Genomic DNA, 72,089 nt, shown 5'->3' on the forward strand with positions numbered 1-72,089 from the left:
GTTTTTTACTCTCTCTCTCTCTCTCTCTCTCTCTCTCTCTCTCTCTCTGTTCTTTGTGTATAGTTGGTGATTTCAACATTTTCCCCTTAGCCATAAAATGAATAACTTCAATGACATGCCCTTGTACCATCTGTAATGCTCTGTGGCATGTTGTTCATATTGTTCTTTAGACCCAATTATGGAATAGGCTTTTAAATAGCAAGAGATATTTAACTAGTGTCTCTTAAGTTTGGAAGGACAGCTGTTCTTAGAAGTCTATGGTGCCCTCAGTAAACATGGGTATGTTGTTCATGAAGTTTTCATTTCTCAGACACATGTGCTTAGAGTGTATCACATGGGAAGCAAAAGAGCCATTGTTATATAGAAATGCACAAGTTATCCTTCTTTCTTTTTCCTTTTGTTGTGTAGAGCAGCGTTGCTAATTTGCTCTTAGCACAGAACCTGTGACAAGAAACATCTAGCAATGATCCATTAGTATTTCAAGTATTTAAAGAAAATAAAATTGGAGTTTATGAAACAGAATCATGATTTAAGCATTTAATAGTGAGACTTAGAAAGGGCAATGAAAGTCACATTAAAAAGGCAGATAGCTGGAGGGCTTTTGAATTTCTTATACGGAATAATTTTCATACTATTTAAGTGGTCATCAGGAGGAGAAAAGGCTTATAAACATTAAATAGTAAATCTACAGAGAAACAGGTAAAATAGATAGTTGGAAAGTGGACAATATAGAAATCTTTGTGAGACATTCTTTTCTCTAGCAAGAATATTCTGACAAGTCATGAAACTTCTTTTATACCAATAGATTGGAGAGATTAGGACAAGAAAGGCACATGATTTTGACACATGCATAATTAACTTTAAATGACTTTGTCTATGTTTAATATTTTTCTCATAAATTATGTAACTAGCTAACACTAGATACATTAGATCACATTAGAGATGGCTATTTAATATAAATGTTTCTCTACATATATTTTCTGGCAACTGTTTTTCATTCTCAATTTATCTACATTTTTTATATAGATAACACAATAGAAAAGCAGTGATCTTTATACATGTTGAGTGTAATTAAGAGGTTGATCATAATGGTATTAACAGGAGGCATACATGAGAGATAAATTATAAAAACAAGATAAAGTTAAGAATTATTTCTCATTGTTGGTATTCTGGTCTAAATGAACTCCAACAGTAGTGACAGTAAAGGAAGTTGAACAGGAAGAAGTCACATTCTTCTGGGCTATATCATGTGATATTTTCACTGTTGAGTGAAATTGGTGTATATTTTAATTCTACTTTAAATCTCCCAAAAGAAATGGGAGTAACACAATTAATTCACACAGTGAAAATAACCAGCCCCTAGCTCATGTCACTTAGTAATTTTAGTGGGGATAGCACAGAAATGTATCGATCTAAGTAATGAGGAACTCTATTATACCCAGACTGTAGTAGATGCCAACAGTTCACAACTGAAGAGAATAGGGTGTAGAGCATCATTCTTAACACTGCTGCATTGGAAACCTTGTCCTGTGGTTAACACGTTTGTTTTCCTCAGAACATTAAAACTTCACTCCAAGAGAATGCAAAATCATCATAAGATTAGAGTTAGAGGAGGCCATACATGTGTGGCCTCCATTATGAGAGAATTGGGGAAATGTGTGCTGTTTAAGCCTTGGAGACAATAGTATTTCCTCAGAACAGCCGAAACTGAGGCAATGGGTATGTGGAAAATGTTTGATTCAAACCTGGGCTTTATGGTCCGGCATGTGGCTCATTCCTATGATTCCCGTACATAGCAGGGTGTGGTAGAAGGCAACAAGCTTGAGGTAAGTTTCAAATAGATTGTGGCTCTGTCTCAGAAAATCAAATATGAAACAAAAATTAAAACAAAATAAAACTACAACTACCACTAAGAAACACCCCCCCCCCCAGGCAAATACCTGAGCTTTCACAACCTATGAAGGGATTCATATGTAAATCATAAAACCTCCTAAATTTGGACCTTTTCCAGAGGTTTTTGTATTCAGTTGGCATGCCAACCTAGAGAAATGAATGCAAACTCACCATGTTAGATTTTAACAGGGTTCATGGAGAATTCCCAATAAGCTGTTGGAAAGGCACCGAGGAATGGTGCTTAATAACCTTTCCAGGACTGATGCAGCCTGTGTGTTAATCCCAGGAGAGCCACTTGACTAAACAGCACATGCCAGCAAGGCAGGCCTATATTTCACTTTAATGTGTCTCATGTGTACCCCATGATAACAGATGGGAGGTACACATTTTTGATTAATGACATTTTTGCTACATTCGAAATTGGCTTTGATGATGATAGAACACTACTGACTATTTTTCTAGCATGAGGAAGGACACATGAATCAAATAGTAGTTTTCATTGTAGGAGCCGAGGGAGCCTCGTACTATGTTCACACTTGACTAACAGTGTACGATAAAGCTTATACATTGCATATGCATATGTAATTTAACTAGATTCATAATATTTAATACTAAATGAGTGATAATTTTTTACATAGAAGTGGCAGAAAATACATACATATTTAATATGCATATATAATATAATGACATTTTAAGGAATGAAATATATAAGACATAAAGTATATATTCGTATAATTTAACTGGATATTTACAATTACAAATTAGAATTCTTTGGCATAGTATATTTTTGAACAAATAATCAACACAATACCAAGACTAAATAAGCAACCAAAAAAATCTGTGTGCTATATTTAAATCATCTGTTAATGTCCAAATAAAAGTAGCTTATTCTTCTGAAATGAGATGTTTCTCTTTTGGATTGGTAGAATAGTGTAAGAAAGCGTCTATGTAGGCAATGTGGTTTTCACAAACACTTGTTTATTTATTTGATTAATTAATTAGTTATGTATGTATGTATGTATGTATGTATGCATGCATGTATGTATGTATGTATGTATGTATGTATGTATGTATGTGTGTGTGCATACCAGACTGCATTCAGGACCCCTCAGAAGAGGACATTACATCACCTAAGAAAGGGATTATGTAGGTAATTGCGAACTGCTATATGGGTTCTGTGAATTGAACCAGATAATCTGCAAGGGAAAAAATGTTCTTTACTGAAGGGCTATCTCTCCTGTCCTATCAAAAAGTTAAACTATGAAATCTCAACTCCGTGAACTATAAGTTTGGTCAAAGGCACAGAAGAAAGCTGAGTCCCTAAGAAGATTAACTTTTGTTCTTCTGGAACATGAGGGAAGTGGACTCAGGTGAACAGCTTCCTGACTCCAGGAGTACCAACGCAGCACATGTTTGTAATGACTTGCACGATGTTTGCTTTTAGATTGTTATAGATGTTCATCTCCATCATATTACCTGCTAAACATGGAGGAGACAATGCAGTCAGAAGTCAGAATCTGGAAGATTCTCTGCAGCTTTCTGAGCAGAATAGCATGAGGAGTTCTCTGTGACTGACTTGGCAGTGGGAGGAGGAAGAAGCCTACTGTCTCCTTAGAAGAACTCAACCCTGTTTGGATGACACACTCATGTTGTGTCTTCTGGCTGTGAAAGTGTGTGCTTGGGTTTTCAGTCATTAATTGGAGCCAGCAGCACCTGGCTAGCAGGGTGTGATAATGTCACTTCCTCACCTGCCTTTGAGAGTAAGGCAAGCTACTGTAGGGAAGGTAGATCCCAATACCAGCTAGTTGAGTGACGAATGTGGCTTTTTACATCGTGAAGAGCTGTCAGCAAACAGTGCTGTGTCAGGGAGAGGGGAAGGGGGAGGTGGAGGGAGAGGGGGAGGGGAAGGTGGAGGGAGAGGGGGAGGGGGAGGGAGGGGGAGGGAGGGGGGAAGGAGGAGGGAGAGAGAGGGGGAGGGGACTCAAGCAGACAGACAAAGTAGGCCTGAGGAAGACAAGACCACTCTGGGGAGAGGCAGTAAAGAACCCCATGGAAAGATACAATGGCAGAGAAATCAGGTTAAGTTAGAGGTCAGCTGACAGACTGCCCCTCAAAGACAGCAGCCTGGAACTATATAGATATCTCCCAGTCTTTATGATTAAACCTCAAGTAGGATCCTCCAAAATCTCTTCAAAACAACAACAACAACACAAACTCACCCCTCCACCTTGTGCTGCCTTTTTCTATTTGAATACTTTTACCATGGCAGAAAGTTGCTTAAATTATACTTGTTAGCTTTCAAAACACAACCAAGGTTGTTGTATTACTTCTTAGCTCTAGGTGACACTGTTATCTTACTTTATATTCCACAAATAGGAATGCAAAGATTAATGATAATCATTAAGATTTCAAATACCCAAACTCCAGCTAATGCTACATGTCCGTAATTTACTTAGAAAACTCATGGCCCAACTGGGTCCTTGCTCTGCAATACAGAAGATTGCAGTACTGAGACAGATACGGTCTAAGTGGAAAGAAAACGTGTACTTATTTTCTATTTGAAGGACCAAAGTAAACAGCATTTCCACTATGGTAAATATTTTAGTCAGGGACTTCTGAAAGCTTTCAAAAGCCACTGATTGATACGCAGTCATAGAGAAGTCCTTGAACTCTTCTGGGCTCAGCTTCTATCCCACACTCTTCCCCCATATTTTCAACCTGCTCTGAGTGTGCCTTTGCGTGTGAGATTTGTATCTCACTTGCAGAAATTGGCAATAATTTGCAGTCTATGTCATTTTGTTCAACATGGACAACTGTCATGATGTGTCTGTCCTTGCATTAATTGGTATCTGTCCACCACTGCATGAGTACATAGTTTTTTACTTGTCTTTTCGACACATGATTGACATACTGCTTTGAATATTCATGTATATTCCTGGTATTGGAGTATGCTTTCAATTTTTGATAACTATAAAAAACTTTCAAATTAATAGGAATGCTGTAATTGTCTATGACTCCTTTCTGCTGACATTGGGGTTCTGTTTTGGGTTGTGGGAAAAACTGGTAGAATGCTGGAAAGAGCTGGTTTTTTCACTGCTGTCTAGGATCTGTGAGATCATCTGGTGGCTTAGAGAGTGAAGGCTAGTAGAAGCCTCTGTGAGTGTAGACAGGAGCACCTGTGAGGTTTGAAACTTTTCTGGACTCAGGTTCTGAGAGATCACCTGGATGTTAGAGGAAGAAGATAAACTTAAGGGGTTTAGGGTATTTTTTTTTTCTTGAATGTATATTTGAAACTCTGAGGCCCAGGGTCTTGGGAGTTGGAGGAGGGGTAGGGTCTCAGAAATAGATCCCATCCTCAGGATTAGGATGGTGGGGAGAGAAACAGGCTGTTTGTTAATTGACATTAATTGTCTTGAGTCAATTTTAACCAATGGGAGGTGGATTTGAGTGGATTCCCTGAAGCTTACATCTTTTTAAGTTTAAAAGATAGACTCTACATAACTTTTATTTACCAACTTCAAAACACCTTCCCTGAAGCCTTCATATACTAAGACCTTACATAAACTTTTCTTATCCAATTATTTACCATGAGATACAGGTAGTTTATATGTAGGTTCAAACCCCTCAGAGACCTGAGAAGGATATATTGTAATCCAAATGACCTATGTGTCAATTAAAGTGACACCCATTACCCAGACAGTCACTCCACTAGGTACCTATGATGTTGGTGGCTTCAGTGGGGACACTGGTCCTAGGGCAGAATCAATTTATGGCTGTCCAGCCCAGCAAATCTGAGAGCCCTTTCTGTGAAGTTGAAAAATGGGAGACTGACCTTGCTTTGTCTTAAGCAACACCAGGCATGTCTGATGCCTTCTTTGTCCACAGTTCAGGCTGGGCCTCAGCAGTGGATGAGGCAATAGAACAGTATTTTTCAGTGATTATTGTACCACAGTCCAGGTGTAGTCTTTTCTTCTTGTTTCTGTATCTTCTTGGAGAATTTGAGGGTGTCACTGTTAGGATTTGTGAGCCTCTGTCATTTTAGGAATCTTTAGTTTAAGATTTTAAATGCCATATTCAGCAAGTCTCTGACAGGTTTGAGAATCAGTACCCACTAAGCATATCTGGGTTAGACAATCTGCCTCTCCCCATGACAAGTCCCCTGACCTCAATCCCTGAGGCCAGTGAACTTGCCTGAGAGCAGGTTCCATTAAACCTGTCTTTAATATAATCTAATCTGGCTTGAACTGGCTCATTTCACTGTTGGAGAAACAACCTATCATCTGTTATATAAAAGTGTTATTTTTATTTGAAATGTCATAAGCTTTGATGAGGGTATGTGGAGCCGTTTTATATGTCAATGGACTATGGTTGGTAGAAAAACTTAAAGGTCAACTGGCTAGTAGTTACTGAAATGAAAAAAGATTATCCTGTGATCAGATATTCCTCTTGCTATACTGGAAAAATCTCTCAGCTTCAGTATGCCTCTATTTCTCATGGGCAGAATGAGGAAGGCAATAGATAATTTGTATTTAATAGATTGATAGATAGTTAATGGAGATACACTGACCATCATAATTAATTCATGAGAAATGATGACCGTATAAAATATGTTCTCATTGTTTTCACCACTACTCATAAGAATATATTTTAAAAATTAAAAATATGAATAGAATACTATTCTCAAAATGTCATTCTAAAATAATCATAGTTAGCTTCATGGCTACAGACATGACGCCCTCCTACATGACATGTGTTACTGTAGTCCATGAGACCCTCTGTGTGTGCGTACTCTCAGAATCCATTCCATCAGGTAGATTAGTACTTAGCTCTTTAGGAATAAGAGCGGATCTTCATGTCTTACTTTTATGTATCTGGAAAACATTAGTAGTTTTGAAGTCCATAACGATGACCCTCATCCTCATAATCAGCTGCATTTCCCACTTCCCATTTTTCCAGTAATGCTAAGAAGAAAAATATCACAACCTCCATTCCCAAGTACTTAACATATGATATAGAAGGGTGGTTGGTATCTGGGCTTTGTTGACTCTGTTAAGGGAAAGCTATGTCTTTGTGTTAAAAAGAATGCAATCTGAGTTCTACCTTTGGCTCCTTTGGCAGATACAGGATATTTTGCTCTGCGGCAAACAGCTTCAGGACAATATACATAGAACTACCGAAAGACCCAGCTTTTCCACTCCTGGGCATATACTCAAAATTGCTACAATTTATAATAAGGACACATACCCCATTATGTTCATAGCAACCTTATTTATAATAGCCAGAAGCTGGAAGGGACCCAGACTTCCTTGAACAGAGGAATGGATACAGAAAATGTAGTACATTTATGCAATGGAGAACTACTCAGCTATTAGAAACAATAACTTTATGAAATTCCTAGGCAAATGGATGGAACTATAAACCATCATCCTGAGTGATGTAACCCAATCACAGAAGAACACATATGGTATGCATTCACTGATAAGCAGATACTAGCCACAAAAAGCTCTGAATACCCAAGAAACAATTCACAGACCTTATGAACCTCAAAAAGAAGGAAGGCCAGAGTGTGGATGCCTCAGTCCTTCTTAGAAGGGAGAACAAAACACACATGGGAGGAAATACAAGGTCAAATAGAGAAGCAAGGATTGAAGAAAAGATCAGAGACTGCCTCGCCTGGGGATCTGTCCCATATGTAGCCACCAAATTCAAGCACTACAGCTGATACCAAGAAGTGCTTACTGGCAGGAACCAGATATGGATTCCTCCTCAGAGGCTCTGCCAGAATTATACAGAAACAGCTGTGGATACTTGCAGCTAACCACTCGGCAGAACACAGGGACCCCAATGAAGGTGTTAGAGATCGGACTGAAGGAGCTGAAGGGGTTTGCAACCTCATGGGAAGAATAACAATATTAAACCACCAAACCTTCCACAACTCCCATGGTCTAAAACACCAACTATTGAGCACACATGGAGAGACCCATGGCTCCACTTGCATATGTAGCAGAGGATAGCTTCGTCTGGCATCAGTGGGAGAAGAGGCCATTAGTCCAGTGAAAGCATGATTTCCCAGTGTAGGGGAATGTCAAGGCACTGAGGTGAAGAGGGTGATTGGGAGAAGAAGTACCTTCATGGAGGCAAGTGGAGAGGGAGGGTGGATGGGAGCATGTGGGTGGGAAACAGATAATATTTGAAATGTAAATACAGAGAATATCCAATAAAATAATTTAAAACAAAAAGAAATGGCACTTGAGTTTCCCCAAAGTTCATCTTTAAATCCCTTTATTATTGAGACAAAGAATCCACAAAGGGAATCCTAAATTTTTCCCACAACAATATAATAGGAGAATATGAATAAAAAAACATGGTTCTTGTCTTCATGCAGATGTTATCTAACAAAGGCACAGAAGAAGCAGTGTAAATGTCTAAATGGGCACCAGTTATGTCTTCATTTTCCCATTTTGCAAAGACAGCATTCAAGCATACTTTATATTTATAACTTACTGTTCTTTGTTTTGAACACAGATGCAAATTTAGTTCATAAGACAGATCAACTCAACAGGAAAGCAAACTTGAAAGTTAAAACGTGAGATTTTTTTGAATAATTTCTTTGACTTTGTTATTTTTAGGAAATTCTTTTTCCATGCTTATAAACACAGACTATAACAAAATTTAAGTTTCTTTGTGAAATCTTCCATGACACTTCATTTTGCACTGGAAAGACTCACAGGAAGGAGCACAGGTAGGCATGCCCAGGGTGGCAGACACATGTTTGGGGTAGTGGTTGCATTTCATCTCTGTGCCTCTGTGTCTCCTTAGGAGAGAGGACCTTTTTCTGCACAGGACATCCAAATCAGTTTGTGAAATAAACATTCAGGCTCTCCAGTGACATATCTCATCTAGTGTGGAAATACCACAGTGGACCTGATGTGCACGCAATATACATACAAAAGCAAAGAGCGCTGGAGGGGAGGTGACAGTCTACACGGGGTAGAGGTGACAGTTGACACGGGGTAGAGGCTCACACAGCCTTAGGTGCGGTATAACAAGTAACCACTGAATGTGGTCACGGGGGGATATTTGATTGGGATTGTTCCTTTTACAAGTCGCAACCACACTTCCTGTCCATAGTTTAATTCAAACAAGGCATCCCCAGTCAAAACCCTGTCGCAGTGTATCTCCTTGTCGGGATTCTCAGACTCAAATCTCAGCTTGTCTACTCCATCAACCACAAAAAACCCAGAGATATGAGCACTGAACGACTCAATAGTGTATTTGAATATGTACACTCCAAGGTATGGAATTCTGAACTTGCCAGTTCTTGGGTTATATGAGGCGCCGTAATTGACGCTTAGATCATTGAAGAAGATAGGGCCAGGAGCCGTCATTCCGTGAGTGTGAGATACGAAAAACGCCACCATCGGAGCATATCTGTAAGATCCTTTGGAAAAATCTGTTCAAGGAAAAACATGGCATGGGTTATTTTTCAAGGTTTTATCTTGCTTTTTTTTGTATAGTTCTCATTTTATCTCAGTCACACAGACTTAGCAGAAACGTTAAATTCTCCATCAAACTGAACAATGACCATGTGTCTGGCTGCCTGCCTCTGCTGTGGAGTAAATGTGGAAACACCCCATCTCCTGGAGCCTCAGTTTCTCCATTTAGATAAGGGTCTATTGTGACATCTGGCATCTCTTTTGTATAAATGCCTGCAAGATCATTTGTGTGCACTGCTGCACTCCCCAGAGATAAAGAAATTCAAAGTACTGAACAATTATTATGGGATGGATGGAATGCTCTGCAGGAACTAAAACCTCCAGGTTGGAGAGACAAGTTTCCCTGACAGTTTCTAGAGGCCGAGACTGAAGTGAATGAAGCCAAGCTTATGAAGGAGAAACAGACAGAAGTTTCTATGTAATGATTACCACACACACTTAGTAAAGATTTAAAATGGAAAAAAAAATGAATTCTTAGATACAGGAAATCTGTAAGATTTGAAATATTCCATGGTCACTGAAGATAATATATTTTGAATGGTGTGTGTGTGTGTGTGTGTGTGTGTGTGTGTGTGTTTAAAGGTCTGGAGTGCTATATTAAAACTTGTTATTATTGTATGAATGGTTTAGGCGCACGCTCACGTTCATGCATGGGGGTGTGTGTGTGTGTGTGTGTGTGTGTGTGTGCCCTATAGGACAGCTTATGGGAATTAATTCTCTGCATTCCCTGTGGGATGTGAGCACCGACTCAGGTGTCAGCTGCCTTCCAGTAGCCTTTCCTGTTGAGTAGCCTCAGGGTCGGAAGTGCTACTCTCAGAGCAAATGTGTAACCGCACCAATCCACAGAAGTGAAGAAAGCATGAGAAACAAGTTAAGAAGGCACAAATGATATTTCACACTATTTCCAGCATGTGTCTGTCCGTGACACTGAGAAAGCATAAGCGATGCCTGTACCTGGTGCTATGCCGTTTTCTTCCACGATCTTCACGGTGCAAGTGTCACCCATGAACGGGTGGCGGCAGGCGCAGATGAAGCTGGATTTCCCGCTGATGCACGTGCCGCCGTTCTGGCACGGGAAGCTGCTGCAGCTGGAACGTTCCTGTGCTTCTGGAAAGGAATCAGAGCGAAAGAGGATGATCTATTTTTGTCTCAAACCCGACTTGTACAGCAGGAGAGATGAAATGCTGAATTGGAAAGAAGGAAAATGAGTCCTTAGACGGAAGCCACCCGCTAGTGTGGGCCTGGGACACTGCAGATCTCTTATCTCTGACACTTATCAGGGAGGATTTGGGGCTTAATGCGAAACCCTCGTGTTTGATCCCATTGCATGATGCAAGGGTAATTTTGTGATCAAGTGTATGTGAGTATATTAAGCTTCTGGTTAGCTTTGAAACAGAACTATTAAAATACAAGACTAAGTTTTTTTGAACTGAAGCAGCAGGGTAAGGTTTTAAATCATCCGAGAAGAAAGACCCTCTTTTTTTTTTTTTAATTTTCTTAAGGATGCCTTACTATTTAAAACATTTGGGTGTTTGTGTGCACATACGAGTAAATGTATGTGTGCCATGTATGTGCAGATTCCTGTTTACCCCAGCAGAAAGGATGTGGGTCTCCTGGAACCAGGGTTATAAGGCAGTTTTGAGTTGCATACTGGGGTCAGAACCCGTGCTCTCTGTGGGAGCAGTAAACACTCTAATATCTGCCATATCTACCATTTTACACTAAAACAAAACAATCTCTCATATTTGATCACCTAAAACAAAACCTTATTTTGAAAATTGAAACTTTAACGAGTGACAAATCCAAACCAAACTTTAGCGTGCAAACTTAGTGACTTGTAGCTCATGAAAGCCTCTGATGGTCAGGCGCATGAATATTTCTGATGTTACAGTTTGTACAGTACACACAAAACACCTCATTTTGCCAGAACAAGTTACAATGGCAGGACAGACAGCATACACTCACGAGAATTGGTCAGAGAAACGGGCTCCACGAATCCTTTACTTGCCACAGTTACTGTTGTGGCACCACCTAGTGGCCATAATGTAAAATTAAAATTCGCCCATTTTAACCAGTGATTGCTAATCACTTGAATTTTAGATCCCGTATAGCCTGTTCTATCATCAGACTTACTGACTTGACTCCACATGTGAATGACACGACATTTGCATGAGCCTGTCTTACTTCACTCACCCTGATGAAATCTAGTTCCGTTTAATTTTCTACATGTGCATTACTATTATTATTATTGTTTTATAGTTGAATAAACCTTAAAACTGTGTGTGCGCGCACACACACACATAAAACACTTTTCCTGAGTGAGAGTTCAGCTGTGTTATTAGAGGCATATGTGTGTGTGTGGAAACAAGAGGTTGGTGTGGGGTATCCTTATGATCACTCTCTCTCTACCTGAATTTCTGACATGGCCGTTTATTAAACCTGTATCTCATTTATCTGGCTACTTTGGCTGACCATTAAGTCCCACAGTCTTCCCACCTCCAACCCAATTCTGGTGTTACAAACACAAGCTATGTCTGGCCATTTACATGGGTGCTGGGAATCTGAACTCAGGTCCTCATGCTTGTGTGTTAGATACTTTACTTACTGAGTTGTGTGTATGTGTGTATGTGTGTAGGACAGCATATATAATTTAAATTTATAATAAGTTTTGTTTAATACCTATTATATATATATGTATATTCTGTGTTTTTAAATGTGTATTAACAATTCATTCAAAATATGGTCAAAGTTCATGCCTGTATTAATAGTTTTTTAAAGAAAAATTTTTTACTATGTTCCTTGAAACCTCTAAAATGATTTGAATTTTCTTTACATATTCTCTATAAATGACTTCTCTCATCTAAGGAAGTATTTAAACAACTTAGGTAATAGGATATATATATATATATATATATATATATATATATATATATATATATATATATATATATATATATATATATATAACATGCAATATATTTGAAGAAATGTTTTAAAGTGTCCTGCATTTCTTGAACACTTTTTGCTCCTTGAATCAGGCTTTCTAGTTTTTTTTTTTTTTTTTTGCTTTTGCACTTTTGCAGCTTGCTCTCAATCTATAACTTAGCTTACTACTTGCCAGCTTGAAAACACCCAGAAAGTCTTCATTGCTTGTTGAAATGTGGATTCTAGTCTGCAGAGCACTGTTTCCACTGGTCCTCCCATCCTCGGAGCTAGCACCGTGATCAAGTCCTGGGAGACTGCTCCATTGATCAGCTTCACTAACAATGGTTGATTCCACAGTAGAGTTGCAGGATAATCAATTGTAGGGCTTCCCAGAAAAGGAAGTCCATCAACTTCACTTATAAACTAGGCCTATGAAGACATCAAACCTATTCCTGGGAGAAAAAGTCAAGGCTCTGGGAAACGACGGCTTTCTTTCCTTTTCTATTCATTCTAATCCCTTCTTCAAGGACATGATGTCTGCTTGGTTTTCAGTACCCAGTGTGCACACTCAGCTCTCCTTCCCTTGTCCCGCCCCTTTCTGTGATGGAGTCTCACTTCCTTCTCATCCCTTAGCATTGCAGAGCATGTTGCCTACCTTTCATCCCAATTGTTTGTGGAGTCAATAATCTGCAAGAAGGGTCCAGTTCTTTCTGGTTGGGGAACTGAACTTTATCCTGTTGCTTAAGTAGTCTGAACTTCTTGTAACCATTCAGTTGTCTACTAGGACTTCTGCCCTGCACCTCCCCGTTCATTCATTTGAACATGGGTTTACAAGTAGCACTGACTTGCCTTTCCAGTCCATAGAAACTGTGCCTTGCTTTATTTTGTGTAAATGTGTCAGCTACACATTCCAGCCTAGGCATCGGTTCCACATTTGTGTTGTGTGTTTATCACCCAATCAGTGCTGAAATACACCATGGCTCCATTTCAGGGATATGGCCTCACAGACAAGCAAGCATAGCTGGTGAAAGTATATCAGTTGGAGTTACATATAGGTTGCTACAATTCAGATTTTATACATCCTATGACTCATACTGTTCTCTTTTATTTCCATGGTACTTTTAAAATGGTTAGGTGTTCAAAAGGCAATTTGTTCTGGAATTAACATAAAAAAATGAACTCCAGTTAAACAATTTTGTCACCTGCCCTCATCCCTGATGCTACCTTTACTTTCTCAGTTATAGTCCAATGCTATATGTGGCCTCCCATTGAACCTATCATGCTTGATTATAATTGTTCATGTGTCTTTACTTCTGACAGAATGTCATACTTTATGACATCGGAGCTCACAGCTCACTCCTTAAACACATCAATGTGAATTTCCACAGGGGGGACATCTGCAAAATGGCAAAGCTTTGAAGGATGAATGAACAAGTTAATGAGAGTTCGAATTGGTGGTTAGTTCCTTATCCAAATTCTGTCTTCACAGCTCCAGAAAGATCACAGGAGTGTGATTGGGATCATTACGATTAGCTGAGCAGTTTTACCACCTCAACATTCTTCTGTCTTGTGCAAGCAGCATAGCTAATCTTTGAACGCTAATTTCCCTGTGAGGGGCATGACTAAAATTAATTTTCTGTTGTCTTCAGATGGTTTGGGACTCTCACTTTGTTCTGGCTTCTGAATTTTAATCTCTAGTATGCACTCCACTTGCGGTCTCTTCTTCATCCTATTACTGTATTTCACAAAGGTCTGTGCTGATGTTGAACCCATTGTAGAGGTCCTTCCACTTAGGAGCACCTTGGCTTTGTGAGCAGCTGGCATCTGTGACTGTACCTGTCTGCTCCATGTGTGAGGTGCATGAGCGTGGCCTCTGACGTGAATGCACACTCCATCTACTCAGTCCTTCTCAGCACTCACGCAGCATTTATTCCAAAGGAGTTTCCCAAACAAACTCCCACTCTGTGTTCTATATTATTCGTATTTGTATTAACTTCATAGGAAATAGATTGTATACTTTATAAAACATGAATATATACACAAACTATTATTATTATTTTAGTTCATGATTTTATTGCTTACTTCCGTGTCAGCATCAGTATCTTGCTTTATATTTCTTCAACTAAGCTAGCAGTTCTCAACCTGTGGGGCATGACACGTTTGGGGTCAAACAACCCTTACCTAGAGGTCTCCTATCAGATATTCTGCACATCCGATATTTACATTAGAGTTCATATTAGTAGTACAATCACAGTTATAAAGCGACGATGAAATATATTTGTGGTTGACGGGTCACCACAACATGAGAACTGTATTAAAGGGTCATGGCATTAGGAAGGTTGGGAACCATTGATTTAAATGATAACATCACAAAGGGCTAGTAACTGTGATTCCTGCTCATGGTACACTGGAGTTTCACTAGAAGTAGTGAGGGTTCCTGCCCTGCTGCCTCAGGACAGCTTCACAGCACACAGGGGAGAGCAGCCTCTGTTCTCTGTATAACTTCACCACTAGGTGACAGCTCTCACATGCTCACTTTTATTTATATTTCATCCTGACTCCAGTGACAAAATCCTTCCCCTTTCATACTTCTCTCCCCATTTATTACATAAGATCTATGCTTCCATTACTCTAGGAGTGTCTCACAGTCCCTTCCTGACAAGTCCTGAGTGTCAAGACATGCTTATATTCAGTATTCAAATTTATCCTATGTACACACATTGGGCTACGTACACATATAAATGTATGAAACTAATCTAGGTACTGACATGACTTAGGATTTTTTTTAAAAGCAAAGATATAAGATTGTTGAGGTTTTGGGGTTTACTGTCTATTGTAATGCTAAGCGAGGGCCCCCAAAACCTGGAGTCTGCAGTAGCCCTTGGGACCCTGCGCCCTAGTTAATTCTGATTGGTGACTAAGGATGCCAAAAGCCAATAGCTGGGAGAAGAGACATAGGTGGGGAGGAGGTTTTTGGAGGCTTGGAGAGAGGAAAGGAAAAAAAGAAAAGGAAGGAAGCAGCCATAGAAGAAGAACATGGAGGGGGAGAGCCTGAGCCTCCATGGGCTAAAGGCTAAGAGACTAGACACGCAGGCTGGTAATTGGAGCTAAGAGCCACTCACATGGAACAATAAAACGTAGTAAGTGATAATTCGGTGTTATCCTTAGGAAGACAGATTATAGCATCATGGAAGGTAGGCAATTGCCCAGGTATTTTGCTCCCTAAGACCTAGTTTAAAATACAAAAGCTGTGTGTGTACTTTCATCTGGGAACATAAGTAGTGAAAGATTGGTAGAAACCCTGCTCTGGGTTTTATAGTAATATTTACAACATAAGATAAACTTAGGTTTATGTCAACTTAAGACACATTAGAGTCTTAGAAAGAGAAAATACCCCCACCACATTTGTAAGAGGCATGACTTTGGGGTGTTTTGTTAATTAATGAATGCTCAGGGAGGTTTTAACCCAGTGTGGTCAGTGCCAGATCTGGGCGGTTTGTACTGGGCAATAAAAGAAACAAACTTAGAAACTCCTAGAATATAAACACCATTCATTGGATGAGAAGAAAGGATGGGTAGAAACAAAGTTATATTTGAATTCTGATATTAGCCAGGCAAATTTTTGAAAAATAAAGCAATTAATAAATGGTTACATAGTTTTGTATCTGTAATCTCGTCCATGTGGACAATGAGTTTACTGCAATTGTAAGGTACTTCTGGTGTCATGCTCTGGTTATCAAATTGTTTCTCAATACTGGGTTGATGAACACTTTTCCTCAGTTCTAATTTGAGTTAGTGGGTCAGGACATATATCTGGATGTCAACACCTACTAAGTTTGTGCTTCCTGACCCTCTTCTGGGACCCTTGGTTACTGGTATTTCCATCTGATTAATTTTTACCACATTGAGAATTCCCAAACAAGACTGGCCTGCTGATGCCTCTCAAGTTTAAATCATAGAAGTTCAAATTTTATTGATCGATTGATAATTGTGTATGTGTATCAGTGTATGTATAGGACATTGGGTGTCCTCTGTGGCTCTTGGCCTTATTCCCTTGAAAGCAGAAATGGGAATCCCACTATTTCAGCTAGACTGGCAAGAACGCTTCTAGGATCCATTTACCTCTATTTCCCCCAGTGTGGGTCACTATCATGGGCATCATTCTTTGTGGCTTTCTATGGGTGTCATGGGTTCAGACTTAGGTTTCTGTGTTTCCAGAACACATAGTCTTACCCTTTGAGCCATCTACCCAGTTCTAGGAATTCAAATTAGTACTTTCAATTATGCAGGGTCAAAATTATTTTCATAGCAGTATTGACTAATCTTAAAAAATGATTTGATAATCAGTGCATAAAATAGGATGTCATTTTGCAGTGTTTGAGATGGAAAATATAATTAACGAGCAGCAAGAAAATAGATGTTTTTTAATGTGCAGAGCAGTTAGTAATTGCTGAAATCTTGGTGTCAGTGGAAGTGTACTGCTGAGGAAGGTCCTGTGATTCTAGCATGTGCAAGCATGTAAACCTAGGTGGTGGAAAAGTAAACACAGCCAAAACGGCTCAATCTCGCCCCTCCCCCATTGCCATCAGGCAACATGTTACAAGTTTTAGTTCTGGTTGGTGCATCATGGGAAAGGAATGCCTTAGCGAGGGGCCCACAGAAACACCTCTCACACCTCACCATATTTGGCTCTATAAAACATATCCTGGTCTTTTTCATAAAATACAACAACGTCCATTTAATATTCTCTTCAACTCTAATATATTTTTATCCATAGGAATAAGGGGAGCTATTCCTAGTAGATAGGTTTATAACCAATTCTGACACAAAGGATATCTTTAAGACTTCCATACACACAAAAGAGTTAATGGATCTTGAAGGAGATGGGCTAACTGGAGAATGGAAGGGGTTTAGGGAGAGCAGAATTGAGTAAAATACATTAAAATCATGTGAAAAGTATTGTGAAAGCTGTTGTTCTGTATAAATCATATATATATATATATATATATATTATATAACTGAAACACAAAAAGAAGTTTGCTGTGAAGGAAAAGATAGAGGTACACACACATATATTTGTATATACATATATATATATATATATATGTATGTATGTATATGTATATACACAAGTTGAACTGAGAAAAATTTTTGTCATCCTTAAATAGCTGCTTTGTGTTTAGAGTTTGGTGTTTCTCCTAAGTGAAAAGCTTTGTAGAGGATGAGTTACTACGCCTGCTAAGCATAGTGTGCTTACTGACAAGAGGCTTCTCTAGGAAGCAGTATGCTGCACATTTTACTACGTTTTCCTTACGTTATTAAAGACATTGTTTCCTTCATGTATGGAATACAAAGAAACTTATTGGTGAATTTTCTGAGTTTTTATATATTTTTAGCTATAGCTGTGTGCTCTCTCTCTCTCTCTCTCTCTCTCTCTCTCTCTCTCTCTCTCTCTCTCTCTCTGTGTGTGTGTGTGTGTGTGTGTGTGTGTTACATATCATTTTACCTTTTCAGCATTTGCCTGGTAGATACTATATTTACCATAACTGAATGTAGGTTCTACCTTTTACTACATCTGGTAGAGTCAGATTTTGTAAATAACTTAGGAGACTTTGGTAGCTGCCTGTTGCAAGGTCACAGGAAAGTCAAACTGGAAACAGTATCTTGACTTCAGCAGCATCATTGGTCTTTAAATCCTTGACAATGGAAACTCCCTAGGATATCAACTTTGACCATATGAGATGCTCAGTCATAGACATAGTCTGAAAAGCATGTGATGAAGGAGAGAAACCCAAATGAAGACTGTCTCCCATCCTTGCACATGCAGGTTCTACACAACTATATCAAAGTCAAAGGGCATAGGGAGATTTGTTACATCTTGTGCTTTTGATTAAGATAAGTTAAAAGGACAGAGCAAAACATAGCCAATGTGCTGACTGATGTATTATACATAACGGATAAAAAGATGAAGTATTTTATTTTATAATGAATTGTTTCTTTCTTTCTTTCTTTCTTTCCTTCTTCCTTCCTTCCTCCTTCCTTCCTTTATTTCTTTCTTCCTTTACTTTTATGTGTATTGGGTCTATGTGTCTCCATGTGTATTGTGTAGTATACATGCTTTTGTGAGTGTGCACTTGTGCGCATCTGTGTATACTACTGTGAATGAGCCAAGGGGGGTGATGCCAGATGTCTTCCTCAATGGCTCACAGTCTTTCTCTTTGAGATAGGGTTTCATCACTGATCTTGGATTTCTACATTGCTAGACTGGTTATCCAGTGAATTCCAGGAACTGGTTTGTCTCTGGTACACAGTGCTAGGGATACAGATGTTCACAGACATGACAGGTGGTTTACATGGGTCCTGGAGTCTTGCAGTCAGGGTCACAGGCTTTCATAGCAAGCACCTTACCCCGAGAGTTGTCCTCTAGCCCCTCAGGTGCTTTAGCTACCATCTCTGGTTTTATCACCTTATCTAGTGCTTGTGGGTCCTGTCACTTTATAGTCCACAACAGCAGGGCCAGGTTACCTTATGAGCAAACATTGATCTACTTGAAAGGACCCTTTCCTAAGAAAGTGAGTTCACTGAAAGTGATTACTACAGCAAACTCGGAACCCGGCCCAGACTTCTTTATTTTCCTGGCAGCACTATTGGTATCTTAATTGAGATACAAATAAAGAAATTTTAATTATTAACCTCAGAAAATGAAACCATAACATTTACCCATAAATAAATAAGTGACTCAATAGCAAAGAGTTTTATCAAGACCCCTGTTAGTAAAACAAAAATCAGAGCTGCATTATTTCCTATCAATGGAAAGAGTAGGGACCCAAGTAAATTCAAATATCAAGTCAATCACTCAAGTGAGAGAAATCAACCACATCTGTTGATGGCACTGCCAACCTGTCATGACAGTTTCTGAACTTTAGAATGTGCTTCTCTCCTCTGCAAATGCCCTGCATCCAGGCTGTGGACAGTGGTTGTTTTCTCCAATGACAACTGCAGTACTTGACTCCCAGTGTCCCAGTAGATTACCACATTTAATCCCTTAATTTCAGCAGAAAAAATAGATGCACAAGGAGATTGGTTTTTGTTTTGTTTGTTTGTTGCGTTCATTTTTAAGGCTACTAACTAAACTAGAAACTTAGTTACAGTGAGGACCAGAATCAAGACCTGACTCTTCAGTCCTTACTCTTTCCACTGACTCTGTGTTCAGTTGATTATATGGTCCCAACAATATTAAATCCCCTTCCAACCTCTTCTTACCCTCACTGTGTTGGACCACATTTGAGTAGCACGGTCCTAACTTGTGTCCTAGTGTTGGTCTGTGAGACAATGCTTGGTACTACAGCAGTTCCATGCTTCTGAATCATAATGTCACTGCATAGAAACCATTGCTCTGAATTTTTAAAGGTATTTCACTCCTTACAAAATTGTATATAAGTGCAGGGTGTTTTGTTTGTTTGTTTGTTTGTTTTTACATTAATTGCTTTCTGGGGTCTAATTAAAGGCAACTTCAGAACAGTCTTTCAGGGTAGTCATTTTTTGAGATATTAATTGATAACTAATTTCAAATTGTACCCACTAAAGTCCAAATTAATTTATAGCCTTATTTAAAAATGTTTTTAGCTAACTATGTAGAGAGATGCTTTCTCTAAGAACAAGTTTAATTATTTTATAGAGTTCTGGTAAGAAAGAGTTGAAATACGCAGACAGAACATCTATTAAAGTACACTTGTGCATTGACATTTAACTTACATTCAACCAGATGCAATGGAGTATACCAGACACCCTGCATTTCCCTACTCAACATGAGAAAGTGCCTTCCATTCTTCAGGCTGGCTGCATATTAGGAACTGCTCAATAGCATGTAACCTACAACATCAAAGAGGTTCAAAGCTGTTTTTCAATTTCAGCTTACCCAGATGTGTAATGCTGTCCGTGTTTCTTTGCGTTCGTCCTATCAGGATGGTCGTCATGTTCACTGTTTTCTTAAGTGTGTTGGGCTTTCTCTGCAGCTTAATCTGCTTCTGAGGCTTGACAATGTTTGCCAGGCTTCCAGATAACAATCGATCAACATTCAGAGTGAAATTAGATAGGGCAGCTTGAGTTTTTGTTTCAACTATTGATTCCACAAGCTTTGTCAGACTTTTCTGAGAACTTTGGTTGTCTGTCAGAGAGCCTTTGTTCCACAGGAGTATGGGGGGGGTCTGCCCGTATGTCCTCGTGGAAGCATTACAACATGCCATTGAAAGTTCGTGGACGGTTTTATTAAGCGAAGAGAAACTCACTGAAAGATAGATGGATTTCGCTTCTAGTGCCTTAAATCTGGTATTTAATACCTTCAGCTGAAGATCAGCATCTCTCTCATTTGACAGTATGCCACCTTTTTTAAACGAAATATAGTACGGTATGAGTGTCTTGGTCACTTTAGATTCAATGGCTTGCAAACGAGTTTCAAATTCTTTTGTGATCTTTGTTACCGAGAGCATATTTTCTTCTAAATAAGTCATGTTTTGCTGACATCTGTTTACCTGGGAGGTGGTTTCATTGAACATTTGATAAATCTTTTGAAAGTATAACTGGCCGAGTTTCTCATCTTTAGGAACAGCTGTCAGGGCTTTGGCAATTTGCAAAATAAGATTATACTTTTGATTGTCATTGACCAAAGTCTGAATAGAATCATTCAAATGCTGGATTTCAGAAATAAACGTTAAAATGCCGTCCATATTTTGATCACACTCACACACCCTGGGACTATAGGTCATAGCACTTAAAGCTTCCTTTAACACATAGTTGTCTTGAACAAAATCGATGGCATTGTTTATGACAGTCATTGTCTTATTCAGCCCATCTTCTGTTTCTAAGGCATGCTCACTGATGCGTCTTTCAAAGGCTTCGCCGCGGCTCTGCACTTCGTTTCTGAGCAAATTGTGTCTTTTTGTAAGTTCTTTGATAAGGACATTCAGTTGGTTAACGGCACCGATCAGGCTTTGTAACTCCCTGCGAGTAACTGTAGCTTCCTTAGGCTCACGTATAACCTGCTGTTGAAGTGACGACCTCTGCTCCAGCAGAGGCTGGAGGATCTCCATGTCGTACGTCAAATCATTCAGCTGCTCGCTCATTTTATCCACCTTGATGTCCATGGGAAAGATAACCTCGGACAAGGTTTGATTTAACACATGCAGGTTTTCCTCGGTGTCCTTGAGTTGAAATTTAAAGTCATGCCTGCATTTAGATAGCATTTCTTCACATTCCTCCCTGGCTGATTCTTTCTCCATCTTCAAAAGGATGGTGAGGTTGCTGATTTTGCTCTCTTGCGCATGCAGATCTCTGAGCATCTGCAGCAGCATCAGACCTTGCTTGCTTGCTGTCTCCTGTAGCACAGATATAGACGTAGGGACATCACTGTGGACCGATTCCCCAGTGGCAACATTCTCTGCTCCTGATACCTGTAGGACTGATAACAGTTGTGTGTGTGCCTCCTGCATCCGAGAGAGCGTTTCATTGAAGAATTGGTGGTACAGAACAGCCTGGGAGTGTTCCTGTTCCAGTGTGCCTTCCAAATGAGACTGCTTAGCTTCCAGTTCTTTGATAGGCTTCTCACAGGTCAAGGCCATTTCCTGCCTGATGTTTGACAGGCTGTTCTTTAGTTCTGTGATGTCCTTCCATGTGGGCTGCTTTTCCTGCATTAGTGCAGACTCTTTCTGGGCTGTTACTGAAACCAAGGACTGGTTCACTTGTAGAACAGCCTGTCTGGTACTTTCCAGGTCCTCTGATAAACTTGACACAGTCTTGAAGAGCTGGGCAATAGTCTCCTGGATGTCCTCTTGGAAGACTTTGAATTGTTCTTTCACCATATTCTTTAGCAGGTCATCAATACTCTTTGATTTTAGAGCTACGAGAACAAGATAATAAATAGTAAACATACTTAAGTTTTAATCAGAAAGTTGTATCTTTAGAGAGATTAAAGTTTTAAAATAAAAAATTATGCATATTAATGAAAATAATTTCTCCCCATAAACATTTATGACATTTGAAAAAATTATTAGAATTCATGAGCGATAATCACTTTCTTGATAGAAATCTGATATAAAAAGTCAATTGCCCGTGTAAAGCACATTAACAGAATACACCAATGATTCTAAAGGCAAAAGGCAACAGGAAACTGATATTAACTACAGCGACAGACTCTTCTCTACAGCAATCTCAGGACTAGTTGTGATTAAAACAGTTGGGACTGAGTTTTTGCCTCAGTAAATGCATGGTGTCAATATATGACTGTATTGTCAAGTGTCTAGAAATCAGATGCAAAACTTACATTGTGGTCTCACAAGTGATCAGAAATTAGAGAAAAACTTTTAAAAGTAGAAGGAAATATAAACATCTACAGGACGTAAAAATGGCTTACAATAATAGGTAGTAGCAAAAATTAATTTTTTTTCAAAATGAGTGGCACTCACATTACAATAGGAATTTATGATATGTTTCTAACATCACATTAACTTTTGGCAACAAAAGACAAGAAAAATTGCCAGTAATTAACACATGATAGTATTTCTAACACTTAGAAATATATCTGATCACACATTGAGATTGTTTGAAACAAGAAAAAAAAAGAGCAGGAAAAAAGTAATTGAGAAAAGAAAGGGGATAGAGGTGAAGGAAAATGGCCTGAATTATTTTAAATCATATAAATAGAAAGAGAATATTTGAAAAGTTTAACATAAAAGAAAACAAACCAACCAACCAAACAAACAGAACACTATTTCATACACAAAGAACAGGAAAAATAAAACATAAAATTATAAAGTCTAGCTACAAAGAATTATAAATAAAAATATGTATTAAAATTTACCAAAAATGTACAATGACCATATATGAGATTCTGGCAAGGACGTTTGAAAAGAAAGCTCTGCACAGTGGGCCATAACCACTAAAGTTATAGCTGTCAAGTAGCCAGTCCATAAAGTTGGTGAACTGACTCCATGATCTCACATTTTATTCATGTAGGAAGCATAAATACTTTTGTATAAAGTATTGCGAATGAGAAATTTTAGAAAAACAAAATGTCATTCTTGAACATCTTGATATTAATTATTCTGGTACAAAAATCTTTTAAACCATATTTCCAATAATGTTTAAAATGATTACAGTTGCTAAATATAGAAAAACACAAAAGAATAAAAGTATAAAAACCATGAAATATCATTCACTAATCTATGGAAGCAAACGATGAAGAAAAGCTAAATTAGAAAATTTTGAATAGCCACAATAAAGAGAAATAATACAGAAAACCAGTTCTTTTTATCTGCTAACAAGCCAGAAGTATTAGCTAGCATTTTGCCAGTTCCATGTTTATTTAACAAGTATTTTATCGATATATTTCTATATACTCTGTAGATATCAAACTGACAGCTTAAAATGTAAGGCTGTTGTAAGGCATTGCTTTATAGTACAAATATGTCTCTATATGCTACAGAGACATTTCCTGAGAGTTGAAATTATTTTCAATTCTCACAGCTTCCAAAATTGAGTAATGCACAATAAAATGTATGTATCAGTGAGGGTTAGTTTTTGAATTTGTAATTTCACATTAGACACCCACAGTGCTTTCAAGATTGATAAGAAAAAAATAAATGTTAAGCCTCATTGAATTAGCTAGGTACAAAAATTGCTGAGAGATGTTTAATTTCAACTGCCAAAAAAATTGGCATGATCTGGAGGTCAGAGTATGATTGACAGCCTAGGAACACCATGCATAGAGAAGCCCACTGTGGATCTTGTGAAGGTTATTAGGACAAGATGATAATGTATTTGTCTTTTCAGCTATTGCTCTTTAGGAAATCTCAGAATCACAGCAGTGTTTGAAATGACACCAAACAGGACATTAACTTAAAACTGTTTCCTGATAACATTTGTCCCATTTGCATTTCTACAACTAAATATAAAGAAACATTTAGCTGAATCTGAATTTGCATAAAAGCATGTCCCCATACTTCTTGTTAATGCCTCCTTAGGACAGCTCTTTAAACTCCATGTGACTTTGTTTCAAACAACTTAAATATTATTCTGTTTGTTATTATTGACACTTAGCCCTTTAAAGGTTTTAGACTGTAATTGTTTTATTCCCCTTTTGCGTGTTCCTTTGTGCAACACCAGGGTCACCCTTTCTAACAACCTTGTTATCCCTGTGGACTCATCCTACCTATGGCTAAATATAAGATATGCAGTAACTAGGTAAAATATGCCAATCAAGTGAGTATTATAAAATATATTTCAATGCAAAAATTTCAATTATTTTGAGGTTGCATGTTTTCAATTCCCCAATTTAAAATAGCTGTTTTTTTGCTCTTATTTAAAACAAAGATCTCAAGTGACTGGAGACAATGCCAGTGAGGAATTTGTTTTGTGTCTTAAGTGAATGCATTTTTTAAATCTTGTTTACCTTTACCTTTTAGAAAAGATTGAAATTCCCGGCTGTTGTCTTCACCAACTTTCCCTTCTAAGGAGAGGTATGCATTCCTCATGTCATCCGCCACTAGAGAAACATTGTCCACCTTCTTCTGCAGCAGCATCAGCTTCCTCTCCTGCTGGCTCAGCTGCTCTGCCATTTTCGGAATCACGGCTGCATGTAGAAGAGAGAAAGTTGGGGCCATTCAACATGTAGACTTAAAACCTGTCAGAATTCATGCTGTACAAAGGAAACTTAAGTCGACCATACATGTACTTATAGATTTAAAAACGCAAATTACAGGTGAGTGGCAACATGAAAGATAAAGCAACTTCGAGGAATGCATTTACAAAATATTATAATGTTGTAATGTCTTTAATTTGTATAATTTGACCTTTAAAAAATTCTTAGAAATTTTAAATAAATAAAAGTATCGAGGGTCAGAAATCCAAAGTGGTGAGCTTGCTATTACCTAGCTAATGTTCACCACTACTCTTAAACTATGTCCCAGCACTAAGTCTAGGGCATTTTACATGTACAGTGTTGTATTAGTCCAAGTGTTTCATTGCTCACTGAAGTATTCCTTGATGAGAGGATGAGAGGCAGATCACAATTTAGAGCAAATCACTCTGTACAGCAACAATATTCACTGCCCCTTTACATGTGCATGTTCTGATTCAAAGACTTGACAGCATTTTATAGGATCACACTATATATTACAGAACAACTTCTAGGCACATTACCCAAATTCACTTTTATGATTGATTCCTTGAGTTATCATCTAAAACAACAGATTCCATGATGGCATTTCCTGCACATTTATCATCATACTTCATATTTAAGTTCCATTACCCTCCTGGTTGTCACCACAACCCTTCTTGAAGTTTTCTCCTTGCTCCTCTTAAAGTAGCTCCCCTCTCATCATCCATCATGCCTTCTGATATATTCTTGTTATATACATATGTCTATATGCATATACATGTATATATAAGAAGGTGTGATAATAGGAAAACTGTTTCATATGTGTGTGTGATTTATCATCTTTCTTTCTTTTTAGCACACACACATACATATACATATACATATACATATACATATACATATACATATATATGTGTGTGTGTGTGTGTGTGTGTGTGTATCCTATATGCAAGTACATGCAAATCTAGAATTCCCACATGATGGAAAACATGATGCTTGTTTTTCTGAATCTGGCTTGTTGCTTTTAACATGATGACCTATTTTTTTTAAGAGATCACTTTAAATCCCATTTCTCAACTGAAGGCCTTGCTTTATTCACCAAAATCTATGCAAATATATTTTTGAAGAGGTGTTATTGGCACTATCCAACCTTGTTTTTGAGTTAAAGTTAAACTTAAGATAGCAAAGTATTGTACTTGGACAGAACACCTGTCTCAGGCTGACTTTTGATCAGTACACAATCTCGGCCATAAGAAATTCCACAGTCATATGCACTACTGTGTGATTTCTTATGAGCTCAAACAGCCTTCCCAGCTCCTTTAACCCAAGTCAAGTTGTTCTTTCAACATCAGAATCTTCAATGTTCTCACTGGACAACAAAAGCTGAGTTTGTTTCCAGACACTGTTCTGTTCCCCTGGATCTCCTTCTGACGTTTTCCCCCTGGAACCTGGAACCCAGTGCAGTTTCTCCAGACAATTAGAACAGAACCAAGAAGCCTGTTTATCTATCACCACTGAAATGGTGTTGACAATCACAGGGTTGAAGGTGACAGTAATTTCAGTCTACGACCTGGGTCACCACAGTCTTGCTTCCGCGGCTGTGCTGTCCCGTGGTCAACAGCTGTGTGACTCTCAGCCTGGTTACTGTGTGCTAGCTGCTGCTGTTCTTCCACTAGGCAGAAACAGAGAGAGTATCAAGTGTTAGCGTTGGAAGGGCCTCCTGTTTTCCAGGCCTGCCTGATAACGGGGCTGACACTCATTTTCCTGTGTACTGAATCGTGCTGAAGAGCAGATGGCTCCACCCCATCTGTAGGACAGTGTAATGCCACATGCAGTCAGGAGTTAAAGCTCTAATTCAGTCTCGGGGGAAAAATATTTAGAATTCAAGCATGTGAAAACTGTATGGAAGCTTTTGCAGATAGAGCCTGGGATACTGAGTGGACTTTACAATCCATTACGGTAAAAGCAATGGCAGCCGTGGAAGTGGACTGATTGTGCAATAATGCACTTCTCACCTGGTGGCTGCTGGAAGCAATGAGATCTGTATACGCCTTCCCAACCCCAAGTATCAGTGAGTTAATTAACAGAGCCATTTAAATAGATTGTTCCAAGATTTAAAAATAATTCATGGCTTCTAATAAACTAATGGTCTTATTAAACAGTAACAGACATCGACCAGTAAAGACAGTGACATTTCATAAAAACAGAAAGGCTTGTATCTATATTTAAGAAGCTCTATTTCTTACAAATCTAGCATTGCAAATGTTTATCTGATATTTCTCTGGGAAAACAGTTTTTGAGAAACTCATTTAAAATATTGAATGCTTCAAATAATACATCTTTAATTTATAGGCCTTGAACAGACAAATTTGTTCAGTGATGCTTGCACACAGACATGTGCAAATATCCATTTGCTGTCTAGCTCGATTTCTTTCTCTGTGCAGTTCCGTGACAATGGAACTGTACTTGTGGTGCATATTAATGATTCCCCTCCAGATGCACATGTGGCTGTGCTGACAATCCTTAAGGTTTTCTGTTCCCTGAAACATGTCCTTGGTTTGCCATTAATTTGGGCTTGTCTCCTATTGTTCCATCAAATTATACAGTGCTATTCTTCAAGGGCTTTGGCTAAATAACTGAATGTCCACTTTGTACATTTTGTTTCGATGCTTCCTTTCACCATAAATGATGGGTTATTTTGTCGAAGATAGTGATGTAGAGTTTAGAGAGAAATGCACTTACTTTTGAATTAGAGTAAGGAGGGGAAAGTTTAATCTCCTGTTAAGCCTCAGCAATAAGGTTCTTATGGTCTAAATTCAAATTGATTTATGCAAAAGCATCTATGAAATAAGTGTGCAGCTGTCCTGCCATGGCTCCTCAGTGTGTGGGATAATAAAACATGTTTCTGACAATTTCCATCTCTCCACTCAAACACATAGCTAAAGAGAAAAGTAATTGTTTGTGAAGTTTGAGTCTCTGTAGTAACCATGAAATATTCTCTTGAAAATTTTGGTCCTGCAGCTTTAGAACCTGACCCTGATTTAGAGAACTCTGTGGTGGGACAAAAATCTCTCTTTGACCCAGTTGGTCACATGATTCTAACGTAAGCTAAAGCTTCGAACCACTGCAAGCACATCCCTCTGCAAGCACAACTTACTTGCCGCCTGTTTCTCTGAGCAGCAAAGTTGCAGACCATGAACTGAACATACTGATAGCAGAACAAACTAAATTGCCGTTCCATTTTCTTACTGTTTACTTTCTGCAGCTAGACCACAGCAAGAAAGAGTGAGAAAAAGGACTGAAGGAGCTGAAAGGGTCTGCAACCCCATGGAAAAAACAACACTATCAACCAAACAAACCCTCCAGAGCTCCCAGGGATTAAAACACCAACCAATGAACACACATGGAGAGACCCATGGTTCCAATTGCATATGCAGCAGAGGATAGCATCGTCTAACATCAATGGGAGAAGAGGCCTTTGGTCCAGCGAAGGTGGGTTTTCTCAGTGTAGGGGAATGCCAAGGTGCTGAGGTAGAGAGGGTGGCTGGGAGAGGGAGCACCTTCAGGGAAGCAACGGGATGAGGAAGGGGAGAGGGAGGAATATGGGAGGAGAAAAAAAGAGGATAACATTTGAAATGTAAATACAGAAAATATCCAATAAAAAATAAAAGTGAAAAATAAAAAAATAGCTTGTGGAACAACTATCTCCAACCCCCAACTGTATTACAGAGTAGTTGTGATAAAAGCTGAATGGTATTGGTACAGACGCAGGCAGATAGGTTAATGGAATAGAATTAAAGATCCAGAAATGAACCCACACACCTATGGTTACTTGATCTTTGACAAAGGAGCTACAACTGTACAGTTAAAAAAAAAAAAAAAAAAAAAAAAAAAAAGCAGTCTCTTCAACAAATGGTGCTGGTTCACAGGTGGTCAGCATGAAGAAGAATGCACATTGATCCATTCTCATCACTTTGTACAAAGCTCAAGTCCAAGTGAATTAAGGATCTCCACATAAAAACAGAAATGCTGAAACTACTAGAACAGAAAATGGGGAAGAGCCTTAAACAGATAGTCACAGGGAAAAATTTCCTGAACAGAACACCAATGGCTTATGCTTTAAGGTCATGAATTGACAAATGAAACCTTATAAAATTGCAAAGCTTCTGTAAGGCAAAAGACACTGTCAATAGAACAAAATGACAATCAACAGATTGGGAAAAGACTTTTACCAATCTTATCCCTGCTAGAAGGCTAATATCTAATATACACAAAGAACTCAAGAAGTTATACTCCAGAGAATCAAAGTTCTCTCAAAATGTGGTGGACAGAGCTAAACAAAGAATTCTCAACTGAAGAATATCAGATGGCTGAGAAGCACATAAGAAATGTTGAACATCCTTAATCATTAGGGAAATGCAAATCAAAATAACCCTGACATTCCATCTTACACCAGTTAAAAAGGCTAAGATCAAAATCCTAGATGACAGCAGATGCTGGCAAGAATTCAGAGAAAGAGAAACATGCCTCCACTGTTGGTGGGATTGTAAGCTGGTACAACCACTCTGGAATTAAGTCTGGTGGTTCCTCAGAAAATTGGATGTAGTACTACCTGAGGACCCACCTATACCACTCCTGGAAATAAACCAAAAAGATGCTTCAACATACAACAGGGACACTAAGTTTATAGCGGGCTTGTTTTTATTATCCAGAATCTGGAAAGAACTCAGATGTCCTTCAACAAAGGAATGGATACAGAAAATGTGGTACATTTACACAATAGAGTACTACTCAGATATTAAAAACAATGACTCCATGGAATTCATATGCAAATGAATGGAACTAGAAAATATCTTCCTGAATGATGTAACCCAATCACAAAAGAACCCACATGGTATGCACTCACTAATAAGTAGATATTAGCCCAAAGCCCCGAATACCCAAGATACAATCCACAGATCACATGAAGCTCGAGATGTTGGAAGGCCAAAGGGAAGATTAGATGCTTCAGTCTTTCTTTAAAAGGGAGAACAAAATATTCACAGGATGCAATATAGAGACAAAATGTGGAGCAGAGACTAAAGGAAAAGCCATCCAGAGACTGCCTCACCTGGGGATCCATCCCATATATAGTCACCACACACTTATAATATTGTAGATGCCAAGAAATGCATGCTGATAGGTGCCTGATATAGCTGTCTCCTGAGAGGCTCCGTCAAATCCTGAGAAATAGAGTCAGATGTTCTCAACCAACCACTGTACTGAGAACGGGGTCCCTAACAGAGGAGTTAGAATAAGGCCTGAAGGAGCTGAAGGGGTTTTGAACCCCATAGGAAGAACAACAATATTAACCAAACAGATTCCCCAGAGCTCCCAGAACTTATACCAGCAACCTAAGAGTACACATGGAGGGACCCATCGCTCCAGCCGCACATGTAGCAGAGAATGGCCTTGTCTGGCATCAGTGAGAGGAGAGGCCCTTGGCTCTGTGAAGCCTCAATATCCCAGTGTAGGGGAATGCCAGGGTGGGGAGGGATGGTAGGGAAAGGGTAGGTTGAGGAACACTGTCATAGAAGCAAGGGGAACATGCATGGGTTAGGGGGATTCCAGAGGGGAACAGAGAAAGGGGATAACATTTGAAATGTAAGGAAAGAAAATGGCTGATAAAAAATACTAATTAAAAGAAAAAGTGAAAGTGAAATGGCATTTAAAGGGGAGCGAGGCAGTGTGTTCAGACGTAAAGCATGGTCAGAGCAGCCAGGGTCCTAGCAGTGTGACACAGGCTAATTGTCCTGCTGACTGTCTTATTGTTGGCATTTTATACACATTATGCATCCTTTCCTGTTTGTCTGTTTCTTTAATTGGACTTTAGGTAGAAACTAGAAGTCCCTTCTGATTTGGAAACACTAAGATGTTTCATCTTTTTCACTCCCCCCAGGACCCTGGTTTGTTGGACAATTTGGCAACTGGGCACATGTGCATTTTAAAATTTTAAATGTTTAGGTGCTTTTGATTCATGGATCTGATTATGATAGACTAGTTTTAGAAATGAATAGAATTTTTGTTTTTTACTAAATAAAATCAAATTGACTGATAAAAGGCAGAAAAATGTTCTATTCTGACAGTATAGCTGAAATGCAAAAGTCAGTTGTCACAAATTTTTAAATATGATCCCAGTTACAACCAGGACATGTTGTAAAGGTATGATGTATTACAAGTCTAAGGAGTGAAAACTCTTGTGTGCATAATTCCTTGAGGAGATGGGCCATTATAGAAAGTGGCATTTGCAGGAACTGCTCATGACCTTTCCTTTCCTTCACCAACACATTATCCTTCTCTCTGAGGCTCAGAGAGTAGGACCAGGTAAATGGGTTGCAGAAAATGAAAGATGCTTTTGTGGTCTTCCTATCAGTCAAATTCGGTGTGGCTTTGAGCTGCGGATAGCTCACATCCTCTTGCGCTATGAAGTTAGGCTGCCAGTCTTCATTCCTGCCTGGCTGTGAGCTTGCTCCACACGCCAGGTTCCGGTCAGAATAAACCAACGTGATTTACCAGTTGTCTAATACTGAACTATAAATCACACCTTGCATCAAGTACATAGTAATACTATACAGTAAAATGTGATAGTATTTCAAGTTAATTGTGTATATGTGATAGAGGATAAAGGACGTATGAATGAAATCTCTATCTCAGGATTATCTGAAAACTATTTCCTATGTCACATAATATAGTAAGAATTCTAAAACCAGAATATCAAATTAATCCTATGATACTACTACTTTTTGTAGAATAAATATAAAATGAAGTAAAAAAATAATGTTTAGGAAACTAAAAGTAAGTAAATTAAAAAGTTTAAATATTATTTCTGAAATAAATTTTTATACATAACTTTTAAAATGATAACTAAAATGCAAAAGGCATGAATTTGACTAAATTTACTAGCTTTACCTCAGGAAAAAGGAAAGAAAAACATCTTTAATATTAATAATATAGTCATATATATGAGCACTCAAGAAAAATATTCTTTATGAATTGTGCTTATAAAAATGTAGCCAAGACAGGTAGTATACATCTGTAGTTCTAGTGCTTGAGAGGATGAGGCAGGAGAATCGCTGAGTTACCTGCATGTCTGGGCTAAAGAGAAATTTTGTCGATAGCTAACAAAAATCAAGCAAACAATCAAACCAAAATAACAAACAAACAAACAAAAAAACCTATGACTGTTGCAACAAAGAAAAAGGGATATACTACATGTTCCAGACAAGTAGAGAACAGAGAAAGAGTAAGAAAATCAGCCTTGAAACCCAGACATAGCTTCAGGTGCAATCCTGCTGCTATGAGTAACCACATTCGCCATTTCAGATAGAGGCAGTATGAACATAGTACCAGCCAGCAGCTGAGCATGGTTGTGCTGGGGATCTAATATGAACATCAGGTCTCCTATTATGTAGCAAACATACGAGAGTCTAAATACAGGAGAGGGGCAGAAAGACAGAGAGAGCTCATGCTATAGAGTCAAACCGGAGACACTGCAAGAGTGACTGCACTTCCATAGTAACCACTGGGACCAAGGTTAGGGGGCAGTTTAAAAATTATTTTTATGTAAACAATTTCACATTTCTATGATATGAAAACAGCTATATTTGAAACATGTTATCTAGAACACATTTGAAATATTTACATACATATTATTTGAGACCAAATATAATGTGATCAGTTTGATGAGAAAATAAATAGATCTTTTCTAATACATTAAATGCATATATCAAAACTATAAAATTATCAATGAGTCTTCATTGGTATTGCCCCAAATCAAATCAAATAGTTCTTACACAGCTCTAAGAAGTAACTAGGAATCTGAAATTGCTCTAAGAAATTGCTCTAGGAATTTCCATAATTTAACTTTCAAGGAAGAAGGGCAGCATTTAAAAGCACACAGCTTTTATAGATTGCAAACCACAAATGTTATCACGTTTCCTTCAGTATAGCCCAGCAGAGCAGAACATCAAGAGTATTGCTATTAACAGACATTACAAATATGCACAGACCTTGTGTCACCAAAAGGTTTTGGATCTGAGTAGGAAACTGTCTTAGGAATTTACTTCTGTGAACAGACACCATGACCAAGGCAACTCTTATAAAGGACATTTAATTGGGGCTGGCTTACAGGTTCAGAGGTTCAGTCCATTATCATCAAAGCGGGAACATGGCAGCATCAGGCAGGCATGGTGCAGGCAGAGCTGAGAGTTCTACATTTTCATCTGAAGGCTGCTAGTGGAAGACTGACTTCCAGGCAGGTAAGACTAGGATATTAAAGCCCACGCACACAGTGACACAAGTACTCCAACAAGGCCACACCTCCTAAGAGTGCAAACCATCACAGAGCTCTTCGTAGAAAGTTTCTTATGTTTAGTCATTGCTCTGAACGGTACAAGCAGCAACCATGAGGCATCAAAAAGTCATTAGAGATTATTAGAGTGTCAGTGGTTATGTTTATGAATTGTGTGACATGACACATGGTACTATATTTATTGTGGCTAATATGTGTTAACATAAGAAAATAATTTATTCTTACTTGTATATTAATATCACTAAAATAACGGGAAAATGGTTGAACACTACCATTGTCCCTTCCCATAGCTCTCATGCTTACAGTCTCCATATAATTGGCTAAAGCTTTTGTCTAGATAGGTAAGCTGTGTTTCAAACACTATTACGTCATGACAACGAAATCAAACTGGCTCATGTTGACTCGTTTAAAGCATGCCATGCCATTCACTTTAATATGGAGGTTATAACATTGCATTACACTTAGGATCTTGCTAAAACTAGAAAGCTGGGAGTCTTATCTTTGATGCAGACACACATAAGGGATACAGGCACACTGCTGTAGCTCTTGTTCTATTGCTGGGAAGAAACACTACCACCAAGGCAACTCTTATAAAAGACACTATTTAGTTGGAGTCTTGGTTATAGTTTGAGAGGTTAGTGTTTCACCGTCCTGGTGAGGAGCAATATGGCACATATGTTGCTGGAGAAATAGCTGAGAGCTTTATATTCTGAACCCCAGGCAGACATAGGTAGATAGACAGATGGAAGGGAAGAAATACTGGACCTGGTGTCTTAATGACAGACTCTAGACAGAAATAGATGGGTGGATAGATAGACAGCAGACAGACAGATAGATAGTTAGATAGACAGACAAACAATTGGAAGAAAAGAAAGACTGCGCCTGGTGTGTGATTGACAGACTTAATCCAACAAGCCCTTGCTCCCCAATCTTCTCAGCCTTTCAAACATTTCTACCTCCAGGTGACTAAATATACAAATTCATGAGTCTGGCAGGGCCGTTATTATTCATACATCCACATGTCCTCTCTACAGATGGAGGGGTCCGTTTAAGATCAATGGAAGGATTTACTGTACCATTATAGTTGTTCCTGTAATGCCTGGTCTAAACCAACTTTAAATATTCAGGAAGTAAGAAACTCAGCTATGAAGTAAACTGAGGAACAGAAAGGAAGGTGACACTGAACCCACCAAAGTCTAATTTCATATTGACCTTAGAGTCAACACAGTGTCATTCATGAACCCTGCAAAGATGAGTTTTGTGTTGTAAACAGAGAAATACACGGTGAGGGGCTAGAGAACTCAGAAGTCTTAAAACAACCCGAGAAACTTGAGGACAACCACTTTTGAGCTAATGACAAGTGTAAGAGGAAAGAAATCAGTGAGATTTCTCTGCCTGCAAGGATCCTCAACTGAGACCCGGGAACAAGCAAAAATGCACATTCTACTCTTTGGTAGAGAATTGAACCTTTTTTCACATTTTGGTGAAGTTTTTAAAAGACTTATCTGAACAAAGACATGCAATAGAGTGATAAATTTCAAATTGTTCTTATGTATGTATGCTCCCATATTAACTAGGTGAGAAAATTGTCCTCTAACCGGAAGGCAGTTTGACACCACTCGAAGATCCTTAGGATCTGGTTGTGACACAAACCTTTCTGCTCTGGAATTTGTTCCCTGCCAAGGTTGTTAAAAGCTTGAAGTGCCTGTTTTACAAATTCAAGAGTTCATGGCATCTTTCCTGGCTGTGTTTGTCAGCTCAAGTTCAGTACTTTCATTTATTCCAATTTAGTCTAGGATTTTTTGACCAGCAGCTGCAGAGAGCTGATAGCATCTCTGACAGTCTGTTACTTTTCCATGATGAGCAGCCAGGTTGATCAATGTTGTTTTATTTCCTTTTTCATTTAGAAATCTTTCCGTCTTCCCAGACGCATTCTCCTTCACAAGGACTGCTCAGGGTTTCCTGGTCATCTGTCTTCCCTTGCACATAAAAACAGATTGTTTGGTTTTGTGGAGTGTAAATTTCTAGGTTTCATTCCCATGTCCTCTTTACATGACAGATACAGCTACAGAAAAGAATTAACTTAAGCCAATCAACTGTGAAGACAGTGTGTACTTATGTATAAAAGGCAACCACAGATTTTAATTGTTCTCCTCGATGCAAACTCTGACATTAGTGATCAATGACTCACAGATGAGGTCAGAGGTCAGCAGGTATCCAGAGCAACAGTTTTCTTATTAGGTGTCCCCCTCTTTTAATTAGACAAGATTTAGTTGCATTTTTAAAGGTATTTTTTATGCCCATTGAACCATGCGGAGGAAGTAGGGGTAACATAGTAACGAGGATGCTCCCTCTTTGCTGCTTATTGCCAGAAACCTTTCCTTGACAAGACAGACTTCTAGCATCAGGTAAAATGCAGGGTGGATACTAAGTGTGCACCAGAATATGTACTGGGTAAGCTGAAATAGGCAGTATGGAATCCAAAGACTCTGGGAGTCAACATCCTTATCCTAAAGCTACATGATATTAGGGAGCAAGATGGTCATTGAACAATACTGAACCGGCTTTGTGAAAATATAAGGAACTCACAATTTCCCTCTTTTACATAGGATAAATTTCAGCACGACGAATTTGGAATTCATTTAAAAATAATCTCACTACAGAAAATATGTATTTAAAATATAATTTCAAGCAGATGTTTTATGACATGTTATTCTTAGACTTGAAAAATAAAATATGTGTTATGTATTTATAATGTAAAATGAGAGGTTAGTTGATTCCATAACTGCACATATCTTTTCAGTATTCATAGTATCTGTGATAGATATTTTTAAATGCAACTTTGTAGAATCTTTTTCTATTTCCAGAAAATCTGTGTAGGTGCTAATGTTTAACGAACTTGCAAAAGGATCCTCTCTAATGCAGCACCAACTGAACATAAATGACCTTATTTTGTTATATAATAGCAGTTCACAGTTTCCTTCTCCCACTTTAGAATATCTTAGAGACATCTACTGGAGAAGTACATAATTGCAAATTCGATTTCAGGCTTAAGTGATATGTTAGTACAGACATTTAAAAAAATTGTCTCTAATATGACTTATGCAAAATAAATATTTTCTTAAAGGGAAAGATGAAAGGTTTTTGATCATGACCAGAAGCCATACTGAAGTGAAAACTAATTCTTTGATGTTAGATTTTTCTTTCTTTCCTCCCTCTTTCTTTCTCTCTTTCTCTCTCTCTCTGTCTTACTCTTTCTTTCTCTAAATGTCCAGTCTCATAACAACAACAGTAACAACAACAACAACAACAACAAAAACCCAACAATAACAAACCAACCAACAAGCAAAAGCCTCAAAACACCACCGCTACCACCAAAGAATTCCTTTTGATACTATTCTATTAAATAGAGAAGCTGCAAGTAGAAGTCACATGTTCTGACTCCTTGTGTTCAACACATGCACAGCAGATGAGCACATGAGAGTCAGGAAGAGACTCCCCACAAGACTGATGAGCAGCATCTCTTGCTAACACTCAGAGGATGAATTTCAGAAGGAGGAAGCAAAGCAGCTGGGAAGAGGTGGATACTCTTGGGGAAGGATGAGGAGGACAGTCCACCTGCCAACAGACCACTGATATTCATCATATGTTTTCTTTATCATAACATTTTTTACTGCAATCCAGCTCAAAGGAAATTATCATATTTATATTATGAAATTAATTTTGTTTCTGGAGATGAAACTAACTTGGGAAGCAGAGATTTATGAAGTGTGTATGGTACTTTACAATTTTTCTATGAACAAATGATGTTGTGATACTTTGAGGGACAAGGCCTGAAATGATTTCTGTTGTACCTACACAACGGGTATCTACATTACCAAATTCTAGATGACCTAGCAGAGGTTTAAAAAAAAGGATCAGTCAGATTATCATTCTAGTCCTGTTTGAGGCAACCTGTCACATGACACAACAAAGGTATCCCTGTCAAACATTATTCTTAAGGGACAACCTGATCCACTGTATAAGAATGAAAGGCTGGTGGCACACTTATTAAATGCAATAGGCAGGGGAACAGCTTGAGATGTTATGAGGTAGGTATCAAGAACGGGAAAGTGTGAAGAAAAAAAAATAAGCCAGTAAAAAAAAAATTAGTGAACAATGGTTCAGGGGCAGTATGCAGCAGTGGCTATTGATGCCAACAGTATTAATTGCACAGATTTAAAAAAAATAAAGTACTTGGTGGACTACAATAAAAGTAAGAAACAAATGGCCAGGGTTTTGTCTGAGCATCATGACAACCTTTTGAAATCAAATCTACATTAGAATTGACTGTATGATAATTTGAAATAATTGGGCAAATCTGCCATCCTGGCCTTATTTCTGCCATCTAGTTCTGTAGAAAAAGTGCCTCCTTATAAGAGCAAAATGAGCAGACACTGGCCTTCTGTGTAGTTTTTAATTAGGTGACTATGATAGGAGGCCATGATTGAAGCTTTTCTGAGATTTTGTTTTCTAAAATGTATTGGAACTGCAAACTGTAAGTCTAATATTAAGGCCATCCAGAGGTGGCTTGTAGAAAAAATTTGAGGTAGGAATAACTACAGAATATATATATTTTACACTTAAACACTTGATTATACCCGTAAGAAAGGAACAGCAGTACACAGCAAATATTCAAATTATCACTTGGTTTTGATTTTTTGTTCTTTTGTTTGTTTGCTTTAATATTTACCATCCTGGAGTTCTGAGGCTTCTTTTCCATCTAAATGTATGTAGTCTGCTAATGATTAATTATTGATTAGCAATTATATGAGGCTGAATGTGGGCCATGCACAGATCTCAGCAGTTGAGCCTATGACATGCTTTGACACATTGGTTCTCTTCCTGCCACCTGCAGTCAGCCATTCTGTGCAATGCATGTGTAATGACAGCCTACAATTCTAAAACAAACAAACAAACAAACAAACAAAACACTTTCCAAACCAACATATTGATCTTTAAGGAATAACCATAGGATTAATAGCATCAAAGTATCTCTCATATAAAAAGAGAAAAAAGACCTTAAATATAATTTCTACTACTATTATCAAGATATTTTAATAACATAAGAAAACATGGGTAAAAAACAAATGCACTGTAACACTTGAATAGATTTTCACACTTGATAAACATGAGTTCTTCAAAAACAATCCCATATTTGGATCTTTTTTTTTCTTTCAAATATTCTGTATCCCCTCACGTCTAAATATTTTAGTATGGGTTATGTTGTCTACAAAAGGAAAACTCATGCTACTATCAAAAAATGTGCTGGACTTTACAACAAATGTGAAATTTAAACCAGACTCAGAGAAAACAGTAGTGTGTCAGATTTGCCCCCAGATCCTCACTGCATGAGTTTTCCAGCCATAAATAATATCCCTGGCTAAACTGCATGATTCTTAGGCCTCTCTTATATGATTTTCTGTTTCTTAATGTGACTCACAATGGTTTCTCCACAGATACATTAATTTTTAATAACGACCATGTACACTATTAATTGAATTCCCCAGCACTGCTAATGCCCTTTCCTTTAATATTCATTCATTTAAAATATGAATGCAGATGCCACATCTTATTTTTCAAATAAAACCCGTTTAAAGCCAAAGCAAAATAATAGTGGCATAGGTATTAGGTGACAGCAGGTTACTGTGCATTTGATCAGCCTTCCACCAGAAAACCCTTAAAGACTCAGATTAAAAAAATGGCTCTTTCCCTCACAGCCCCAGTACATCAAGTAGTAGAACTGGAATAAAATAAGAGGCTTGTATAATTTATTTTATAGGTTACTTCTAGTCATATTCATTTAAATTATAAATTATAATTTGCAGTAAGGCGTGTCTTTGTTAAGAATAAATAATGCAATGAGATCTTCTTACTCATTTTCTAAAACCATCATGAAGAACAAGGACAGGGCAGGTGATAAGCCTGTGAGTGATTCTTAGGAAGCTCTAAAGCAGCAGCAGGCCTAAAGTCTGGCTTCTTACAGTTTTCCTCCGTTCAAAACAGTTTGTTTGTCAGTATCTGCCATTATGATGCTATTATTGGCAAATACCTTTGAGCTGACAGTTTGGCCCTATGTATCCAGGACAGCATCTCCATTCTAATGAGGTGACAATCTTATGCTGCATTCTATAGACAGCATTGGATGTCTTCTGAGATCTAGAGAAGAAAGCAATTGATACAAAATTATTTGTTTTATATTAAATAGAATTACTACTTATAAATAAAATACTTAGAATAATTCCTAAAATGCAGTAACCATCTACTCTTGATTCCAACATAAATCCATAAATATATCATTAGAATATTTTTATCTATTTCTATTTCTATTACTTCCTAAATGATTATAGTTAAAAAAAATCTATATTTTCAGAAGATAAATCAAATCATATGAAATAAGTTATATTGGTGCCAATTTAAATTAGGATAACTGCTCTTATTTCAACCTTTTTACGTTTCCAAGATTCAAAGTTATACGAATCTACTTTTTCTCTCACATAAAATTTGAGAGAGAGCAAGAGTGAGAGGGAGAGAGAGAGAGAGAGGGAAGAGGCTGTGAATGTGAGAAAATATTATTTATAAGATTAAATCACTGAATACAAATTAATACATTACAATATTTGAATAAAACAATGAATATAATTCCCGAATGGCAGTCACTTATTTGGCTTTGTATGCATGAGAACCTTAGATATAAGTATAATGTATTATTCTTAACCACAACACTCCACTGTATCATTTATCAAAAGTGCATCATTTAGGTAGACATAATCCTACTTAATCACCACATTACTTTTATAATAAAGATAGTATTAATGCAGTCTACTGAGAAACACAAACAACAAATAAAATAACTTGTTTAAATGTCCATATTTAAAATTGATGGAACCAGATTTTTAACTTTGCTAATATGTATGAGGGAAATGCTCCTGAAATTTGTCATGGTCAACTTTTGTGACCTGTTCAAGAGTTGTGTGGGAAGGAACTGCATTACTTGGTTTTCAGTTTCTACTGTAACATAACAGATATGTCATCATAGTTGGAGGTTGTTCCTCAATAGCAGAATAAGTTACAAGATACTGTAGATCCCTAAAAGCATGCCTAGTCACTCACTTACATCTACTTCAATAAGTCACATTCAATAAATAGTTCTGTTAGAAACATCTCTAGCCCAACTTCTAAAGCTAAGTATGAAAGGAAGATAGAATTTATTTAGTTTGTGGGGTTCATTATGGAACTTGGAACCTGGCTGATTCATGCTTGAAGTTCATTGCTTCTGCTTTGGCAAACAATGTCTGCTGTATCTAATGTTGAAATAAGAAAGGAAAGACAGACAACTATTATACAAATACTGAACTCATGAATGAATGGAAAGACCCACTGTACTGGCTTGGCTTGTTTCAACTTGATACAAGCTGGAGTTATCACAGAGAAAGAAGCTCGAATTGAGGAAATACCTACAAGAGATCCAGCTGTAAGGCATTTTCTCAACTAGTGATTAGGGGGAAGGAAGCAACCTATTGTGGATGGTGCCATCCCTGGATGGTAGACCTGGGTTCTAAGGTTCTATAAGAAAGCAAGCTGAGCAAGCCAGGGGAAGCAAGCCAGTAATAACATCACTCCATGGCCTCTGCATCAGCTCCTGCTTCCTGACCTCCTTAAGTTCCAGTCTTGACTTCCTCTGGTGATAAACAGCAATGTAGAGAGTGTAAGCTGAATAAACCCTTTCCTCCCCAACTTGCTTCTTGGTCCTAATAATTTGTGTAGGAATAGAAACACTGACTAAGATACCCACTAAGATGGACACAGAAGACCAGAGAGAGAAACAAGGATAAAGTAGCTGGGTTTAGGGAAGTGTAATGAAAAGGAGAGGAACTCACATTGAATCCAGAAGAGCAATATGATAAGGGTTACTTACTATGGTAATATTTTTGTTACCAAAGATTTAACAATATGTTCTCTGTGTCTTTCTTGGCAGGAAAATTCTCACAAAGGGAGAAACAGCTGAAAGCAGGGCCACAGCTTAGTTCTCACAAATCCCTAAGATGTACTCAGTTCTCTGGACCATGAATCCCAGTCCTCAAAGGACTCAGAAACACCTGGATTTTATGTGTCCTTACTGTGCATTGTTCCGGATTGCTGATGCATCCTGCTCATTTTCTGAGTTATTTGTATGATAATTCGTGTAGCATCGGTCTAAGGGCTTGAGTAGCAGTGCCAGTTTTTATTGCAGGCTCTTTATGAACATCTCTGGTCAGGCTACAGTCACTATATAAATTCAGAGAATTTATCAAGATCTTAGCCTTACATTTTATGACAATTGTGTGTGTGTGTGTGTATTCAAAATTGTATATATAATGCATTTATAAAGCAATATATGAGTTCAAAAATCAATGAACATGCTTATTAAGACAGAGCTGCTGTCTCACGCACAATCACGGACAATGGCCTTCTATATTTTAAATACAAGCCAAATTCTATGTGGACTTCTTTCCTACCTAAAACAAAAATTATTACTAAATCCTTTAAATGATCTATGTGTTTCATGAAGATCTAAGGTCAGGCTTGTTGACTATGTTACACAAGTATTGTAAGAGTGACTACAGAATAGAAGGTTTTGTAACAGAAAGTTAACATGTCCTACATATGGGGATACTAGACAGCAAGCTAAGTATATGACTCTATTAACTCACATGATTCTCAAAGCAAATATATACAACATAGATCTTATTATTAGTAGCAACCGCATATTAATTTACTAAGGTCATGTATTTAATATAAGGACTATCCTCCCAGCCATGAAGTGTCTGGGATTACTATTGCTTGTATTTTCAGTTTACAAGAACTGCATCTATGGTCAGAAAACATTGTATACCTTTGGGAACAGAGTCCGTTGAACCAGCCACAGGATCCTCTCCCATTTGGTACATAAGAGCCACCAGTGTCCAGTATCACTGTCGGGGATAACTTAGTATGAACACGAGCACACCAGTTCCTGAGGGAGCAATCATTATTGGTGGGAAAAAATTATTGTTAGTACTATTTTTGTCAAAATGATTTTCTTAGACTTTTACTGCTTTGACTTATATATCGATAAGATGCTTTGAAAAATGCTTATTGGCCAATATTTGATGACCACACAGAAAAGAAAATGCATATTCATTGCTGTACCCAAAGATATTTTAAGAAATACTACAAGATGAAAATAATCAGAACTAAATTAGAGCCTGCATTTTATTATTTTAAGACAAAAATCTAAGACTTCTCTTATATTTAATTTTAGTGTTTTTACTGAAAACAAAGACTCAGATCTAGGTCTATTATTTTGGGTAATGTGTAATAAAATATAAGCCAACAAATAGAATCATGTCTAGAAAGGCAGGAATATGTAATGAATGATGGAATATAAGTTTGGAAGAGAAGAGTAGATTATTTTCTAATGATATATTTGTAAATAAGGAACAAAATATTTTAGATAAAAATTAAGAATCGAGCAATATAATTGAGTTCACCATACATGTTCATAATGTATGGCAAAATAATTTAATATTCCACTATGTAGAAAACACAGTTCTATGTACCACAAGCAAATCTAAATTGATCCTATTTGAAGTAGCAAACAATAACAAAAAAAAAATGTGCTTTGAAATAAACCAACAGCAGCAGCCTAAGATCCTATACAAAGGAAAATCAACTGGTTATACAAATCCATAAAGAAGTCGAGTGTAAGCATATCACAATTCTCTAAAATATCATTAGACACTTAAAAATGTAAAACATAAACTTTCTACGAACTCTCAAACCATATTATTTATAAGGTAACTGCACAGTTTTGTCTCTGACACAGCAGAGTCTCAGATGATATGTATGTATTTATAAAATATGTATTTTATGGTATGTGTGTATCTACAAAAATCATGTTTCTGGATATTGTATTGTGGACTATACAGCCACGTGCTTCTTTGCATGTGACATAAACCTAACCTATAGCCTAGTATTTTGCTGGGAGAAGTTTACAACTTGCAGATCAGTAGAGTGAATCTGCAAAGGAAAACCACCATCAGAATGAAATAAAAATTAGAGTTTTGTTATAAAATAGATATGTTTGGAGATATGAAGGACATGGCAGAAATATCAACATGAAAGTCAGCAAAAGGTTCTCAAGAGTCTAACAGTTGAACCTGGATGCAAGTTTAACAGCATTTAGTGTTGAGCATGAAGTCAAATGAATAAAGCCAGAATAACACTTCAAAAAGTTAGGGATGAAGCACACAGCAAAACTCCAGAGTTAAAAAAAGTTAAATACATCAGAGATGCCACGGATCAGATTAGAAGCAGTGATTAAAATTGATAAATATTGAATTAAAAAGCAACACAGCCTGTGTAGTGAAGCCCAACTGGAGTGTGTACTAGCACTCTGGACATTAACAAAGGAAGTCCAATGAACTAGATGAGCCATAAGAACATCTGATGCAGAGGATATTTAAAGACCAGAAGTACAAATGTGAACACTTTATATGATTATATAACCTGAGTTCTTGAAGGTGAGAGGGAGAAAGTTGAGGGTAGAATAAACATTTAATAAAAAGAAAGATAGTCTCTAAGTTTAATTTTAATTTTCAAAGACTGTCTAAGATGCTCATGTGAATTCCTAGAGAGCAAATCCACAGTCAGGCCTGACTTAAGTACATCCCACCAAATTTCAGAAATGAATATGTAGAAAGAAAAATGATAACTACTGTTATTACGCATCTCAACTGCTGTCCATGCAAAGTTCCCATGAAAAATAAAAAAATACAAATATACAAGATAATATGCAATGTTCTTTATGATACACAGATTATTAAATAGTACCAGAAAAAGCAAATAACAAAAAAAGTAAGAAGGATTTTTTTTAATTGAGTACATTAGAAGGATTTTAAAATATTGTTTAGAATAAAATATATTAAGAATAAAATATAATTTTAAATCAAATTATTCAAAACTAAAAGCTTAACATATTAAATTAAGTATGACTCAATGAAGACTAACAATTCATTAGATAAACTAGAAGCCCTTTGGACCTTGGCTGAGGGACTACTGACTGCAGTATTGAAGAGCGCTAACCTTGAAGTTTTCAGCACTCTATGAGGCCAGAGTCTTTCACTCTGCAACAGCTTTCCATTTCTCTCTAAGGGCCGTGACTCCACTACTGGCCAGCAATGGGTACTGAGAAAGGCTAGTGTTGATTCCTTATACTTTCTAAGTGAGTAAGTAAAAGATTTCCTCTAGAGAAAAGAAGACTTTTTTTTGTTGTGTGTGTGTGTGTCATGAGCTTGCTGAATCCAAGAAAGTGAAGTGAGACAGGGATTCAGTTTCAACTTAAAAACTATCCCTCTTGGGTGTACTAAGATGCAATCTGAATAGTCTACCATGCTTTCTACGTTACAGTTTGAAAACTCCGTCATTCAAGGAGCCAGTAAAAAGACTAACTTTAGAGAATCTTCCACTAAGTGATGAAATCACTTTCCAACCATGTGCGTTCATCTTATGAACCAGAGTGGACAGACCAGTGAGTGTACCCCTGACCTTGACCATAGAGAAACACGTCTGTAAGAAATAAGGACAACCGTCTCAGAAGTACCAAGGTCAGGTATGCAAGCTCTTGGAATTCAGACAAATGTCATGCTGATTGTGCTGTTTTTGGATCTTGGGCTTCCTTATTCAGTCATTTGGCTTGAATTAACAGCATGGTATGGAAGCTACCAGCCCTGTAGATAACCACTTGGAGTCATGTAAAGCAGAGAACCTGTACCCTAAATCAAGCCAATGCTCTCCCTGAAGCTGGGACTTGGGGTCAAGGTACTTCATTGACTGAATAACCTTTCTTTCCTGGCATTTCATTATTGAGATGCATCTGGAAATCTATGTGTCTTTGAGATATGACTAAGAAGTTACATTAAAGAAATCTAAAGTCACAAATATGACAAGATCAGTTGACAAGGCAACATGAATCTCCTGGGGATGAAGAGCTAGAGGCAATAACAACTGCTGAGAGGGGAAGAATTAGTCTTCTCTGGGGAAGATCCTAATTGTTTTTTTTTTTTTTTTTTTTTTAAATACCAAGTGGACAGCTCTAAATGTTTATACAAACAAGTAACACTAAATGGACTTACAGTGCATATGTGTTTATAAATATAAATGTAACAACAATAAAGTAAAAGAGCCCAATAATTTGAGAGTAAATTGTAGGATATAGTATGGGAGATGTTGGAGGGAAGAAATGAAAGGGGAATAATACAATGATTACATTTTAATTAAAAATAAATGTATAAAAAAGATGGAGTATCATAGAGAGGAGACAACATGGAAAAAATGCTGTGTTTAGATGTCAGGCAGGAGTAAGTAAACCAATGAGATAAGCCAAGAGTTCTAGAAAACTTTCAACAGACCAAGATTAAGAATCTGCAAGAAAAGGACAAAGCCATATCAGGAATTTTTTGAAAGATCGGGGAAGACATTTTGAGTTGTTAGGTAAGACATCGAGACTGAAAGCCAAGAAAGAAAAATTCAAATTAAAAGTAAACAACAGACCACGTGGATGTTAGTGGAACTTCTCCAGAGCTGATGAAGCTCATTCTAAAACAGATCATGTTTTATTCCATAAAAGAAGTCTTCAATGGCTCCAGCAGCCCATGTAGCAGAGAGAGGCCCTTGGTCCTGTGAAGGCTCGATGCCCCAGTATATAGGAATGCCAGCATGGGGAGGTGGGAGGGTGTAGGTGGGTTAGTGGGGAAGGGGAATGGGATAGGGGGTTTCTGGAGGGTAAACTGGGGAAAGGGAATTCCATGTGAAATGTAAATAAAGAAAATATCTAATAAAAGAAAAGAAATTCTTAACAAGCACAAAAGAATTTTTTAAAGCTCAATTCTAAAGCCTGTTGTGTACTAATGTATCTGCTCAGTGTAGCTTTGTTTACTGTACAGAAAGATGAAGTGTGCTGTGTCACAGGATGACGAGACTAGCATTTTTGGAGCATTGCTGAGAACTGTAAGGAAATGGTTTTGTGGGTATACATACTTGCTCATTGCACATGTAAATAGTCATGACTTCCTTATAAAGACCTGATAAAACCCTCTTAACTATAATACCTTCTCTGTTCCAAATCAATAATTCCCAGAAAACAAATGCAGAAGGCTGTCACGACTACCTATGTTTGATTCAAATGACAGAGGCTGACTCTCAGAACAGTGTTAGTATTCAAAATGTCTTTACAGTCCTGAGACATTAGGAACACAAGCATTCTCAACATTTTATAAAGTATTTTACAAGGATTGTATTTGGTAAGATCGAGGGAAAGAAGTTCTATGTCAAAGCTAAATGAAGTTGAAAGAGTGAAATGTCATATTGTTTATTAGGAATTAATGAGAAGATTCAAAAAATTCACATAGTATGAACAAAAGAAATAGTAAACATGGAAAGCCTGGGTTTACACTTAATAAAACAAAGGACACACACACACACACACACACACACACACACACACACACACTTGTGGTCAAACTGTGATATGATCTTTTAAAAGAATCTACCACACTTTATTCTTTTATTCTGTTCTTTTTTTTTTCAGACTGTGACCTCAGCAATGTCGCAGAGTCAGGCTTCCCCAGGCAGCAAACAGTAAAGGTGTGATGTCTGCTTTTCTGCTTAACTGACTAGTCCTTCCTACTGCTAGACTTTCCCAGCATGCCAAGTTCATTTATTTTTAACTTACAGCTTTATAATTAGAAAAGGTAAATGTGTGGCAATACAGAAGTTTCCTACTTAATTATCCAGTTTGAATAAGCACTTGTCTAATTCTAGAACTTTGCGGGTATACATTTATCCTAGCCATGAAAAGGCATAGAAAAGTAATGAAAATCTACTGCTGATGGGAGGTATTAACATGCAGAAGACACTGTAGTGTTTGTTCTCACTGACAGGAACATAACGAAAGCATCTGTATGTCTGTAAGATGAAAACTTTCTTTTGTGTAATAATGCTGCTGGAATTTTGCAATGTGAAATAATCTCCTTTGGATTTCTGAATTCATCAGACGTAACGGTAAAGTTCCAGATACTGTGTGAACTTAGGACATCTGGAAAATGGAGTCCTGTCTGGACAAGCTTTGATTTTCAGCCCTGCTCCCATTGAATATCATATCTCTACCTACCATCCTGCACAGGCTGTGCCGCTCAGGCTAGAGCAGGGAGTTCATGTAAAATCTGTTTCACATCACTGAAATCCTGCATATTTCAGTGCCTACTTTACCCGTTCTCAACAGTACTCACAATTAATATTTCACCTGCTGTGTGTGGACTGCTCTTCTCTCCTTTCCTTTCTGTGGCCATTCAGGTGAAGGTTGTAGTGCAGGCATCTGCCACGATTAGACCATTAACTGCAGGAATTTCTCCAATTCCATTGTGTGTGCTGATACACACCTACCAGCCCAGCACCTAGCATGTGAGAGCCAGGAGTCTAAGGCCAACTGTGACAGCACAGCAAGTTGAAAGCCAGCCTGGGCTACATAAAATCTCCAACCCTTTTCTTAACTCTTAATTCTAGACCCCTCTTCCAGCACCACATGCACACCTATAAGGTAAAATATTTCTCTACACAGTTTTGATTGCCCAATGAGCTCTCAGACTGCTCAATAATCTATTTTCCCTCAGCTTTCTTGATTTCTGTTTCTGTTCTAAGTACTAATAGAATTACCAGTCAGACAGGCAAATGCTTTCATGAAAATCAATAGTGCACAGGTGTCTTCAGACATAGGTGAGTGTTCTAAGTGAAAATGGAGGGGAGATAAGAAGGGGCAGTGAGTTTGCTCCGTCCTGATTCTGGAGGACTCAAGGTGGTGTCATGAGCTTGAAGGGAGATGGCGAGACTCCAGGTTCCCCCAAACACTGAGAAACACTTCTCTGAGAATTCAGAAGGGAATTTAAATGCACTCATTGACCAGTCAGTGACTATTCCCAATACCTAGTAAAGCTGGCCTCCTTTTCATTTGAAAGTTACTAAAGTATGATCTGATAAACACATCCTAAGAAAGTCCATCAGATCCCCTTCATGTCAATACCCGAAGTGCTCGTTTTAGTCATAAAGGGAATCATTATGTGAAACGAACAACACTAACCTGACTTTCATGTTTAAACATACTGCCACCAGCACGGGCCCCAGGGGTGGGACACTGATGTGTGGAGACTGGTGACTTTAGAAGGGCGGGTTGAAGACAAGGTGAGAAGCAGAGTGACTCAGAGTATGGTAGAGCTAGAGCAAGAAGAGATTTGCTGATAGATCAGAAAATATTCTTACCGACAGGAAAACGTAGAGGGTCCACTGAGGCTTCTAGTTACACAGCCAGCTGAATTCACTAAGACAGCTGCCATTGGGATTCCCTGTTAAACAGGTAGTTGTGAACCTTCTCATTATTCCATCTCTGATGGCCAGTTAAGGCTTCCTGAACCCACTCAATATGGTTATCTCATATATTTCCTCTCTTTGGTGTCACATAAGTTAACAGCACACATATGTCCCATTGTACAAGGGGCACTCACAGTGGACTACACCTCCTTCTCATACCTGTCACCATGTGTCCTGGGTCTTATGAGTGTGCAGCACAGAGGAATTTTTGGTCGCTAAATTTTAGCATGATCACAATGTTGAGGACATGCTGGGTGTCCAGCAAATTACGTAGAAACACCCCAGTTCTCATTTCATCTTTTTTGTGCCTATTTTAATGTGCTTGGTCATTTACAAACACCCCTCATGCCAGACAGGAAACCACAGATCTGATGACAGCCCCCAGAGTGCTAAAAGAGAACCAAGTAAGATGCAAATAATCCGCATGAATCTTGGGGAAAAGAACGTATTATAGATGCAAGTATTTCTCTTCACAAAGAATTATTATTCAATTGCAAGCATGATGGAGTGAGGAAGGTTCGATGTGTTCAATGCTCATTCTCACTGAGAAATACTCCAGGGAATAGCTCTGCTCACAAATGAACCCTCGTATTTGTATTTCACGTTCTCTTTTCCACTTCCCTACATAACACATGTCATCCAGACCAGAGCACAGTGTGGTTATTTATCATGCATGTCGCATAACAGAGATTTAAATAACACTTAAAGTCGGTCCCCACATGCAAAGAGATCATGAGTTCTTTGTGAAAATCTTTCTCAGGGCAGGGCAGTGCTAGTGCGTGCCCTTAATCCTAGTACTTAGAGGCAGCGATAGATGAATCTCTGTGAGTACGAGGCAAGCCGGATCTATATAGTGACATCAAGGACAACCAGGGCTACATAGAAAGACTCTGTCTCAAACAAACAAACAAACAAATTCTTCTGTGTTGTAAGTGCAGTGATAGAACACTGAGAAGTACAGTGGGCATTAGATGGCTGCTGAATAGCCCCAGAAGGCGACCATTGGGTTTTAAAAAAGTAGACATTGGGGGAAAGACCAAGCTATCTGAACAAAGAGAGAGGAAAGGGAGATACAGCATTCTGTGAACCAAAGAACCAAAATGTGAACAGACTGAAAGTGATAGACGAGTGTGAGGATAAAGTGCAAGGCGGTGTAACTGAGTAAGGAATCTGAAATACGTTCTGGAGGCAGTCAAGAGTCCTTGAAGGTGGTGGCCTCTCCCCTGCTGTGGGACTGACCTAGAGGAGCTGGCTGCCAAGCCTTTGAAGCCAGCTCATCACTTTGCCCTGAGATATAGTAACTAAACTCATTTACATAGATTATTTAACCTCTCTAGAAAGACACCATGACAGAATGTTCCCTTTGTTATGGAGTTCTTGTTATATATGATAGTTAGCTCGGTCAAACACACACACACACACACACACACACACACACAGAGAGAGAGAGAGAGAGAGAGAAAGAGAGAGAGAGAGAGAGAGAGAGAGAGAGAAGGGGGCTGACTTTTCTCTCACACTACTTTCATTTGGATGACGGAGTTAGTAGGGTAACTTAAACTGAGTAGAGAAGATTACTAAAAGAGAAAGACAGGTTCTCCAGGCCAGCAAAGAAGAGCATCTCTAAATCAATTGTAACTTTACTATAGAAACAATTTAAATATCCTCATTGGGGAATCTATAGGGTAAATTGCTGTTGAACTATTTGTATTTTATATATGGTTTTCTTGAAATTCAATAGATAATATCGGTACTTGCTTTTAATAGTAAATACAAGTACATACAGGTAGGACACTCAAATACTTTGTTTTATGATGTACACTCATAAATAATGGTCAAATCAATAAGTCTTCCCAAGTGCTAAGAGCAAGGGTCTTAGACAAGATAACAAGGGTTAGTTCAAAGTCTAATGGGAATTTTAATATCAAGTCTAGTATTTATTTGTAAAATGGTTAAATAGTAATTTTAATTATGATACGATGATGTTCACATCTTACTTAAGTGATTCTTCAGTTGAATTGTCTTTTAATTTGCTTTATTGGCTTCCTATCCTATTAAAATACTCTTCTAATTGCAGACATATAAAAACCTCACAATCATTTCCTTTAAGTGTTCAGGAATTGTTTTGCAATTAAAGAAAATTGAATTATAGATACCAATAAAGCATGGTAAATAGAAATGATGCATGGAAAACAATTTAGAAAAGATTTTCATTAGATGCCATTTTTCATTTTTATTGAATTGGGAACTTCTTACTAAGTAGGATATACATCAGCTGCTCTACCGGACAGACATCTACTCATCCAAGATAAGCCTGACTGGGGGGTAGCATTTGTTTGACAGATAAACTGGGCTATTCCAGACTCTAAGTGGACTTTTAGCTAAAACTTGTACTTTTCTGTATATTTTTAAAGCCTTATGACCTTGAAATTCTAGCAATAAACAGACTTAACTTATAGGAACTCAGACACTCAAATGTTCCAACATTAACTTTGTTGTCTCCTATTCCTCACGTTATCTAGTCAACATCTTTGGCACATTAGGTGTGAACTACAATTTTAAAGTTAAATTTTATTGTATTATTGATATAATGTCTAACTCAGTTAAGACACTTGAAGCTCTATCACTATGGGTAAAATTATGTACAGGTTGGCTTATACCTCTAAAAACACAGATGAGGAACTCATATGGGAGTAAAACATCCATTTGACTTAGGTGTGCCTTTTTAATGTGTGCATTTTTTATGTTATTTTTTTTGGGGGGGGACATTTGAGACTTTTTACAATGTTCATTTAAACTTAGTTTTATTTTACTTCAACAATGCATACTATCACCTTAAATTGAGCTGGAAAGCAGGCTTTGTGATTCTTCATGCTCTCATAATTCATCTATGTTCTCTTAAGTGAAAATGTCATGGTAAGTCAGTGGCATGTGGGTGTAGTTCTCAGTGCCTTCCTGGTGTCCCCTTACTCCCCATCTTGAATAGCAACAAATAAAAAAGTGAATTGATTTTAACTCTTTGTCCTTTTCCCATCTCTTTCCTAAGGCTCTCACTGCGATTTTCAAACCTGATGTAACTATGAACCTTGAAAAATTCTATAAGCACCGGGGACCTGTAGCATTCACTCATACTAGAAAGTATAGTCAGAGACAGAACAAGAATAGAAGGTTTCTTACTTCCCTCTAGTTGTTTCAAAACTGGTTTTTTGATAGCTGGGTCTTTGCTTTCCGCTGCTTCCACTGCTTCTGACCTGTGTTTTCCTTGCAGACCTGTTTCCCACGTCTCCAGACAACTTAGGGGAGACTGCTTGCTGACTGGAAAAACTCCGAAGGAATTTTAACGTGGCATTAGCAAGCATAACTGTCCCTGCTCCGGGGCTGGGCTTGATGCTGGGTTTGCCATGGAGAGAAAGAGGCAGTGATTCCAATGCTGTCCCTGACTTCTCTAGGGGTATGGGTGCTTGGTTTCTTCTTCCCTCAGGAGGGTTGCTTGTCTCAGAGGGCTGCGGTATTGATTGTAGAAGAGTGTCTTCAGAAGGTGTCTCAGGAACTGCAGGAGCCTTGGTGGAAGGATTCTGAGTATCGGAGAGCACTTGAAGGCTTAGTACTTCACTTACAGGAGCTAAAGTGGAGTTCTGAGTCGGTGAGGAGTCTTCATCCTCAGGTACAGTCCATGAATGTTGAGTGTTGGTAAGGCCGAAGACCCTGCTCCATAGAATAGAAAGCAGGGCAAGAAACGGTAGTCCCTGCATGGCAGACAATTTAGGCACAAAAATTCATGTGGAATTGGGAGGCGAAGTCCTTTCAGCCTTTCTGATAGCCACTTCTGCACTGAACGCTTTAAAACTGGTTTCTGACGACTCGATGTGTGCAAAGGAAACAAGTTTCTGCGTTTGCAGTGTACTCAGGAAGTTCTTTTTCCTGTTTCTGTGGTTGTTTTATGATCTGTGACCCTCCTAGGAAGGATCAATGGATGTGGTGAAGGACCTCCGAGAAGCTGAGGGGAAAGGAGGAAACACCGGCAATTATCAGCAGGAAAAGCCAGGAGAGACACGAAGCAACTATCCCTTTCCTAGGTATGTTCCAGTGTCTCTCTGCCTTTAAAACGAAACTTCCCATTGGCAGTGGAGAGTGGAATTTCTTTACGCTTGTTGAAAGAGTTTAGTGTTTTGTTCTACTGCATCAGCAAATCAAGAAAAGACTTTGTCACAATTTTATTTCCATTATACCACACCCAGAAAGTCAAACTGTTCAACGAATACACACACGCACACACTCACACTGTTAGGACTGTGTGTCTTTTGGTATTTAGTAATAATATACAGTTATAGATAATAGTATATTATTATCAGTAGTTAGTCTTGTACGTTTTAACCTCTGATATGTGCGTGACTGTGTATAATCAGGACTTTGCCACTGAGAAATCAAAGAAGAAACAAGGAAGTCACTTAAGTAAGATTAGTTAATGCTACACTGTTGCTTTAAACCAAGTGCAGGTGAGTTGTAGGTAATAGAAAATGAGGGTCAGAAAATGTTTTCTAAGGTTGTTTTCTAGGAGACACACTATATAAAATATGAGTTTATTTTTTTTTCAAGAAAGTCTTTAGTTAGGCTTCAGCTAAGTTCTACCCTCTGCAAGAACTTAGTTGCTGAGGAGCTGCTAGGGAAACCTAACAGACACTAGCAAACTGACATTGTCATAGTCTTTGTCCCTCATCCATTCATTCATTCAATCAATCATTTACGAGCTTCAACTCCATGGGAGGAACTTCCTCTTAGGTACTAAAATTCTAAAGGAAGATCACACCCAGTGTTACTTTGTGTGTGGCCTCTTATACTATTGATCATAGAATATGTATAGATATATACATACATACATACATACATATATTTGTATATATTATGTATAATATTATATACATATATATATATATAATAGGAAACTAGAAATCTGGTGCCTATTTGTTATAAATCATTATAGATATGTGTTATTATTCCTAAATATGGGCACGGGACACCAGCACTTGAGACAAACCATAATTTTCTCTGAATTACCAAAAAGCTGTCCAAGTACATTTTTCAGCCTCTACTTCTGCCATTGGTTTATGCAAAGGCACTGTTGACTGGCTCGGAATAATAAGATGGTGTGTGATTTACAATGAAGGAACCAGCAGCTCTGGCTCTGACATTGACTTCAAAACAGAGTAATCCAGAAACTGTATCCAGTGGTGAGCCCAGAAGCAAAGCAGCTGCACTGGCTAGTTTTGTGTCAACTTGACACAAGCTGGGGTGATCACAGAGAAGGAAGCATCCCTTGCAAGGCATGTTCTTAACTAGTGATTCAGGGGAAGAGCTCATTGTAGGTGATGACATCCCTGGGATGTTCCAGTTCCGACTTCCTTTTGGTGATGAACAGAAATGTGGAAATATAAGCCTAATAAACCCTTTCCTCTCCAACTGACTTCTTTGTCATTATGTTTTGTGCAGGAATAGAAACTCTGACTAAGAAGAGTCCTAAACTGCAAACTTGGTTTTCAGTCATAATAAGCAGACATGACAGAAGCCTTCCTTAGAACACACAGGAGAACACAGACTGAGGATATATAGAAGAGCAGTAACTCAGAAAACCTCTCGGAAAGCATTTACAGTTAAAGCAAAATTTAATACCCATGATACAAGAATCTGTAGAAACAGATGAGCAGACAATTCTAAATGTTTAAAAGGCAGATTAGTGGCATGATGTTTCCTTCCATGTTCTGTATTTGTTTGTTTCTGTGTTTTCAAAAACCACCTGATCCGAGCCACATTAAGTGAATGTTGGTGGCAAAGAGCTTTGTCTTTGAATTTATACACAATACCAACTAGTTAACAATGATAATCAGATTGGATGGTAATGAACAATGCATCTAACCTCTTGTGAGATATTGACCTGTATATTATTTGTACTTGTCTCCATGCAGGCTTACAAGTGACCTTGTGATCAATAGGCTAAAGGTCCAGCATGTCATTATTGATCTGGTAAGCCCTGCTGTTTTGTAACTCCCCTGAGGATGCCTTGCTGGTACATGGATCAGTTCTTATTCATTAAACATTTACACTGCAGAAATCATCAAAGGTTTAACCTCAGAAAGAAAATTCTGCTTTCTGAGACATATTAATAGACATTAAAATGTTAAAAAAATAAAACTCCTAGGCTGAAGAGAACTCAGTATATTATTTCTTGGGTATACCATAAGGAAAGGGATAGAGAAGAAGGTTAAGAGAGAGGAGGAACAAAGGAGGGAGGGAAGGAGGGTGGTAGAGAATCAGGGAGAAAGGAGAGGGTGGCAGAGAAGGAATAAAGTGTATGGAGGAAGAGGGGGAAAAAGGGAGAGACAAGAGAAAAGGAATGGCAAGAGAGGAAGACAGGAAAAACAAGGAAAGAAGCAAGAAAGATAAGGATAGGCAAACACATGCAGACACACAAACACACATACACATACACACACACACACACAGAGAGAGAGAGAGAGAGAGAGAGAGGAGAGAACATAAAAACAGAAAGAAAAAATATTTGGGAGAGGAAAAGGTACCAAGGTAGGTATCAATGATCACAGGAAAGAACAATGGGCCAAGGGCCATGCATTAGCCTATCATTTTGTATACAATCAAGAAATAAAATTAAATAAATGTTTTCATACTTGAAGTAACACTATTATTGTGACCCCAAAATTCTGCTATCACAGTGCAAAATTTAGATTGTTAGGCGGTCTTACCAAATTTTGAATTTGGTGTTTTATAAGAAATAAAACATGCAACTAAATATTTAATTTAATTAATTAAGTAAGTAATTTCCTACCTCTAGGTGATAAGATAATCAACTTAATTTATTTTGTTTTATCCCTTACAATCTATACAAGACAGTTTTCTAATATAATAAAAAATGCATTAAAACACTTCTTTTTTTTAATTGAACAACTTTATTTTAAAAAACAGATAAATGTACAGATTTTAAAAGCATTTTTGCATAAAAGTATATGGATACATTTTTGTCAGTACTTGATTTTTTTTAAAGGTTTGATTGTATGCATTTAAAATCTTACTAGTTACAATGAGCATAAAGTACATGTAAAACAAGATGTAACCTGGAAATAGTCAAAGTTTTCTCGGTGTGTAAAGATTAAACATAATGATTTTTCTTTTTTTTGGCCTTTGTTTTTCTTCAATTTCATATAGTCTGTGAGTTGTTTCTGGGATGTTCAGCGCTTTCCGGGGTTAGTATCCAATTATCAGTGACTGTATATCATGTATGTTCCTTTGTGACTGGGTTATCTCACTCAGGATGATATTTTCTAGATGCATCCATTTTCTTAAGAATTTCATAAAGTCATTGTTTCTGATAGCTGAGTAATACTCCATTGTGTAAATATACCACAGTTTTTGTATCCATTTATCTACTGAAGGACATCTGGGTTCTTTCCAGCTTCTGGCTATTATAAAAAAAGTTGTTATGAACATTGTGCTACATGTGTCTTTGTTGTATGTTGGAGCATCTCTGAGGTACATACCCAGAAGTGGAATAACTGGGTCTTCAGGTAGTATTCTGTCCATTTTTCTGAGGAACTGTAAGACTGATTTCCAGAGTAGTTGTACCGGTTTACAACCCCACAAACAGTGGAAAAATGTTCCTCTTTCTCCAGATCCTCACCAGTATCTGCTGTCATCAGAATTTTTGATCTTAGTCATTCTGACTGGTGTGAGGTGGAATCTCAGGGTTGTTTTGATTTGTATTTCCCTGATGACTAAGAATGTGGACAACTTCCTTAGATGCTTCTCAGTCATTTGATGTTCCTCAATTGAGAACTTTTTGTTTAGTTCTACACCATTTTTTAATAGGATTGATTGATTCTCTAGTGTCTAACTTCTTGAGTTCTTTGTATACCTTGAATATTAGGCTTCTATCAGATGTAAGGTTGGTAAACATCTTTTCCCACTCTCCCCCTACCTATTCATCATAGTGCTGGAATTCCTGGCCACAGCAATTAGACAGCACAAAGAAATCAAAGGGATACAAATTGAAAAGGAAGAAGTAAAAACATCACTGTTTGCAGATGACATGATAGTGTTGTAAGGGACCCCAAAAATTCCACCAGAGAACTCCTACAGCTGATAAACAAGTTCAGCAAAGTGGATGTATATAAAATTAACTCAAACAAATCAGTATCTTTTCTCTACTCAAAGGACAACTATGGGAGAAAGAAATTATGGAAAAGATACCCTTTACAATAGTCACAAACAATATGAAATACCTTGGTGTGACTCTAACTAAGCAAGTGAAGGACCTGTATGACAAGAACTTCAAATCTCTGAAGAAGGAAATTGAGGAAGATCTCAGAAAATGGAAAGATCTCCCATGCTCATGGATTGGAAGGATCAACATTGTAAAAATGTCCATCTTACCAAATGCAATCTACAGATTCAATGCATTCCCCATCAAAATTCCAACCCAATTCTTCATAGAGTTGGAAAGAGCAATGTGCAATTTCATCTGGAATAACAAAAGACCTAGAAAAGTAAAATCCATCTTCTACAACAAGAAAACATCTGCAGGAATCACCATCCATGACCACAAGGCAATTGTGCTAAAAACTGCATGGTACTGGTATAGAGCTAGGCACATGGATCATTGGAATAGAATAGAAGATCACGAAATGAGCCCTTACATATATGGTCACTTGATTTTTGACAAAGGAGCAGTAAGTATTCAATGGAAAACGGACAGCCTCTTCAACAAAGGGTGTTGGTCCAACTGGCAGTGAGCATGCAAAAGAATGAAAATAGACCCTTTCTTATCTCCTTGTACAAAGCTCAAGTGCAAGTGGATCAAAGATCTCCACATTAAGCCAGGTACACTGAAACTATTAGAAGAGAAGGCAGGGAAAAACCTTAGAACACATAGACATAGGAGAAAATTTCCTGAACAGAATACCAATGGCTCGTGCTCTAATGTCAAAGATTGACAAATGGGACTTAATGAGATTGCAAAGTTTCTGTAAGGCTAAGGACACTTTCAAGAAATCAAGATGTCCTTTAGTAGATGAATGGATACAAAAATTGTGGTACATTTGCACAATGGAGTACTACTCAGCTATCAGAAACAATGACTTCATGAAATTCTTAAGAAAATGGATGCATCTAGAGAATATCATCCTGACTGACATAACCCAGTCACAAAACAACACACACAATATGCAGTCACTGATAATTGGATACTAACCCCAGAAAGCTCTGAACACGCCAGAAACAACTTACAGACTCTGTAAAGTTCAAGAAAAGAAAAAAAGAAAAGAAAAAAAAAACATTATTTTTTCTCCTTACACACCAAAAAAACTTTGACTAATTCCAGGCTACATCCTGTTTTACATGTACTTTATGCTCATTGTAACTAGTAAGATCTTAATGTACACTATCAAACCATAAAAAAAGCCAAGCAATGACAAAAATGTATTTGTATACTTTTCTGAAAAAAATGCTTAAAATTTGTGCATTTATCTTAGTTTTTTAAAATAAAGTTCTTAAAAAAAGAAAACAAAACAGCAGCCAACAAAACACTTCTTTTTTATTTTAACAAATTTATTTTAAAAAACAAAGAAAAATGTACAAATCTTAAGCATTTTTGCATAAAAGTATACTTAAATTTGAACAAAGTATAACATGTGCTGTTGAGACTCACGTGGAGGGCAGAACCATAGATTCTGCCACGTTACATCTGAAGCCATGCTATGTCTGTGGGAATAGCTACCAACATGTAACAGAGTTTGGCATATTTGCAGCTTTTTGCAAAGTTCATTTTTCTTAAAATAGTTTCAAACATGCTAAATAAAAATTTTTATTCTTTTCTTCCTTCATAAATTGTAAAGAATTATGGCAGATTTCAGACTTCTCAGCTTTGTGCAATTTTTCATTAAATGAAAATGTTATAATTACTTAGAACTTCATATAGACAAAGGGAGTTATTTACACAGTAAAGGTATGAGGAAGAAAATTACTACAAAAAATTAAATTTAAGTTAAACAATTTATAATCTAGTAACTAATGAAAGCACATTTAAGTTTACCTTTACCATTTAATAGGAATTTTCAAAAAAACATTTAAGTTTAGGAGAAAATTGGAGGAAGTAATTCTCAGGTTGCCTTAATTTACTTTCTCAGTTGTTTTAAATTCCTTTAGTTTTTTGCTTTTATTATTACATCTACAGTGCCAACTGAGAAACTTGAAACGATCTAATTTCTACTCACATATATAAAATGGGGTGTTATATATATATAGTAAGGTTTCTGTTAGTTGAATCGTATTTTATGCCTTTGGTCTGGTGACTTCTTATGTCCTACACAACATTATAAGAGCTGATATTGCCACAGCCACCATCTGCCCCCTTCTTTGTTAGGATGAAGCCTCTGGGGAACCAGAGGACAATCACCCTAGACATCTGAAGTGCTTCCCAGAAATCATCTTCTCAGAAGTTATGACAGTGTTCCTTCATTCAGCAATACTGCCGTATGTCAGCCTGAGATACGGCAATGGGGGAGGGAGCGATGCCACATCCTCTCAGCTTCACAAAGGGAACTGGACCATTGATCTAAATGAGCAGACAGTACTTATCCAGGAACACTACTTGGAAGTCGTGACAGGTTCCAACCAGATTCCTCCTGTCAGTCTTTTCTAAATAAATCTGAGAAATCCCCGCAGTTTCCATTTCATATGTTTTCTTATTTTAATCTAGCTTGAGAAATCTACTCTCTATATGACTTTCTTTCAAGAAATCTCCCACAATCCCCTTCTGCCATTTTCCCTTTGACACTAAATCTCTTTTTCTTTCTGACCCTTTTTAATTTCATGTGTGTGTGTGTGTGTGTGTGTGTTTGAGAGAGAGAGAGAGAGAGAGAGAGAGAGAGAGAGAGAGAGAGAGAGAGAGAGAGAGAGAGAGACAGAGACAGAGAGAGACAGAGACAGAGAGAGAGAGAGAGAGAGAGAGAGAGAGAACTGAGTGCACTCCAGGGTGTGGGAGACAGATTTGTGTGTGTGTGTGTGTGTGAGAGAGAGAGAGAGAGAGAGAGAGAGAGAGAGAGAGAGAGAGAGAGAGAGAGAGAGAGAGGGAGGGAGAGGGAGAGAGAGAGAGAGAGAGAGACAAAGAGAGACAGAGAGACACAGAGAGACACAGAGAGACACAGAGAGACACAGAGACATAGAGAGAGACAGAGAGACACAGAGACAGAGATACACAGAGAGACAGAGAGAGAGACAGAGAGAGAGAAACAGAGAGAGAACTGAGTGCACTCCAGGGTGTGGGTGGCAGATTTGTGTGTGTGTGTGTGTGTGTGTGTGAGAGAGAGAGAGAGAGAGAGAGAGAGAGAGAGAGAGAGAGAGAGAGACAGAGAGAGAGACAGAGAGAGACAGAGAGAGAGACAGAGACATAGAGAGAGACAGAGAGGCAGAGATAGAGAGAGATAGACACAAAGACAGAGAGGGAGACAGAGAGACAGACAGACAGACAGAGAGAGACAGAGAGAGGCAGAGAAGAGAGAGAGAGAGAGAGAGAGAGAGAGAGAGAGAGAGAGAGAGAGAGAGAGAGAGAGAGAGGCAGAGAAGAGAGAGAGAGAGGGAGAGAGAGATCCACTGTGGTCTTTACGGCTGCTGGCATGGGTATAGATTAGTCATTTTCTCAAGTGAGGTGGAGTACCAGCATCAGCACACTGGCCGTTCTGAGTCTTTATTAGCCACCACCCGCTGCACACAGAAGCTTTCCTCAGCAAGGCTGACAGCGGCACTGATATCTTACTATAATCATCAATATTTAGAAGACCACCTTGCCTCTTCTGGCTTCTTTATGTGAAGTGGATACAAGCTAGAGTCATCTGAGAGGAGGGAACCTCAGTGGAGACGTTGCTTTCAGAATGTCCAGCTGTAGGCAAACCTACAGGGTAATCTCTTAATTAATGACTGATGTGCAAGTGCCCAGACTACTATAGCTGGAGACACCTCTGGGTTGGTGATGCTGAGCAAGCCATGTGAGGTGAGCCAGTAAACAGCACTTCTGAATGGCCTCTATATTATTAACTCTTTCCTTCAGGTTCTTGCTCTGTTTGAGTTCTTGCCTTAGCTTCTTTGAATGTTGTATTCCTTAGAATATGTAAGTCAAATAAATAATTTCCTGTCCAAAATTTCCAGATTTCTGTTGCTGTTTTTGTTTGTTTAATATTTTCTTTCCTTTCCCTTTTATTGAAAACAAAGTTCTCTTTTTGCCTTGCATAATATATCCTGATTAGGGTTTCCCTGTCTCTATTCTTCCCAATATCTTCCCACTTTCTCTCTAATTGAAGTTTACTCCTTTTTAGTTTCTCACTAGAAAAGAAAACAGACTTCTAAGGGATACTAATAAAATTTAACAAAATAAAATGTAATATAACAAAACAACAATAACAATATTATCTATAAAACACACAATAAGACTGAAATGGGACAAGAAAACAGCCACAGTATAGCCCAAGGCAGCACAGCATGGGGGCCTCTGGTTTCTCTGCTTCACAGCTCCCTTGCTGGAATACTTAGCAAATACTGGAGAGTTTGCAAACTAGAATCATAAATAGCTAAAAGCATGAACTCTGTTAAGAAGGACCACTGTTAGCAAGTGTGAGCACCTGAGCCCATATCTCCAGAACCTGGAATGGTAGCACATCTGCAATTCCAGGGCTTTGTCGTGAGTTGAAAGAATTCCCAAAAGCTCATGGGCCATTCAGCATGGCATATGCAGTGGGAACACAAAGTAAAGATCCTGTCTCAACAGGGTGATTGGTAGGAACTCATGCTAAGTTTGGCCTCTGATCTACATGTTCACACCATGACATACACACATAGCCCTATTCATCGCCCTTCCTTTCCACACTTGTCACCTCCCCCATACACACACACACACACACACACACACACACACACACACACTCTACAAATATAAGTACAAAACAAACATGCATAGAGAGCACATACCTCATATGCATAGAAACATACATACCCCATACCCACATCACACATAAGACACATTATACACATCAGATTATGAAAAAATATTTAATAATACACCATACATATTCACACGTCACTCATCTCTCTCTTTCACACACACAAAAACACACACACATTATATACATGCTCAACCCCTGCAAACCCTTTAATACATCCACTTAACATCACATGTACCTATACGCATATCACACACATAGATACATACACATATACACAGAAAATGCATAAACACATATACTTTACATATCTATTATACACATGTACATGATTGCTGCAGGAAGAGAAGTAGAAACATCTTGGAATTAAAAAAAAAAAAAAAACAGCTTGGAAAGTAGGAGAAAAAATTCAAATGAAAACCAAGCAAACACACAGACCCAGATGACTCTACTACTACTAAACAACATAGACTGAAACACACCCATGTTAAATGGCTGACAGGAAAATAACATGTCACCTTACAAGTCTTGTTATCTTGAGCTGTAGTGTCAGAGAAGGAAAGAGATGTCACCATTGGGAAGACAGTATTGGCCATGTGAAGTAATGCATGCAGAAGGCTTGCCAGTTCAAAGACAGTCTAAGGTAAAAGTAGGGAGAGGAAGGGAAGGAAAGGGAAGGAAGGAAGGAAGAAGGGAAATGCACTAAGTTAATTGTCACAGCCTCCAATATCTGTTGAAGAGAATAGAACTGAAATTACCAGTGAGGCATATCCAGCCCATAGAAACACACTTTGGATGAATGGCCTCACAAAGTGTAAAAGCAAGCTGTTCCAGTTTCGCATCATTCTATTTGTGACAAGAAGTACCCTGAAAGAAAGGAACTTAGAAAAGAAAGGACTTATTGGCTCACAATACAGGTCCTGTCCATCACTGTAGGGAAGACACAGCCATGGAGCAGAGATAGTGACAGCATGCATTGCTTTCTTTCTGTGTTCAGCTCAATTTCTGCCAAGGGGATGGTTCCATCACCGTGGGCTGGGTATTTCTCCTACCAACTTTGATGAGGTGATCCTCTACAGGCCAACCCATCTGTAGACAGTTCCTCATTTAAACTCCCCTTTCAGGTGATTCTAGGTTGACCAATAATGAGGACCATTACACAAGGCAATAGCATGTTCCAGGATAGAGAGTCACTAAGATCAGAAAACTTAACAGACTGATTTCATGCTGAGAAATAAAATTTCCGCCTAAAGGGTTATTTATTTATTTTATATGTTTGAAGTGTTTTAAAACATGATATATATATATATATATATTTTATTTTATATATGTGAGCACACTGTCTTTCTTTTCAGACATACCCTAAAAGGGCATCATATCCCATTACAACTGGTTGTGAGGTACCATGTGGTTGCTAGGAATTGAACTCAGGACCTTTGGAAGAGCAGTCAGTGCTGTTAACTGCTGAGTCCATATTTCTAGCCCCATTTTCAATGTTTTTATTTGGTGTGTATGAATGCCTTATCTGCTTGCATGTATATGCATCATATGAATACCTGACACCTGCTACAGGCAGAGGAAGGCATCAGATCTCCAGCAATTGAAGATACAGATGGTTGTGAGCATCTGTGTGCACTGGGAACTAAAATCAGGCCCTCTGCAAGAGCAACAAATGTTCTTAAGCACTGAAGACATCTTTCTAGCCTTCAATCTGAAGTGCTAATAACCTGTTCTCAGTCAGTAGGAGAGGAGACCTATTGATAAACACTTAACAGCCAACAGCGGATGGATTCCAGCGACAACACTTCCTATGGTACGCAAGGCACTAGGGAGGACTGCACAGCCCAGAGCACATTTCACAGGCTGTGAAGGCAGACTTTGTCACCCACGAGTGGTGTCCCCAGCTTCATAGGCAGGTAAGATCAGCTCACACCAAGAGTGGTGTACCCACCATGGGCAAGTGAAAGAGCTCAACCTGCTTTACTGCTTTTGCATGTCCAGAGCCTGCTAAAAGCCACTCTTTAGTGACAAGTGGGAACTGTGCCTGGTCTTCTTGATAAAAGGACATGGGACCTTATCCTGGGAAGCAGACGGGACAAAATCGTCTCGTGGTCATGATGTCCTAGGCCTTTCAGTCTTAAATGTCAAAGAAACATGCAATATTGTTAAATTTAGCTCATACCATACTGGCTCCAAGCTATTTCTGGGTTCTTGTTGGTTTGTATAGTCAAGAATAAATAGCTCCCTAAAGCTTTGCCTGCAAGGAAAATCCTAAGTGTAACTTAAAATACTTTAAGATCCTCATAGGCTCAATGTTATTAAAGCTGTTGTCATTTGGGTTCAGATTAGATGTAGATTAAAAGTAGGGCTGACTCAGCTCCAGTTTCCTGGCCAATCAGGACAAGGTAAATGTGCCTTTGAAGTCTGTGCTAACAGCACACTTCCTGCTCTTTTGTATTCATTTGAATGTACATTGTCGTTTTTCTCTTACCTCTCTCATTGCCTTTCATACAGGAGAAAATATGACCCCTACTCAGGGAATGAACTGATAGAACAAGAAGTATAGAGAAGTGTAAAAGGCTATGTCGGGATGTGGGGGAGAAGGCAGGGAGCATGGGTTTGCTAGCGAGAACTTAACCACATTTAAGTGCATGAGAAGACAACTGACTCAGTGCTCAAGTAACACTGCAAGGCGAACAAGGGCAGCCCTGAAGATTGATTGCTCAAACGCTATTATTCTATGGCGAACAGAGACAGATGCCTAGCAAGAGTACCAAGTTCACGAACCTGTGGAACGGGCTCACATTTTGGCATACACACGTGTCTAGGGTTGCAAGAGATGAGCTAAAGAAGCAAAGAATAACTTTTGGAAGAGCCATGTAGGATTGCTTCCAAACTGTGGAGATGAGGAATGTCAGCCCTGCCTTTGAAGTAATTGAGGCAAACTGTAGGGAACAACAGTCTGAAAACTAAGAAAAAGAAAAGAAGAAAAAAAAAAAAAAAAGAACTGGAAGTAGTTAGGGAAAAGCGACAGGATATAGAGATCCAAACAATTAAAGCTGATTTTTTTTCATTAAATCAAGTGAAGGGAAAGAATAATGAAATGTCACCCTTTAAGGGCTTAAAGGGAAGATTAATTTATACATAAAAATGTATTTTTAAAAATTATCTTTCCTGGTATAGATGAAATGAAGATACGGACAAGCAAAGCCTAAGGTTCGGGGGAGGTCTCCTGTAAGGCATGGTGTAGATGTTCATAAAGCAAAAGAAGAAATGCTCCAGAAGGGAGAAGGCTGGCAGGAAGGAGTGACGCCCATCGGAAAAGGGACATGTCTAAGTGTTCCAAAACACAGAATGTTATCATAATTGCATGATTAGTTATAATGCTTGAAAGCGCTTCCATATGTTTGTTTGAGTTTTAGAAAGGACTCCACAGCTCCTGTGGCACAAGCCACAGTATTAGAGGCGAAGCTAGAGTGATGTCCACAGTCTGAGGAAGCATCAACACAGACACACATTTGCAGAGTACTTCTGCTATCTGTGACAAGGGAAAAAAAATGCTTGTAAGCGTACTGGGGTAAGTTAAAATGGAGATCACTATTGCAAGAAAATGCAAACTTTTCAATGAATAGTGCTAAGGTGGAATGTTTAAAAAGTACTCATTTCACAAACAGAAGGCAAGAGGAGAGAGAGGTTAATTAATGGTTTAGAAAATGGATTAAAAATCTCCAGGAGACAGAGCCAAACCAAGTCACAGACAAGAAACCTTCCATATAAATTGTTTAGCAATGCCCGTTAATAGGTAGTGCTTGTCAAGGTCAGCAAACCACAACAGAAAGGACAAGACAGGAGTATCTCTTGCCTTGACTTAGTGCATTCTCTCAGTGTTACAGTAATATTTTTAAAGCAAAGGAGGGGATATAAAAGTTAAAAATTAGTTCAACTTAAGATGTCCAAAGAGAGTCAGTGACAAGTGGTTAGATCTTCAAATACACAGCTCATTAAAAATAGTGAACAGTATTGAATCATATTCATGAGAAGATCTTCAAAACAGATGAAGCATAATTTGACAGAACTGAAGGTAGACAGAGACCAGTGCATAATGACAGTCAGAGAGCTTAGCAGCCCTCTCTTAGAGGTCCACCGACAGCCAGCATTAAGACAGAGTATTTGAATAAAATCACTGGTCAGTACTCTAATTGGTATGCATAGACGGCCCAAGATGGAAGGATATACCTGCAGAAAACACTGAGATAGGATGTGTGTTACCTCAGGAACAATTTCTCAGCACATTTTAAAGAATGAAAATCCTAAGTATAATATGTTATGAGCATTAAAGTATTATATAAGAAAGGTAAACACTCAAAAGTGCTAAGGTACTTTAAAACTAAAGATCACATTTTTAAGTCTTCCTCAGAGGTGCAAATACATGAAATATTTAGCATTTTAAATTAAATAAAGAAAATTGAAAGAAATGCACATACCTGTGTCCCTTTTAATGCATATGTCCGTAAAGAAGGAAAGAATAAAATTGAAGAGATGAGTTTCAGTTTTAAAATTGGATGAAGTAAGTTTTATTTTAAAAATTATTCTAAATTGATAAAAGGAGAGCATAATAGGATTAATAGAGTTTTCAAAGCTGATGTGTTTAGACTATTATACTTAAGTATTAATTAATGTACTACACAGTACATGTTAAATTATACAATGGCAAATGTCAATGGAATTTGTAACACAGTACAATGGCATGTGTTATGTAGTTACTTGTAACATGTAATTACATGTAACATGTAATAAGTTATTTAAGTCCTAATAAGTAACAGAGACTATGTTAGCTTTTAGTGTGGAAAAAGAACAGAGATTATAGAATAAACGAATGTTAAGAGGCTTTCTGGAATGATTTTATGACATTATGTTTGACAGTTTAAGTGAAACAAACACACTTATTTTTGAGGACTTGTTAAACCTGACAGAAAGGGAAATGAATAAACAAACAAACAAACAAATGTAAAAAGCATTAAACACAGTGACAATGTGTCAGTTAAAAATCCAGGCACAGATATTCTAGTATAAATTTTCTCAAATATTGAGATAAGAATGTAAACATTACCTGACTCCTTTCAAAAACTCAAGATACAACATATTGGCCAAAATTTATGTAGGCCCTGGAATGCTTACAAAATGAAATATTTTCTAAAAACCAAACTAACTTTCCAACTCACATCCTAAGGAAGTTTGAATAGAAAGTGTCTGCATTGGTCATATATTTGCACCCCTAGTCTCCAGCTGGTGGTGCTGTTTGAAAGGTTATAGAACTAAACAGACAGGATGCCTTTCTGGAGCAAACACCACTGGGTGAGCATTCACCCCACCTCATTTTCGTTCTCTCTTCTCCCTGTGTTCAGTTGAGATAAATGCAATCTTTCAGCTTCTGCCTCTTACTGTCATGCCTTTCCCCATTATTATTGACATCTAGCAATCTGGAACCATGCCTAAACCAAAATAATTCATCCTTAAATTGCTTTTGTCATGCTGCATTATCACAGAAACTTGATCAGAGAAAAAACTTGCATACTTCCTTCACTAGCATAAAAAGCAAAAACAGTGAACTGAATTACAGTATATTCAAAAGGTTATCATATCTGATATCCTAAAGGCTGGCCCTAAAATTCAGTCTTACCTCATGCTAGAAAATAAAAAAATCTCATAAAACCAACAATGCAAAGAAAAGACAGAGAGAGAGAGAGAGAGAGAGAGGGAGAGAGAGAGAGAGAGAGAGAGAGAGAGAGAGAGAGAGAGAGAGAGAGAGAGAGAGAGAAATATGCACATATATATCTAATAGATGAACACATTCTTTGAAATCAGAGACGAGTTTGCACTGAAATCTATGTTAGGTAGCAAAAAAAAAAAAAAAAAAAAAAGAAAGGCACCCACATTAACTAGAGTGGCTCATGGTGGTAAAAGGTTATGCTTTCTGATATAAAGTACAGTCCAGTTCTTCATGGAAGTCTTAGCCACTGCAATGAGGCACACAAAGGAATTAACCATAATGTTGGAAACGAAAGTACTCTGCTAGTATGCAGCCTTCGTATAGACACTAACCCTCTCCACTGCTTCTTGCAAATGTTGTTGATAAGAAATTATGAGCAAATTCACACATGAAAATAAGTATATATACATTTATCATAGTTACACACACTAAGAGCAAACAACGGAAATGTCAATGTTATTGAGTGCCCAAGACATGTCAAAGGCAACATGGATGCTCAGGGTGGAGCTAATTCAAATTGTGTAAGAACTCAGCAAAGAAGCAACCCAACACTTGAACGAATGGGGGACTGCGTTGTGCCAAAAACTGGCAAAGAGCACTAGTACCAAGTCTGTCCTCCAAAGAGTTTCCCTCACTTTCAGTGCGATGCCAAACCTAAACACTGTAACAGGTACCCGAGTCTTAGCACAATTGATACCAACATGGAGGTATCATTAAGTCATAAAACTCAGCACACAGACAGCATTACGCACCAAAACAGAACTACAAACTTAGTCCACAGTTCTGGAAAAGTCTATAAACATATCAGGCTTTTTGTTTGTTTGTTTGGTTTCTGCAGTTCTGCTTTCAGCTGATTATTCTTGCCAACTGAAGTGTGTCAATCCAGGGTATGGTTTTTGTGCTCAAAAGCTCGCCATGACAAAGGCTCAGAGCTACACTGGGATTGCAAACACCCAGAGTAGCTGATAGCTGAGCTAATAAAGCCTTTCAATTGGACTAAAGCTGTGCTTGAATAGCCTTCTCTGGTGAATTTCCACACCACTCAACATTCAATGGCGTTTTTCTGGCCTAGAGTTTCAAATGCCTTCACAACTAGTATGGCCATATCTATCAAAGCAGTAGCCCAACCTCTGTTACTGGTTTCTGTTCTAGATTGCTTTTTACTGTGGCGATAAACAGCATTATGGAAATAAACTTGGGGAAGCAAGGGTTAATTTCTTCTTGTATTTCTGTGTCCCCCGGCATCATTAAGGGAAGTCAAGACAGAAAACTGGACGTGGAGGTTGTAGATTTATGTTAAGGTGATACTTGATTGGACAGGAGAGAGAGATAGGCAGAAAAGGTCGAGGAGCAGATGTGGAGGAGGAAGCAGAAGCAGATTCTGGGGGAGAATCAAGATGGAGCTCAAGGAAGATGATCTGGATCCACGTGGTCTTAATTGGCATTAGGTAGATGTGAATATTTTTAAAGTATTTTATAGGTCCTTTTATCTCATATCAAAGGGCAGTTTGTATCATTGCCTATTGGATGTAATTGATTGTGTAGAGAGTTTGTGGTTTGAGAATTTAATATATAAACCTGTATAAAAAGCTACTGGGCCTTGAAGTCATGTTTGTGCTGGATGGTGGAGAAAAAAAGAAACACTCCAGGGTGGTCATATCAACAAGGACAGAAGCAACAGGGCAGGTGGAGTGAACCTCCCAGGAAGTGTGCCTGGTGAGTGTGCTCAGCTCCTCACTAGAGAAACATCCACATAGTGAGACCACAGGGGTGATAAAAGGATAAGCCAACTTTTTAATATTTACAACAACAGGAGCTGAAGGAAGATCATGGAGGCAAACCCAGCTTTCATATCTCTCAAATGAATAAAAAAAGAAAAAAAAAAAAGGAAAGGAAAGGAAGAGACAGACTGCTCCTCAGTATGATAAGGAGAAAGTTTATTCTAGACAAGCGAGGGAGCATAGCCACAGGCAGACACACATGGGAGAGTCTTGAAAGTAGGGAGGGAAAGGAGAGGGGAGAAGAGGAAAACCAGAGGTAGCAGCCAGGATGCCAAAGGTTCAAAAAGAAGGGAGGGTAACCTAAAAGTCTGACTCATCTACGAAAGAGTCTCTGGGAAGTGGGAGAAGGGAAGCCAGGTTTCTGGGCTAGAGTATTCAGGGTGGAGTGTGGGGGTATGCCAGCCCTACCCTGGAACACACATAAGGCCTGAGGCATGCTGGGAGAACCTGGAGGCTAGGTCTGATTGAAACCTAAGTAGGCACCTCAGCTGCTTGTCCAAGTTTGAAACTTAACACCAGCCACCTATCCAGAAGAGGGGTCTCCCATAGAGGACTCTGCCTTCCCCAAATCAAAGATAATCAGGAAAATGTCCCACAGATTTGTTTACTGGGAAATCTGAGAGAAGCACTTTCTCCATTTAGACTCCGCCTTTCACAAATGGCTGTACCTTGTGCCAAATTCACAGAAACATTTTACCAGCACAATGCATTTGAGGTACAAAAAAGGGAGGCAGAAATATATCTTTCATCTCAAAATTATAAAAACTAGATAAAATATCATTCTATTAAATGATTTTGCCTAAATTGGTCTTTTTATAATTGTTTACTGTAAGAAATGGGGAGACAGCTAATTGTTTAATTTTCATCATAAAGTGTTAATACAGAGTTTTTCTCTTCAGATCTATTCTTATTAGTATTAAATTTAGGAAATGTAGTTGGCCAGGAGTTCAGATCGTTAAGGGACACCAGTTTTGATCTGCCCAGTACAAAGTTCCACCACTAGGTCAGTGATGAAAATGTCCTCTGTCTCTCCAGATTGATGGAACACCATGACACCCCAGCAATTGGACTTGGTCAGCTTACACACCTGCAGAGACTTGGTCACAGAGTCTATCTGGTTCATTTTGAACAGGAGGAAGGTACAGGACTTCTTGCCTGTAGCCTTGGCAATCTGCTTAGGGCTGGTTACTCTGAGGTCATCCTCCACCACCTGGATGCCTGCACTAGCTGTGAACTTCTGCCAAGCATCCCAGTTGTCCTGTTCAAAGGGGTCTTTAATGGCTACCACTGGGTAGTCCTAGATGAATGACTTATAGAGGTCAGCCAGCTTATCCGGAGACTTGAAGTCCATGTCATACTTGCCAGACCTGAAGAACTTGGAGGCAGCGACATCTAATGCCGATGACAGCCTGGTCAATGTAGCCGGCCTTTATAATTGCAGTTTTCAGTAGCTCCAGGGCTTCTTTGTTCTCCAGGAGGTTAGGAGTGAGTTTGCCCTCATCACACTGGTGGCATCTTTTCCATACTTTTCCTTGATGATGTTCTTCAGGTTGTGGTAAATCTCTGCTCCAATGCATATGACTTCCCAGAAACTGGGTGCCCCATAGGCAGGATCATGACCCCCTTCCACAGCCAGCTTACTGCAGGCATGAGGACTACCACTGACCACAGTGAAAGCTAAGACTGGCAGGATAACTTTAGGTTGCCAGCCAAGTCAGCAATGTGGCGGTAAAGGGGTACTCCCTTTGTCAATGGGACCAGCTTTGCGGACAGCAAAGGAACCTCCCAGGATGGCATTGGCACCAAATTTAGATTTATTCTCGGCATCGTCCATGTCGATCATCAGCTGGTGAATCTTCTCTTGCTCTACAACATTCAGTTTCTTGCTAACGAGAGCAGGTGCAGCAGTATTATTAATGTTCTCAACAGCCATTCAGACACCCTTCCCCAAGAAGCAGGTCTTATCACTGTCTTGGAGTTCTAGGGCTTCATAGATGCCAGTGGATGCACCTCTGGGGACTACAGCTCAGAAAAGACCTTTTTCGGTGTAGAGATCCACCTCAACAGTGGGATTCCTACAGGAGTCAAAGATCTCTCTGGCATGAATCTTGAGAATAGACATGGTCAACTTCTGGCTGTCATATCACTTCAGAAGAAGGAAAGAGGGCCTAAAATTTCTTTTTGTTTTTGTTTCTTTTCTTTTTTTTTTTAATGCAAGAGGCTTATTTTCCAGTGCGTCGGGGTCTGCCCTCAATCAGCCCATTGTGGTGAGTGACTGGAAGGTGACCCTGAATGGTTGTGACAAGCAGTTTTTATACTTTTTAGGGGTGCAGGTTACATCAGACAGGAGACAATTTAAACTAATTTTCCCCTCTTGAGTGTGCCATTGTCTTTCCTCCTCTAAGTAAAAACTGGTTGGGTGGCTAGCAATTTGGGCCTTATTTGCTGTACATTCCAAGTGAGGCCATCCCTTATCCAATCCCATTTCCCAGCAAGTGTCTCTTGTAGACTCATAACCCAGATAGGCTCCTGCATACCCACTTCGAGCCACTTGATCTCCCTGGTTATTGCCCCAGGCCATTGAGTCTCTTCCCTTCTGATGCTGGCTTCATCAGGGCATCCTAGAGAGCTAAGATTTTCTGATTTATTATTGTTATTGTTATTATTATTATTATTATTATTATTATTATTATTATTATTTCTTTTCCCTCTGATGTCAGTTCTCTCACTTGGTATGTAGCCCCATGCAC

At 38.3% G+C, this 72,089-nt stretch overlaps 1 protein-coding gene and 1 pseudogene across 2 annotated transcripts; both read right to left on the reverse strand.

Moving 5' to 3' along the window:
• Positions 1-8,652: 8,652 nt before the first annotated feature.
• MMRN1 (multimerin 1) lies at positions 8,653-52,545 on the reverse strand (the record flags this gene model as incomplete). The annotated part of the gene is made up of 8 exons (XM_080931958.1): positions 8,653-9,346; positions 10,344-10,496; positions 20,233-22,209; positions 24,766-24,939; positions 26,537-26,638; positions 39,408-39,514; positions 42,231-42,350; positions 51,971-52,545. The coding sequence occupies 8 exons, from the start codon at positions 52,543-52,545 to the stop codon at positions 8,925-8,927; spliced, it is 3,630 nt and encodes a 1,209-aa protein (XP_080788084.1). The 3' UTR covers positions 8,653-8,924.
• A 17,716-nt stretch (positions 52,546-70,261) lies between these two features.
• On the reverse strand, positions 70,262-71,467 carry LOC308432422 (alpha-enolase-like; annotated as a pseudogene). Its single transcript has one exon. The product of its transcript is annotated as an alpha-enolase-like (transcript).
• Positions 71,468-72,089: the final 622 nt, after the last annotated feature.

The sequence above is a fragment of the Micromys minutus genome (assembly GCF_963924665.1).
Source record: "Micromys minutus genome assembly, chromosome: 18".
NCBI lineage: Eukaryota > Metazoa > Chordata > Mammalia > Rodentia > Muridae > Micromys > Micromys minutus.